At 37.5% G+C, this 66,664-nt stretch overlaps 1 protein-coding gene, 2 long non-coding RNA genes and 1 pseudogene across 3 annotated transcripts in view; 1 reads left to right on the top strand and 3 right to left on the bottom strand.

The window, feature by feature from the left end:
* Positions 1-12,938: 12,938 nt before the first annotated feature.
* Positions 12,939-14,679, bottom strand: LOC148737681 (uncharacterized). The gene is made up of 3 exons (XM_088749330.1): positions 14,350-14,679; positions 13,356-13,458; positions 12,939-12,958 (listed from the first exon to the last, which is right to left on the bottom strand). Exons 1-3 carry the CDS (start codon positions 14,677-14,679, stop codon positions 12,939-12,941), a joined length of 453 nt encoding a protein of 150 aa, XP_088605456.1.
* Positions 14,680-18,825: 4,146 nt separating this feature from the next.
* LOC148737680 (uncharacterized) lies at positions 18,826-19,877 on the bottom strand (annotated as a pseudogene).
* Positions 19,878-35,663: 15,786 nt separating this feature from the next.
* On the top strand, positions 35,664-41,162 carry LOC148737679 (uncharacterized). The gene is made up of 3 exons (XR_015996585.1): positions 35,664-35,732; positions 37,746-37,817; positions 41,124-41,162. It is a non-coding gene; the product is annotated as an uncharacterized LOC148737679 (long non-coding RNA).
* Positions 41,163-66,293: 25,131 nt separating this feature from the next.
* The window catches only part of LOC148737678 (uncharacterized), a 1,401-nt gene continuing 1,030 nt past the window's right edge, over positions 66,294-66,664 (bottom strand). The window contains exon 2 of the long non-coding RNA XR_015997253.1: positions 66,294-66,664. This exon is cut by the window's right edge and continues 659 nt beyond it. This is a non-coding gene — a long non-coding RNA (uncharacterized LOC148737678).

The raw sequence follows: 66,664 nt of genomic DNA, 5'->3' as shown, positions 1-66,664 counted from the left end.
CTGGAATTGAATCTCGATTCCCGGGTTGATACACACACGTGCGATAGACCATGAAACCAAGGATCTTTCTCTCTTTCTTTCTTATCCTATTCTTTGGAACGTTCTTATATCAAAGCAGAGAACTGGAATCTATACTTGAAGAAAGTACCAGAGTATTGTGCGAACATATATAGTGTAATACACCGCGGTTAAATTGAAAACCGTTTACTCACGTCGTTTACACACTGTCTTACTCTTAACCAATAAAGAACGACTGCAATAAATTAAATACATGCTACATGTATACATGCAAATCCGTGGGTACCGAGTGTATTACATCCCTTGCATTCGTTTCCGCACGTGAATACTACTACACTACACATAGATTTAAAAATAGTCTCGACTTTGGAAAAGAACACGTGACAATTAAAGGAACCAAAAGAAAGGTAAAGTCTCGTTTTGAAACAGTATGTGACATAATCATAAACTAAGTTACTGCTTACTGTTGCCCGTGGGTCTTGATTACTTTATCGAGAATTACGGTCTAAACTTGTCTTTTATTCCAAAAAGGAATTTCATTACACGGGGTCCTATCCTGAATTAAACCTTTAACTATCATTTTCTATCTAAAAAGCACTAAGTAAACACGGAGGTGTCAATCTAACCAAACTATCAAGAGACCAAAACGAGATTAGTAAAGTACCCAGCTCATTCGGCTTAAATAAAAACCTCGAAAACCTCATAGAATTCTAAATTAAGGGATAAAAAATTGGCGTAAACGAAAAGTCAAAAGGAAAACAAGAAACCAAACTAACTCCGTAATACAATGTATATATGAAGTTCATATATATATATATTTTTTTGAACTGCGGTATTAAATACGTATGATGCACGATCCACGCAGTAGAGAGCGCTATTTATGCAATAGCGAAAATCAGACTTGATTTTCAACAACAACAACAACAACAATAACAGCAATCAAGAAACCTGGCAAACGTCCACGTCAGTTTTAATGTCAAGGTTAAAGTTCTTTAACGGAGGGGGACATAGGGGGTTCTGAATACCACAACACCGCAAACAAAATAGACTCTATTCTGTTTGCGGTATTCAGATCCCCCATTTGTTCGGAACAAACACCGCATCTCCGCAAGGGATGTTATCAACACGCCGACAGTGTGATATAGTCACAGGTTTTACCTGATCCGGTTTCAATCATCTTTACCACGCGCTGGTCTGTGGCTGGCCCATAATGCGTGTTGTAGTGGTCCAGAGGTCAAGTAAGATATTAACGAACACAACCTGGGGTTAATCAGTCAACGTTTATTAAAGATTAGCTAGTTTTGCCCGACAATAAACTACAGGTTAAAAAATCTAAAGAAGTTATTCTCCAACACTGGAACTTGCAACACTGGAAATGTTCTATTTTACCGAACACCGTCAATTTAAAATTACAAACATTGTACATCGTAAGCTTTGAGATCAGTGCAAAACCGCAGTGTGAGTTGCTCTTCACCGCAATACAGCATTAAAAAAGGGTCAACACCGCAACACCGCAAACCCCAATGTCTCGGCCTTCTTAAAGTGATTGTTTTATTTGTACAATCACACGCACCGTGCATAAATACGGAAATTGAGATTTGAGATTTAAATGTCTACACCTGCCATGATCCAGCTCAAGAAAAGGATTGCGTGGAGCGGTCCTACAAAGTTCATGAATTTTTTTTACAATGAAGACCATTGAGAGTGCAAAAAAGGCGAAGAACAAAGAAAACATTAAACGACTCTCATGGGGTTTATTGCGTTACAAACAACCTCGTTCCCAGGGCCTTTTCCCTTTGTTGGGGGTGGGGCGGGAAAAGGTCCTGGAATCGGCCGGTCAGATCAACATTTTGATTGGTTGATTGATTTAAATAATTTATGTAACGAGGTTCCGTTACAGACACTGTTTGATTTCTTTTCCGGCTCTCGAAGTAAACAACTCATTGCTTATTCTTATTATGTCGAACATTTTTTGCAACCTACCAAATCCGTTATTGACCAAATCTGTTCGGTCAAGATGGCTGGATATTGGCCTTATTCTTTTTTTCGCGTTTTTATGGATTTCAATTTTGTCTCGGTCCACAAAAACGCAAAAAATCAAAAAGGACGAGCAAAATATCCAGCCATCTTGAACGAACAGACTTGGTCAATAATACATATGTATTCCAATGGTGAGGCAAGCATTTTTAAATTTGTTATCACAATGAGGAGCTACAGTTTTTAAAAACTGATTTGAAACCTTAAACACCGAAAACCCCAACGACAGATCATAGCGAGATCGTTAACTGCGTTATCATGGGAGGTGTAAATAAGAATAACTTCTCAGCATGGCGCGACATTGCAAATACATCATGGGTCACGGGGATAAGTTTTCTCAGTTTATAATCTCTTGGTGCGGTGTGCTAAGGGAGTAATCGTCATTTCTGAAGATTTACGCCTTAGTAAGGTTCGAAAGATGATATTTAGAAAAATATTCAAATTATCCAAAATACTACAAACGTAGCAGAATAGAGCAAGGAAATTATCGTAGATGTAGAGACTTGAGATTGGCTGTAATAAACTAATTACAATTTTCAACGCTCTCGCAAAAAAAAAGGAAAAAAAAAGAACCTTCTTTCGTATTTCCAAAAGAAAAATCAAAAGGTTAGAGTCCTTATTTCGTGCTTTGCAACTCAATTATGCGAATCAATATGGTTCTGGTGCTGACAATGAAAAAAAAGTTATCCCGTTAACAGTAAATTGGTCAAAATATCAACCGCGCGTTAGCCGTAAAAGTCATCACCCCATATAGCCACTCTTAAAAATGGACCTTTGCATTGAGGGCTAAGTGAATATCGCCCGGATCCAAAAACTCAATTATGCGCAATTCAGTTTGAAAAGCCAATGATGTTTCGATTAATTTTAAAGTAGGAAAGATTCACGCGCAAAGCTTTAACGAAATCGAGTTTTGGACTCGAAGTGATCCGGTCCACTTCTTCTAAGTGGGTGGATTATGCATCTTTATAAAGCCGCATCTACACTTAAAACTAGGAAATTCTAAAAACATGCAATAGCTCAGAAAAATTCGTTCGCTACATACATTATCATAGAAAACATGTGGAAAACATTTGTAAATTAGTTGCAAAAATTGCGAAAAAATCATCTTTCCTTACATTTCATAATGGCAAAGAAAAAGCCTCGTTTCCTCAGAGTTAGGCTTTTAATTTTGCATAACTCAACAGCACCTTATTACGAAAAATTGATACGCTATTTCAAATGCTCCTTGACAAGATGACTGTGTTCTCAGTTCATTTCTTTATGGTAAAGGAAATGCCGCCAAGGAAAGCACAAATGCCCTGTGGATTCTCAAAAATAGGATTGGCCTATGGCTAATATATGTTACATGGATGGATGTCTGATAGATTGGCTACGCGTGATCAACGAAATTTAATTATAATAATGCAGTGGACACGCTTTCGTATTAACGATTACAGTATTTCCGGGTGCAAATTTTGAAAATTATTCCAAATTTTTTTTCTTCTTTTTTTTTAAACACCAATATCTTAATCTTAAGCACGAAAGCTCATGAATAAAATAAATACCAGAATATGAAACATTTGTGCATTTTTTGGTTTTTCAGAATTTATCATCCTTGTACACATAAGTTATTGTGATGTTTTCCATGCCTTTTAATTTTAAGTTTTAATTATTTTGCGTGGGACGGTGGGAATATTCAACGTATTTCAAAACTGTTCAATATTGAACCAGAAATATTTTGTTTAAGATCTAGGTGTAAATTTAAAGAAAATTGTTTAAAACCAACAGCAGAGCCAGCCTTATCTAAAACATTCAAGCTTTCTACTTATTCCGATTTAGACAAATCTGTGTGCAAATAATCCTACTTATCCACCCTTAAGAGTGGACATTATTAATCATAAAATATGCAAAGTTTGTCTAATACAGCTTGAATGCAAGACTACTATGTCAGGTTTCTTTTGATTTTTAAAAGCTTCAGCTGATTCCTTAGCAGAGATGCAGATTTCATTCCCTGTCTCTGTCTTGCGAAATAAGCCTGATCGTATCATGTGAATCTGTGCATGCACAACAAAATACGTTTTATGTAATCTTCAACAAAACTATTTTCATAATATGACTATTCCAATATTTCCCGCTCCAAACCATTGCTGTTAATTTACTCATCCTTATCCCCTACTCAGTGTTGCTTGGATTATTATGAGGACTACAATACATGACAGTGTGTAATATTAAGCCTTATGTATTACAACAATGGGTAATAGGAAGAGGGTGAAAAAGCATTTGTAAGAATCAAGTTGTTTTCAGAGCCAAAAAATTTCAAATTTGTCTCAATTAAAATTGTCCCAGATTATAGCTTGTTATCCTCTCTTGTTATCCTGCCTTGAGGTATCAGATCAATGACAACATTGATTTGATAACGAAGTGTATATTTTAGTATCAGTACATCAGGAATAGATTCAAGCACATTTACTCTGATTGAACTTTGTTGTCAAATACTATGTAATTGACACTACAATTACTAAATTTTGACAGGTACCTGAGCAACAACCAGTTGAGGAAATTACCATCAGGCATTTTCAGTAACAATACCCAGCTGGGATGGCTGTAAGTTTGGAGTCTTTCTTAATATTGGTGTAAGAGGAACAAGTGAAATCCCACCCTCAAAACAGACATTTAAATGCGTGGGTTATATTATATTGCATGTTTCATGCATATCATTGGTCATGTCCCAATAAAGCCGCACTAAAACACAGACTAAGGAATTTCCTCCAAAACATGCATTGTATTCGTTCGCAGAAATGGATTATCGAAGAAGAATTTGTAAGGGAATTCGTTGAGGGATCATTCTAGGGTCAAATTTACCGTTAGACCCTTCCCCTCTTCTTTAAATATTGTCGCTATCAAGTCAAGAATATTCTATGTAGTTCAGTGTTCAAGGCTGTGTTTCATTCTTCTTGTGTTTATTCTTCTTTGCACGAAGAATGAATGAAAAAACAAAAAGAAAAAACAGCTTAGTGACACCTATAGTGAAAACCCAGTTTAAATGAAATTGTTTGGGGCTGCGTCGGTGGGAGTAACGAAGGGCTAACGCTCTAAACGTCAACTTTTGTAATCGTTACGGTGGCCAATTTACCACTTCAACTTTTTTGATATATCCAGTTGAAATGAGCCAGTCATTTAAACTTACAGTGCAATAGGTGTAAAGGACTAATTGAAAATGTGTCATTTCCCTTAATTTCTCTCCAAGCGTCTAGGAAACATTATCACGGTATACGCGAAATTTACAAATTTTGTTAATCTGAAAAAAAATGTTCAAGACTTTGCAACGTTCCACGAACCACGTTTCTTCAGCTCAATGAAGTAACAAAATACCAGTGGTGAACACCTCAGCTCTTTTCTCTGCACATTATCACAAACTACTGGACGGTGTTAGATACCTCACGAACCCCCACGGATTCTTTAAGGCCTTTATAGAGACACCCGGTTTCTTATAACCGTACTTGAATTTGACTGTTTACTGTTGTTTATATTTCTGTTAAACTGGATTAAGGGATGCGCTAGAATTAGGGTGCAATTGGGGTCTGTTGTGTTGTTTCCACTTCGTCCTTTTTCCAACTCTTTTAATTGAAAATTGTTTTTAAATCTGATAGAAATATTTCGTGGATGAGAAAAGTGTAAAACTTTGAACAGGAAGAAGCTCTTTTTTTTTTTTTTTTTTAAGAAATTTCAGGTTATAACTTCGGATATAAATACAAAGAAAGTAATAAAATAGCATCATTCAAAACAAACTTTTACATGGTGAGCGACTTTGGCCGAATTTTTTCGCAGATCAAATTAAACTTAATTACTTCAAAGCGGCCATCCCTAAATATCGCCTGGAGGTGTGCAATATAAAAAAGTCGAAAATCCCCAAGCTTTGCCAGAATATAGGTCTCGATGAACTATTTTTAGACAAAATGCTTTAAGTTCCATAACATTTTTATTTTACGCGAACGGCGGGAAAATCGGTTTGGTGGCTTTCATATCAGAGTTCACTAGTATAGGTCCAGACAACCCACAATTTGAACGTCGGTTGAGAATAAACAAACCGGTAAATGTGACCAACGATTTTCTCAATGGAAAGAACACGTATTTACGAACAGTCTGAAGTATTATCTGTCCAATTGTCGCGAACTAAGTTTTTGGACAATTTTTGTTATTTTCACTATTCCACTCATATAGGCGGACAAAGGAATGGGAAAAATTGAGGGGGTAAAATCGCATCTTGTGACATGGCCTGGGGTTAAACCAAGTTAGTCCAGCAAAGAACAAGGCTTCTTATTCACAAAGATGCAATAAAATATTTGGGCTACTCAAGACTACGAAATTTTAGGACCACAAACAAAAGTAACACAGAAAAGGTATCAGGCCGTTGTGGGGCGAAAAATCGTTTTAACACTGGATAGAAAGCTAATTTAGTTCAACTTTCGTTGTTTCTATTGCTCAGGTTACCTGATATTTAAAATGTTAGCTGTTATTTCCCAAACAAAACAAGCCAAATGCAAAATCGTCCTGTACGATACGGATACAATTTGAAAATGGTAACCAACCATCAAATCAATATGTTTGCCATATTTACACTTTAATTTGAGTATTGTTAATGAATTTGTACATACCATGCATTAGCGCCAAACATAGATTGCGCATTCCCTTCAAGAAATGCTGTCGTGAACTGCCCTCTGCTTCTCTCAGATTACACGACAAGCGGACCCCTATGTCCTGGGCCACAATTGCAAAGCAAATGTCAATTACCACAATCACTGGCACTCTTTCCTTATAATTCTGGCTCACTTTTACCAAATGTTAATTTCTCACCCGCGTTTTTTATAGTCATTTTTTATGGCCATCTTTTTATCCTCTCTTTTTTTTTTTTGTTCAAACTGATGGGTTCAGAGAGGGATTCAGTCTTTCCCGACAGTTATTTTTCTTTTGGAGAATTCTAAGACATCCTCTGGTTTGACAAAAAGCAGTCTCCTCTTCAAGACAGAAGATATCGTTTAAGAAGAGGAGTTGCATCCATTGCCAACAAACACGCCGATCTTTATTTCTTTTTGAGTTGAAGGATGGGTGAGTACTTTTCAGAACCACCGCAAAGTGTTCCGGCGTATACAGTACGGCAAGTGCATATTTACAGAGGAAAGGCCCTCGCTTCTCGACAAGGCAAAGATGCCTTCGAAAAATATCAGGAAGGATCTAGTGCACAGCCCTATATTGCCACTTCTGCGATTGCAGAGTAAAGAATTCAGGCGTTACCGCAGAGCTGGGCATTGCGATCTTCGAGAAAGGATTCCTATGTTAGTGCTAACCAGAAGGCTCTCCTAGAAGACAAATTTAAAATAGGAGAACACACTGGAATCATAGCAGACCCGACAGAGGTGTTTCAGGATATGGGGCATGAAAATCATGAAAATGGAGCCGCAGATCAGTCATTGTAGATGAATTCCTAGCACCCAAGCAAATGATGGTCAGTTGCCTAGGGTTTTCCTCCCGCAACTCTGATACGCGCTGGCGCAGAAATCGTCAGCAGGCAGTTGGCACGAAAAGTAAAGTCCTCTTCAAAAGTGGCGGCAAATAATGACAGCGCGAACACGTCAAACAAACTATGTTTAAGGCATTTCGGCATGGAGGATGCAGAGAGAGGACACCGGTTTTGAAATACCAAGATGAAGTATTCTCCGGGTTAACAATGCGTAAGGAGGGTTCGTTTTGCAGAAAATAAACCTAACTACGGGATGAGAGACCAAGAATGGTGAGAAAATCGCGCTCAGTTTCCAAAAGCTCCACACAGCAGAGAAAATGTGGTCTCCGGCGAGATTTAAAGGAGAGAAATTTCTCAAGAAGCGGCACTTCGAGAAAATTCCTGAGGATGGTCGCGTGCTTCAAAGTCACGGCGGCAAGTCAATTATTGTTCTCACGGAAACTACGCCGCTTCAAATTATTTATTCAGTAAAACATCAAAGGGTAACAACCTCATTTTACGTGCTGCTCTATGATCGAGGAGGATTTGGAAAAGACTCAAATTTACAAAAGCCATTGAATTTGAATACGATCTAGCTTGACAATTAATTAGGTAACAGCAAGACTTGCTAATGTTTGGCAAGACCTTGTCACGAAACTTTAATATAGCAGAGGAATGACAACCCTGAATGTAACCTGAAACAGAGTTCTGAAGGAAACATGTTTATTAATACAAGCATATATTTTAAAATTTAATCTTTATATCATGTAGAAAGAAATACACTGGAGTAAATAAATAGAAGTATGGTTTTACCTAAACATAAGAGCTATAAGCTTGTTAATTATTTGACTAACAATGATGTCTGATTCATCTCTGCAATTATTCTATCAGTAGAGTGAGTTACTCCTTTTAAATACAAAATTCATTTATCTATGTATACTTCATCCTGCTCTTAAAACTATCAAGCTGCAACCTTGTGTACCTTTTATTTAAGACAAATCCATTAGTAAAACAAATGCATTGTGTCAACATAACAAGCAAACTGCTGAGTCATTAGTTATTAACCCTTTGACCCCTAACAGTGACCAGCATCTAATTTCTTCTTACAATATTAACCCCAAATTAAACATAAAGTCACAATAATGAAGCAAATAACTACTAACTAAAGAAGCTCTTGATTGTTAAACAAATTCTCCTTGTCAGCACCTTGGAAAATGTAGAGAACAGTATGGAGAATATTCATACTGTTGTTAGCATGTGAAGGGTTTAGTGGTTAAACCTTTATGTACAAAATTCCATAAATACATTAGAGCAGAAACCTTGCCCCTAAAATGGCAGTCAGTTAAAAAAAAATGGGTTTATAAAGTTTTCTATGTAATATATCAGTGCATACCAAGTGATATCAGTGACAACATTACTTTTGCATTCCGACAGGTTTAACCTGTCTAGGAAACATAGCTAATTTCAACAATTTTGCACCAATTTTAAAACGTACATACCATGTACATACCATGCATTAGCGTCAGACATAGATTGCGCATTCGGTTCACGAAATGCTGTCGTGAACTGCCTTCTGCTTCTCTCGGATTACACGACATGCAGACCCCCATGTCCTGGGCAATAATTGCAAAGCACACGTCAGTACCACAAACACTGGCATTCTTTCCTGATAATTCTTGCTCACTTTTACCTAATGTTAATTTCTCACGCGCGCTATTTATAGTCATTTTTTTGGGCCATCTTTTTTTTTTGTTCAAACTGATGGGTTCAGAGAGGGATTCAGTCTTTCCCGACAGTTACTTTTCTTTTGGAGAATTCTAAGACATCCTTTTGTTTGACAAAAAGCAGTCTCCTCTTCAAGAAAAGACAGAAGACATGGTTTAAGAAGAGAAGTTGCATCCATTGCCAACAAACACGCCGATCTTTATTTCCTTTTGAGTTGAAGGATGCGTGAGTACTTTTCAGCACCACTGCAAAGTGTTGCGGCGTATACAGTACGGCAAGTGCATATTTACAGAGGAAAGGCACTCGCTTCTCGACAAGGCAAAGATGCCTTTGAAAAATATCAGGAAGGATCTAGTGCACAGCCCTATATTGCCACTTCTGCGATTGCAGAGTAAAGAATTCAGGCGTTACCGCCGAGCTGGGCATTGCGATCTTCGAGAAAGGCTTCCCATTTTAGTGCTAAGCAGAAAGCCTTCCTAGAAGACAAATTTAAAAAGGACACACTGGAATCATAGCAGATCCGGCAGAGGTGGCTCAGGATATGGGGCATGGAAATCATGAATATTGAGCCGCAGATCAGTCATTGTAGATGAATTCCTAGCACCCAAGCAAATGATGGTCAGTTGCCTACGGTTTCCTCCCGCAACTCTGATGCGCGCTGGCGCAGAAATCGTCAGCGGCAGTTGGCACGAAAAGTAAAGGCCTCTTCAAAAGTGGCGGCAAAGAATGACAGCGCGAACACATCAAACAAACTATGTTAAAGGCATTTCGGCATGGAGGATGAAACAGAAAGAGGAGACCGGTTTTGGAATACCAAGATGAAGTATTCTGCGGAGAAACAATGCGTAAGGAGGGTTCGTTTTGTAAAAAATAACCCTAACTACGGGATGAGAGACCAAGAATGGTGAGAAAATCACGCTCAGTTTCCAAAGGCTCGACACTGCAGAGAAAATTTGGTCTCCGGCGAGATTTAAGGGAGAGAATTTTCTCAAGAAGCGGTACTTGGAGAAAATTCCTAAGGATGGTCGCGTGCTTCAAAGTTACACCGGCGGGTCCAACCTCGTTTCCAGGGTCTCTCATCTTCCCGCCCCCTGTAGCGAGCGAGGAGAAACCCAGATTTTTTGGAGATTTCAAATTAGCGGTTTGAGGGAGGGGCAGATAAGTGGGATTTTCTCTCCACTTAGTCCACTTGCGAGCGTAGCTTATTGGCAATAAAAACGAACAACATTTATGGCCGGCCGTTGAGACAAGAAAAACTTTTTCCACATTTATTATGTAGGCCTTGAAAAGACGCTTGAAAAATTTTATTTCTTTCAAAACGGTGATCAGTGAAAGTCAGAGTTTTATCGAAACGGTAAAGCGATGTACAGAAATATCACAATCTGTCTCACGCACCCTGGCTATGATGCAAGGGAATCTGACAGAAGCCGTCGCGGTCTAAATTTCGTAAAAGCACAAACACAGATGCAGTCTTTGGCTGGAAAAGAGGTAAACAACTGTATCTTCGATAGTGTTTTGCCAAATTTGTTTTTTGTTACGTCTCGACGGTCCCAGATTCTTCTTTGCCGCTTCTGAGTTGCGAGTATTTTTAGAAAGGTGACAAATTTCTTTCAGAATGAGCTACCATCGATTGACTCAGCCGCTGTCAGATATGTTTGCGAAGATGTTGTCGATGACCAGGAAAATTGGTACAGATTTATTTTTTGTGCTCGTCTAACCGATCTCTCTTTTTCTAGTACCTATTTCCTTCAGAAGAGGAAAAATATGCGCAGGCGATTGCACGTAACTGTTCGGTTTCCTTTGTTTACATAATTTGACGTGCCAGTGTTTAATTAAGGGCCTGATTACATGAGCCGAGGTGGCCCGGTTAGCCGGGTTGATTTTTTTTTGTTTTCACGCTTTGGCGAACACCAAAACAAAACAAATCAGCCCGGCTAACAGGGCCAGCCCGGATCATGTAATCAGGCCCTTAGTCACAAAAAAATCTACGGCTGCCGGTGCTCGTTCTTATTTGATCTTTAATAAAGGTATTCAAAGGCGAAACAACATAAAAAACTGGACGAAATGACAAGGAAGGTACAGGTCGTTGACTGTTTAACTTCTCGAAGAGTGAAGAACTAAGAAGATGAAAAATCAAAGATTTACCGTATCCCGTCGGTAAATCGGCCACAACATCTCTGCATGAATACATCGCTTCTAAACACAGGACTTGTTTGGGTCTCAAATTAAGGTTACAATACCAACTCCGACATATAGCGACTTGAAGGCTGCTATAAAACGTGGCGACCTGAACAACGATAGCGTCGATTTGAAGACGACAAAGGATATGAGGCAAAAATCGAGCAAACAAACGGCTCGTCCCTAAGGAATTTTTTTGCTCTCTAAACACGTGACCAGCCTAAACCAGGGTCTCTCCTCGCTCGCTCCAGGGGGCGGGAAGATAAGAGACCCTGGGTGCGGCGAGTCAATTATTGTTGTCACGCAAACTACGCCGCTTCAAATTATTTATTTAGTAAAACATCACAGGGTAACAATCTCATTTTACGTGCTGCGCTATGATCGAGAAGGATTTGGAAAAGACTCAAATTTACAAAAGCTATTGAATTTGAATACGATCTAGCTTGACAATTAATTACGAAACTTTCATATAGCAAAAGAATGACAACCCTGAATGTAATCTGAAACAAAGTTCTGAAGGAAATATGTTTATTGATACAAGAATATATTTTAAATTTTAATCTTTATATCTTGTAGAAAGAAATACACTGGAGTAAATAAATAGAAGTATGGTTTTACCTAAACATAACAGCTAAAAGCTTGTTAATTATTTGACTAACAATGATGTCTGATTCATCTATGCAATTATTCTATCAGTATAGAGAATTACTCATTTTAAATACAAATTTCATTTATCTATGTATACCTCATCCTGCTCTTAAAACTATCAAGCTGCAACCTTTTGTAACTTTTAGTTATTTCAAGAAATGGTGTTAGAATCTGGAATACCTTGACTTGTGAAGTGCGCCAGCTATCAAAATACAACTTTAAGAGTAAAACTCATTTCCTCCTCTAGAGACTCGAAAAAATATGACGATTATATTGACTTGTCTACTTTAATAGCACAACTATCAGACCCCACAGCTTGTTCTGTTTTCTTGCCGTATCTTAAATGTATATATGTAGTTGTAATTTGTCTAGAATTTTGAATCTCTTGCTTTGTAAATCTTTTTATTTTATATTTTATAATATACGTATTTAACACTGCCCCCCTCGACTAGCCTTTGCTACCTACAGGCAGTGCATATTTTTTGTAATATTGTAAGATATCATTAATATATATCATTAAACTATCAGACTAAACTATCAATAGAAGACAAATCCATTACTAAAAGAAAAGCATTGTGACAACATAAGCAAAATGCTGAGTCATTAGTTATTAACCCTTTGACCCCTAACAGTGACCAGCATCTAATTTCTTCTTACAATATTAACCCCAAATTAAACAAAGTCACAAGAATGAAGCAAATAATTACTAACTAAAGAAGCTCTTGATTGTTAAACAAATTCTCCTTGTCAGCACCTTGGAAAATGTATTGAGAACAGTATGGAGAATATTCATACTGTTGTTAGCATGTCGAGGGTTTAGTGGTCAAACCTTTATGTACACAATTCCAGAAATACATTAGAGCAGAAACCCTGCCTCTAAAATGGAAGTCAATTAAAAAAAAAATTGGTTTATAAAGTTTTGTATGTAATATATCAGTGCATACCAAGTGATATCAGTGACAACATTACTTTTGCATTCCGACAGGTTTAACCTGTCTAGCAAACATAGCTAATTTAAACAATTTTGCACCAATTTTAAAATATTTTTCTTAGTAAGTTGGCATATTACTCACATTACTGGTACACAGAATTTGTTGAGAGCCTAGTTATCATTCTCATAGGAAGTGTGCCTTATTGTGCACCAACTTGACCAAGAAAAATACACTTCACATCAAATATTTTGGGAAAGTTAAACTGTAGCTTAAAAATTAATTCAAGAACCATTCCCAAGCCAATCAACCTTCAAGGTGCTTACCTAGAATTTCCTTATTACCTGCAGTGCTTAATCCTCTATTATGTAAAGCTTCGTTTAAACCAGGTACTGTCATCCAAGTTGGATTGATAGCTACACTTCTTACCTCAGTGGCATTGCAGAACTTTAGATGAGACCACAGTGATAAGTTATCAGCAAAAGTGAGTATTGCACTGTTTACAGACAATGGGTTTTAGTGCACACATGACTGATTCTGTTGCGCCTCTGCTGCTTGCACAAATCACCAGGTCAATACTAGAAAAAACAAACTTGACAAAAGAGCAAATCATTTTCTTTATTTCCACCACAATTTCAAACATTTGGTTGGTAACAGGGTGGTGGAGAACATCATTGGTAGTGTGAGGTATAAGAAGAGGGCATTGGTTGATGTTCTGGGAGGTAAAATGAGCGAACATAATTACTTCGCATTACTTGCCACCATTTACCAGTGGTGGTGCTTACATTTGACTGGTTATATATTCCCTTAGCTCCGGTTGGAGCATAGGCCATTAACCACTTCCGTCCTCCATCGGGTTCTGTCCTGGGCAAATCTTCCTAAAGTGGCCCAAGTGTGGCCCCAGTTTCTCATTTGGGACTCTACACCTCTTCTCCAGGAGTTCCTGGGACGACCCCTCTTTCTCTTGCCCTGAGGGTTCCAACGTAGTGCCTGCCGGGTGATGTTGTTAGCCGGTTTCCTTAGGATGTGACCTATCCATCTCCACTTTCTCTTTGAGATCTGAGTTATGATTGGTTCCTCGCCTGCTAATTCCCACAGCATCTCGTTCGTTACCCTGTCAGTCCAACTGATTTTTAAAATTCGCCTAAGGCACTTATTGACGAAGGTCTGCAATTTCTGGGACGTTTGGTTAGTTGTTCTCCACGTTTCAGAGCCATAGAGGAGGACTGCTTTGACATTGGTGTTAAAAATTCTAAATTTGGTTCTCCGTGAGATGACATGGGAGGACCACACTTTCCTCAGCATATTGAAAGCTACTCTGGCTTTGTTTATCCTGACCTTGATATCTTCATCGGAACCTCCGTCAATGCTGACTACACTGCCTAGGTAGACAAAAGATGTTACTTCCTCCAAGATGGTATCCCTCACTTTAACTGGTCTGTTGTTGGTGCAGTTGACCTTCATAACCTTGGTCTTACTCACATTCGGATGCAGGCCTAACTTGATGGAATTAGCTGTTAGCCGTGCTGTTTTGTCCTGCATTTGTTGGTTGTTACTTGACACCAGGGCGATATCATCAGCAAACTCTAGATCTTCAAGTTGCTCCAATAAGTTCCACTGGATCCCATTTCGCTGTTCTCTAGTTGTTTCCTTCATGATCCAGTCCATAGCAAGTAGAAACAAAAACTGACTGATTAGTTAAGGTCAAATCTTCCCTCACTTCAGAATGTTTGGCCTCTTTAGCCTGCAAAGAGACAATGCCAAAACCCACCCTATACCTTGTAAACAACAAATTTGCATGATAGGGAATGGTATATCCAACTGTCCATGTTGTGACATTAACACAACAAATGTACCAAACTTGCGGTGTACACTCTTGACTCACGTACTCGAAAATTGTCCTTAACAAATCCTGTTTTATTCTCCTCCTAGTTTTCACAATGTCTCTCTTAATTTCTGCTCTCACACACAAAAACTAATTTATCATCTCCCACGCGTCTCCTGTTACAACCTCGTGATCTAGCCTACACGTGCTTATGCAACTTTCGCATTGCATCACCTCTGAAAGCATCTCCTGTGTGTTTATGCAACTTCCGTTCAACTGGATGAAAAAAGTAAAGACACCAAGTTAAAATACATACTACACATTTCTTCCATTTCTGCAAGCTGGGCAGAATTGGTCTCTATTCTATTAAAAAGTTTCCCTGCATTCTTCAGATACTCACCTATGATAATGGTAATATCAAGCCAATGCAATGGCTTGATTGCCAATAAGCCTAACTGGTAACTTGTTACACCTGTTCTAGCTTCATCACTAAAATGTTTTGTGTTTTACAGCCAAGATTTATATTTTTAAGTGGCACGGACTGTTTCAGTACATCTTCTGAATATTGATAATCATTAATGGCTCTCTCAGAAATACCCTGAAGAAATTAGCCCCTTATAGACCACTTTCATGAATGGCTGCCAGATGAATATTCTTTGTTTAAATTTAAATTAGCCTTTCTGGCCTCGTTCTCCAGTACAAAATTCAAAAGAATACATTATCTCAAGCGAGGCCAGAGAGGATAATTTAAATTTAAAGAAAAGAATATTAATCCAGCAGTCATTTATGAAAGTGGTCAAGGGTTTCATAGCTTGCATTGGCAGCCAAAAAATCCCATGCCCCATCCAATAGTGTACCTATCGTAGACGAGTTGTTTCGTGGAGCAGTCAGTCGAAAAGCCTGATTTTTCTTTTTCCTGCCATGGAAGTGAAAGGTCATAGCCACTCAGTATAAAGAAAATAGGTTGGGAAGCTTTATCCAATGTGAAATAAATGACTGAAAAAAGCTCTTTAGCATAGAAAAGCACACAGAGAAAATCACGTGCGACGTCGTAAAGATTATAGACTTACTGGAGGTCTCTAAAGAAGTGTGGGCTCTGAAAAGGCCCTTTTTACCAGGCTAGAAACGTGGAACTTGGGGACCAAGTTAATGCAGTGCGGGAAAAGATGCCCAATTGCATCATAAAAGATGTGAGGTCAAGGTTTCCTAACCCTCCAGGCATTCCTTACACGGGGCATAAAAGGGAATAAGGAAATTCTCATACAGATGCCCATGTCAAGGAGAGCAATAAAATATTATAAATAACAATTGAATAAGTTCATGAAACATGTACAGTCAAAAGAAAATTAAGAGGTGGAAACCTCAATAAAACTGCATGGAAATTCCCTTGAGTAATACCTAATACTCATGAAAGCTTCACTACTTAGTACCAGCAGTTGCTGTAATTATTCTTTCCTGGTTACCTCACATCTTTTACAAGACATTTGGGCGCCCATTTAAAGTTATCACACGAAGTCAGAATCACTAGTAAGCAGAGTGGACATCAGTTATTTAAATTAAAAAAGGTAGATCAGATGGTTTCCCTGAATTTGAATGTTCTTGCAGTAAGCACCCTGATCTCTGCCGGAAGATTCGGATGCCTGGCATGTTGTTACATCTGCAGAGACAATACTTCTGTATTCAAATTTTCATTCTGCAAGAGAAATAAGTCAATAAGAAAGAGTAAGCATAGCATTCAAAGGGTGCCAAAGCAATTGTGCAGAATTAACAACAGCATAACTCTTTTAACCAATCAAGAATGGCTAGTTCCATGTGCATGTTGAAGGTGTCATCCCCATAATGGATCCGCTTAGAAGCATAAAACTAATGAGAATCACTGAATGGAGAGATTCAATCCAGTATGTTTCCCTACACTGCAGAAGGTAACAGATTTTGAGTGGCTTTTTCTGTAACTGGAACATGAATTTTTTGCAACTCTTTCAAGGCCTTTACTGCAACATCGCTAATTTGGAAAAGGCAAACTTTTTCAGGCAAAGAAACGAAAACATACAATAGCAGGTGCTAATTAATTACCCGCATGTAATCATATGCATGTCTATATATTGAGGTGCCTCTAATTGCTCTCCTATATGCAGCTACAGCTTCAGGTCTAGTTAAAACCTTTTGCTCATTAGGTCGCCATTCTGCTTGCACTGTGACTCTGCATGGCAATTGACATGATTTTCCTGAGTCATAAATAAAGAGACTTATAGAAAAACAAATTAATAGATCAGTATTAATAATACTAAGTAGAATGCTTCTGGTTTTCCATTTTTACAGAAAATTGTGTAGTCTTTGAGTCTATGAATTATGCTATGTCTTGTCGGAATTACATAACACAATGTGTTCATAACAACAAAAATTAATTATCATAATCTTGGTTTCGTGAAATCGTTCTTTTGAAGGAGTAACCTGAGAAAAACTCTTTGTACCTTATGACTACTACACATTCTCTCAATAAACAGTCATTCAAATTACCTGTTAATGGTCAGCAACAATCAGCAGATTAGCATGAAATTCTTGCTCACCGAGTGGAATATTCTTTGCGCAGAAGTACACATCAGAAATAAATAAACAAAGCAAAAAAAGAATTACTTTAGTCACACTATAAAGGAATTTTCTGTCCTCCATACTCATATTACATCAATGGTAGGATATTATTGAGGACGCAAATGTACTGTACCTTGGGTCTCGGTTAGAAAAGTCAGCAGCTTTTTCGTCATAGGGACTTCACGGCTCACTGCTGAAGTTTCACTATCCCTACTCCAGTTTACGACTCCTAAAACTTTTTTGGTTCTAAACAGAATCAGTAAAAATAAAAATATTTTTACGAATAGCATTGAGTGTATCAAGGTTTAACATATCATACAAAGAGTTGAAAAGCATCTTACGAGAAAGAAAGAGCTGACACCGTCATGTGTGCTACTGATCTACTCTAATCATGCCTTGCATCTGTAATAACACACTACAGGAAGAAATGGTAGATATCAAAACATAACATTGAACACATTTCTGTACTCACAAATCTCTCAGGTTTTACAATTTGATATCAGATATTGTATGCTTAGATGTGCTAGTCAGCAGAACTTTGCAGAAGTCTACTAGATCCCATGCATCAAAGTGACTGCTTGTAGAGATCCTGGCTTGCAACAAGGAACAATTGAACAAAACTCAAGCATGCACCTCCCCTACTCTAAGACTGGTGTATAAGTATGTGGCCAAAGACAAAATAAAATTGAAATCAACTTGTACCTCTCCATTTACAACATAACCAGGGGTCGTATATGAGAGCGATCCTTCGCAGTAAAGCACTATTTGAGCAATAGTGAAAATCAGACCTGAAAAAAATTTCAGGCCTGTACGGGACTCGAACCACTGACCTCTGCGATACTAGTGCAGCGCTCTACCAATTGAGCTAACAAGCCAACTGGGAGCAGGCCATCAAATTAATTCGATATAAACCCGTAGATGATAAATCAAACAACAACAAACATATGAAACATATGTGTGAACTGCGGTTATGAGACGTATATGAGAACGATCCTTCGCAGTAAAGCACTCTTTGAGCAATAGTGAAAATCAGACCTGAAAAAAATTTTTTGGGCCTGTACGGGACTCGAACCACTGACCTACTAAAAAAAAAAAAAAAAAAAAAAAAAAAAAAAAAATTTTTTTCAGGTCTGATTTTCACTATTGCTCAAATAGTGCTTTACTGCGAAGGATCGTTCTCATATACGTCTCATAACCGCAGTTCACACATATGTTTCATATGTTTGTTGTTGTATAACCAGGGGTGTTTTGTCACTTCTTCCTGGGCAGCAGACATGGACTCTTTGGAAACCCTATTCACAATGTTTGCATAACAATGCTTTTTCAAGACTGTTGAAGTAATTTAAAAAAGAGGTATCTTAGAGTTCAGGTAAGAGAGAAACCAAATAAAAAAACTGCTCAGTCCATTTGAGGTATTTTTGTGGAGAGATCATCATTTAACTTCCTGTAAACTGTTATTGACTGCCATTTGCTTGCAAGAAGAAATACAAGATAGGAGGATTAGAGAAAGTGCCTTGCCAATCTATGAAAAACAGAGGCAGATAAGAGACCAGTTACAACAAAACTGAAGAATACAGAGAGAGCGAATTTCAGAAAATTTCCAGCAGAAAACGAAAAGGTACTTACCTCAAATTTACATAGTACTTTGGAGGAGATCCTCCCATGATAGAGGAGGAGAGCCACTTGAATGAATCTCCACATACACATGAGACTGTTACGGACACAACGTGGCTTTGTCGATTGAAGATTAGTAAATCGCAATCAATGAGTCTTCCATAGTAACAGCATGCTGTGGAGAGAGTGTTCCAAAAAAAAAAAAAAAAAAAAATACAGAGTTCGCAGAGCTTCCTCGCTGAAGAGATACACAACGTATATGGGGTCGTTCTCTGCTGAAGGCGCGGTGATCTGCATTCGTTGTGGTGTATGTTCTGCATGTGGAGGGGAAACTGGAGAAACAGCATCAGAGGAAGGCAAAGAAATACCCAAAGATGGAGTGGAAGACGCTAAAGGAAAAGAAAACCGTGTGGTAGATGGTGTAGAAACAAGAGAGGGGTCCGGACTAGCTGTGCTTCCAGTTGATGATAAGCTCAGTTGGCTCGATGTCAGTCCTTTCCTCTCCATTTTCCCCTCAAAGGCTAACAGAAGAGCCTCCATCAGATCCACATTCTGTGTACTTGAGGTTGTTTTTGTTAGATTTAGCGCACCTTTTGCCATTTTGACGCGTTCCTTGATGCCAAGAAGTCTGCTCTCTTGAGGAAGCTCTCTGTTGAAAGAGAACTGAAGACCTCGATCTGTTGGACGCTTTTTCTTGCACATAGATGGGTCATTTCCGTCAGCCATAACGCAGAAAATTCACAATAAATATCCTTCGAGCAGCGACAGCTAAGAATGTTGCCGAACAACCACTAGAGTTGTGAAATTCTGGCTGCTAATCGCACTTACTTAGAGCCATTGTCAGCGATAATATTGCGCATGCAGTATTTATGACGCCGCTAGTGTCAGTGGGAATAATCTGAAGGCTCAGCCAGCCGATGTGTGTAAGGGCCTTGCGGATGTAAGCCGAAGTTACACGGCGCGAGTTTTGAAAAGACAACTTTACGACTGCATAGTCGACCGTAGATCGCACTTCGAACGGCCGAACGATGTGTTGGTGCCAAATGTAATCAAAATAAGCTAAATTATGGGAATGAGAGTCAACAAGATTCACTATCTTCTAATTTTTGACCAAAAAAAAAAATACTTTTAATGTGTCTTCCATGCACACCATTTCACTTATGGTCAGACCGTTGGTCGCAATATTGGATGATTCTTTCATTTCAGCTGAGATCAAGGAGTGAAATGGCACAGAATCCTTCACCTGGACCTGGCCGTCCAAGAAAGTATAATTGTAGGGTTGATCATTGTCCAGTAGCCATTTCACCAGAGGGACTTGACAATAAATCCACTAAGGCTTCTTTGGGCAGAAAAAAATTGTAAGCTATGTTATGAGTTTGACAAGAAGCAAATGAAAACCCCCTGGCAGTGTGCAGTTTGTAATATTCCCCTCTGCCTTCAACTTGATCGTAATTGTTTTCAGAGGTGGCACACTGCTGAATGTGATCATTTAAGAGATTGATATATTTGAGAGCCTAAGTTTTAACATGTAATTGGGTTTTTTGTTAATTAAACTGCACTTAATTCAGACAATTATCTTTTGTTGTCATTGCCTTTGGGTGTTGTGTGACACTCTATCCAGCTTGCTCATCACAAATTTTATCTTCTTTTGGTGCAACTGAACCTTAGTAAGGTGTATATTGGTAGGGGAAAATACCCTAGCATATTTTACAGAGTTTTCAACTCATTATATTGCCAATGAGGCATTTGAAAGTTGCATATGTTACATAAGTTGTAAAATGAGCATGGAAAGCGTGACAAATTGGATGTCACCTGTCAATCAAATAGAATACTGTTGAAATCTGTGAGATGTTTTAACTTAATTGCAAGACCCTAAACTTACATTCTTGAGTCTAAAATCCCCTTCAGCCACTAAACTCTCGACCACAGGAGAGAAATATTCTCAAATTTTACTTGGTTGAGCATGGCTTTAACTGTATATATGACGCGAGAACTCTGCAGGGGGCCGCCCGTCAATCAAAAAAATTTCTTAGTTGGAAAGAAAATTTTATCTTCTTAAAAACCATATAAAGTTTTGTATACTTCCTCCATTGTTTGTTTCCTGGAAATGGGTTATTTGCTAGTCACCCCAAAAAGCTCAATTAAAAACAAGTTATAATAGGGTTAGGGGGTAATTTATTTCCGCATACGTTTTAAGGCACCAACTTTTTGTGAGAAGTGTTTCTTTATATGGCAAATGTGCTTCGACCATGACAAACGTAAAGTGAAAACCGAACTTTCGGACTTCAAGCAGGGCGTAGCGACGATTTGACGATTCGATGGCCCGGTAAATATTATGTTCGAGTAACAATGTGTTCAAAAAGTATTGTTTAATAGAAGATTTCGCGTCAAATCGAAGTTTTTTCAGAATTTTCAACATAACGCTGCGCAAATTCTGGCCTTCAAGGCAAGTAAACAACTATCTAAGCATGATGAATTTTACCGCGTGGGCTTTGTACACGTAAGAAATTCGTACGTTTTTCACTTCTAACAGCAAATCAAAAACTGTTTTGAATAAGTCTGTAGTCCCGAAATATTTCTTGGTCATTTTAGTCTTACTTCCTATTGACAGTTTCTATCTAACTTGAGATCTCTTCACTCACGGACAAATTGCATTTTGAAATATGATGATCCACGGGAGGTATAAATAAGAATAACTTCCCAGCATGGCGCGACATTTCAAATACATCATGGGTCACGGGGATAAGTTTTCTCAGTTTATAATCTCTTGGTACGGTGTGCTCAGGGAGTAATCATCATTTCTGAAGATTTACGCCTTAGTAAGGGTCGAGAGATGATATTTGGGAAAATATTCAAATTGTCGAAAATACTATAAACATAGCAGAATAGAGCAAGGAAATCTTCCAAGATGTAGAGACTTGAGATTGGTTGTAATAGACTCATCACAATTTTCAAAGCTCGCGGAAAAAAGGAAGAAAAATAATTAAACATACCGTATTTCCAAAAGAAAGATCGAAGGCTTAAGAGTCCTTATTTCGTGCTTTGCAACTCAATTATGCGAATCAGTGGGTTCCACTGCCGACAATGAAAATAATATGTATCCGTTAACCGTAAATTGGCCAAAATATCATCATAGAAATCATGTGAAAGACATTTGTAAATTAATTGCCAAAATTGCCAAAAACTTATCTCTCCTTACATTTCATAATGACGAAGAAAAAGCCTCCTTTCCACAGGGTTAGGCTTTTAATTTCGCATTACTGCGCAGGACCCTGTTACGAAAAATTGATACGCTATTTCAAATGCTCCTTGGACAAAATGACTGTGTCCTGATCTCATTTCTTAATGGTAAAAGAAATGCCACCAAAGAAAGCACAAACGCCCTGTGGATTTTTAAAAAATAGAATTGGCCAATGGCTAATACATGTTGCATGGATGGATAACTAATATATCGGCTCCGCGCGATCAAACGAAATGTAATAATGCAGTGGACACGTTTGGCTCAAAGTATGAATGTCTTGCAGTATCAGTAGCTTTCCTTCTTACCCAAAACATTTCTCACCACTCGAAGATATTGATGATAACGATAATGCATTTATATCAGCAACGCAGCTGAACGCTCGTTATACAAACTAACTGCCATCATTTGTTGACAGGTACTTGCACAACAACCAGTTGGAGGACTTACCAAAAGAGATATTCATGAACAATACCAACCTAAGATCTCTGTAAGTCAAAAGGGAAGACTATTCCTCCTAATTTGAACCCTGCAGGCAATGTAAAAGGACAATGCACAGGGAAAACGAAAGTGTTGAAGAGATAGTTGTAACAGTTACTACACTGAAATTATCAGACATATTCACCAAAGTTAAAAAAAAATGTACTATTGCTTAAAATAAAATACCGATAGATAAGGCCACACTTTGCAGTCGTCAATCAGACAATCGTTATGATATCTGTATATATCAACCCAGTCCACAGGTTCTTAGCCTTGTTACCATGTACTGTAAGTACCATGTAGTACCATGCAGTCATAAAATACATTCTGCTGCATAAAATTGCCTTATGGGTAAAACCTTAGTACTCCGGACACCCCTCTAAACCGGACAGTTCCTCCGGTCCCAAGGGCGTCCGGTTTTGAGGAGTTCCACTGTAATTGCTCATTATTAGAATGTGTCAGAAATTTTCGTCAGGAAATATAAGAAAATACACTTGCATAAATGTGCCCTCCGAAATTGAAAATAAATCATGGGTCGCGGGGATAAGTTTCCTCATTTTATGATCTCTTGGTGTGGTGTGCCAGGGGAGTAATCATCATTTGTGAAGATTTAGGCCTTAGTAAGGTTCGAGAGATGATATTTAGGAAAATATTCAAATTATTGAAAATACTATAACGTGGCAGAATAGAGCAAGGAAATCATCGAAGATGTAGAGACTTGAGATCGGCTGTAATAAACTCATTACAATTTTCAACGCTCACGCAAAAAGAAAGGAAAAAGAAAAGAACCTTCTTCCGTATTTCCAAAAGAAAATTCGAAAGGTTAGAGTCCTTATTTCGTGTTTTGCAACTCAATTATGCAAATTAATATGATGCTGGTGCTAAAAATGAAAAAAAAAATTATCCCGTTAACCATGAATTAGTCAAAATATCAACCGTTAGCCGTAAAAGCCATCACCCCATATAGCCACTCTTAAAAATGGACCTTCGCGTTAGGGGTTAAGTGAATATCGCCCAGATCGAAAAATTCAATTATGCACAATTCTTGAAAAGCCAATGAGGTTTCGATTAACTTTAGAGTAGGAAAGATTCATGCGCAAAGTTTTAACGAAATCGATTTTTGGACTCGAAATGACCCGGACCACTTCTTCTAACTGGGTGAATTGTACATCTTTATAAAGCCGCACCTACACTTAAAACTAGGAAATTCTAAAAAACATGCAATAGCTGAGAAAAATTCGTTCGCTACATACGTCATCATAGAGTACAGATGAAAGACATTTGTAAATTAATTGCAAAAATTGCGAAAATATGATCTTTCCTTACATTTCATAATGGCAAAGAAAAAGCCTCCTTTCCACAGGGTTAAGCTTTTTATTTTGCATGACTGCACAGCGCCTTATTACGAAAAATTGATACGCTATTTCAAAGGCTGCTTAACAAAAAGAAAGCGAAAAAGGAAAGCTTCTGAATTACACTTTTTTCTGACTCTTCAGTTACAGTGTAACCAGGACTTGGTTACCTTGTTTCCTTTTGTTACAGATTATTTTGAAGTTTTCTTAGCTTTTTACGTCTAAGTTTTAATTTGACGTGGGACGGTGGGAACATTCAACGTATTCGAAAGGTGTTCAATATTGAACCAGAAATATTTTGTTAAGATTTAGATGAAAACTTAAAAAAAATTGTTTAAAACCAATAGCGGAAAGAATAGGATAGAATAGAATATGGTAGCAGCCTTATCTAAAACATTCAAGCTCATTTCTTGCGAAACTACTTTTAAATACCTAGGCGTGGTGTTCGACAATTTTATGACTTAGAAGGCTCACGCAGACTATATGTGTAAAAAGGTGGCGTCAAGAGTTAGTATTCTGGGCCGCATTAGAAGTTTCGTCACAAAAGAGGCAGCAATACTTGTTCATAATACCTTAATTCTTCCCTTATTTGATTACTGTGACATTGCCTGGAGTAACCTTTTACAACAAGATATAGATCGACTACAGCGCTTACAAAATAGATCTGCACGGATTATTACACGTTGCTCTCGGTCATCTGAAGCAATAGATCAGCTGCAATGGCCGACTCTTTCCAGTAGACGCTATTACCACAAGGCTAAACTCGTTTTCCACTGTCTCCACTCATTAGTTCCTAGTTACTTTTCATCATATTTTACCAGATTTTCGAATATTCACAATTATTCCACGAGGCAAAGTCTGAGGCTATCCCTACCAAAAGTAAAACAGAATTTTGGGAGAAGGACCTTTCTTTCTACTGGCGCAGAAATTTTTAATAAACTTCCTTTAAACATTGTGAAGAGTGAAAACATTCAAACGTTCTGTCGCCGAGCAAAACATTTCCTTTTACCGTAATTTTTGATAAATTTGATATTTTATTTACTTGTTATGTTTTAATTGTGTTTTAGCTTTGTAGTTTTAGGCTGTTAATGTAGTTGTAAAATCTTAGTCATTATATATACATATATATCTATTCTAGAAATTTGATGTAAATTATTTTCAATACAGGGCCCCTATGGATACCAGCCTTAGAGCTGAATGGGCTACCCTGTGTAAATAAAGTTTGCTTTACTTTACTTTACTTCAAACTTTCAGCTTATTCAGATTTCGACAAATCCGTGTGCGAATAATCCTACTTATCCACCCTTAAAAATGAACATCACTAATCATAAAATATGCAAAGTTTGTCCAATAGAGCTTGAATGCAAGACTACTATGTCAGGTTTCTTTTGATTTTTAAAAGCTCCCGCTGATTCCTCAACAGAGATACACATTTTATTCCGGCCTTCCTGTCTTGGGAAATAAGCCTGATCGTATCATATGAATCTGTGCGTGCACAATAAAACAGCTTTTATGTAATCTTTAACAAAATATTTTCAATATACTTTTTATATGACTAATCCAATATTTCCCACTCAAAACCATTGCTGTTAATTTACTCACCCCTTATCCCCTACGCGAGATTTAAGAATTTTGTTGATCTGAAAAAAGTGCTGAAGATTTTGGAGGAGGTACAAATCCCGTGTACTAGTCCTTCCTAAATCCAGACTCCATATTCTAGTGTCTCTAAAGCACGTTTCTTTATCTCAATTAAGTAACAAAATACCATTGGTAAACACCTCAGCTCTTTTCTCTGCACATTATCACAAAATACAGGAAGGTGTTAGATAACTCACGAACCCCCTACTCTCTAAGGCCTTTATAGAGGACATCCGGTTCCTTATAACCGTACTTGAATTTTATCATTTACTACTGTTTATATTTCTGTTAAACTGGATTAAGGGATGCGCTAGAATTAGGGTGCAATAGAGGTCTGGTGTGTTGTTTCCATTTCGTCCTTTTTCTAAGTCTTTTCGTTGAAAATTGTTTTTAAAATCTAATAGAAATATTTTGTGGATGAGAAAAGTGCACAATATTGAACAGGAAGAAACTCATTTTTTCAAATAATTGAGGTGATAACTTCGGATATAAATACAAAGAAAGTAATAAAATAGCATCATTCTAAACAAACTTTTACATGATGAGCGACTTTGGCCGAATTTTTTCTTAGATCAAATGAAACTTAATTACTTAAGAGCGGCTCACCCGAAATAGCGCCTGGAGGTGTGCAATATGATAAAATTGAAAATACCCTAGCTTTGGCAGAATATACGTCTGGATGAATTATATCTAGACAAAATACTTTAAGTTCCATTGCATTTTGATTTTACCCCAACGGCGGTAAAATCGATTTGGTGGCTCTCATGTCAGCTTCACTAGGTCTAGATAAACAATATTTGAACTTCGCTTGAGAATAAACCGAACCATAAATGTGACCAACGATTTTCTCAATGGAGAGAACGCGTATTTAGGAACACTCTGAAGCGTTATTTGTCCAAATCCGTCGTGAACTAAGTTTTTGGGCAATTTTTGTTTTTTTTTTTCATTATTTCACTCATTTAGGTGGACAAAGAAATGGCAAGACATCCTTTTCTTTGAAAAAAAAGCAGTCTCCTCTTCAAGAAAAGACAGAAGACATCGTTTAAGAAGAGAAGTTGCATCCATTGCCAACAAACACGCCGATATTTTTTTTCTTTTTAAGTTGAAGGATTGTGAGTACTTTTCAGCACCACTGCAAAGTGTTGCGGCGTATACAGTACGGCAAGTGCATATTTACAGAGGGAAGGCACACGCTTCTCGACAAGGCAAAGATGCTTTTGAAAAACATCAGGAAGGATCTAGTGCACAGAACTATATTGCCAATTCTGAGATTGCAGAGTAAAGAATTCAGGAGTTACCGCAGAGCTGGGCATTGTGATCTTCGAGAAAGGCTTTCCATTTTAGTGCTAAGCAGAAGGCCTTCCTAGAAGACAAATTTAAAATAGGAGAACACACTGGAATCATAGCAGATCCTGCAGAGGTGGCTCAGGATATGGGGCATGGAAATCATGAATATTGAGCCGCAGATCAGTCATTGTAGATGAATTCCTAGCACCCAAGCAAATGATGGTCAGTTGCCTAGGGTTCTCCTCCCGCAACTCTGATGCGCGCTGGCGGAGAAATCGTCAGCGGCAGTTGGCACGAAAAGTAAAGGCCTATTCAAAAGTGACGGCAAATAATGACAGCGCGATCACATCAAACAAACTATGTTTGTAGGCATTTAGGCATGGAGGATGAGACAGAGAGAGGAGACCGGTTTTGGAATACCAAGATGAAGTTTTTATACGGAGAAACAATGCATAAGGAGGGTTCCTTTGGCAGAAAATAAATGCAACTATGGGATGAGAGACCAAGAATGGTGAGAAAATCACGCTCAGTTTCCAAAGGCTCGACACAGCAGAGAAATTTAGTCTCCGGCGAGATTTAAGGGAGAGAAGTTTCTCAAGAAACGGTACTTGGAGAAAATTCCTGAGGATGGTCGCGTGCTTCAAAGTTACAGCGGCGAGTCAAATATCGTTGTCACGCAAACTACGCAACTTCAAATTACTTATTCAGTAAAACATTAAAGGGTAACAGCCTCATTTTACGTGCTGCGCTATGATCGAGAAGAATTTGGTAAAGACTCAAATTTACAAAAGCCATTGAATTTGAATACGATCTAGCTTAACAATTAATTAGGTAACAGCAAGACTTGCAAATGTTTGGTAAGACCTTCTCACGAAACTTTCATATAGCAAAAGAATGACAACCCTGAATGTAATTTGAAACAAAGTTCTGAAGGAAATATGTTTATTAATACAAGCAAATATTTTAAAATTTAATCTTTGTATCTTGTAGAAAGAAATACACTGGAGTAAATAAATAGAAGTATGGTTTTACCTAAACCTACCAGCTAAAAGCTTGTTTATTATTTGACTAACAATGATGTCTGATTCGTCTATGCAATTATCCTATCAGTATAGAGAATTACTCCTTTTAAATACAAATCTCATTTATCTGTGTAATGTCAAGCCTTCTTTTAAAAAAAAAATGGTAATAGGAGGAGGGTGAAGAAAACATTTGTAAAGAATCAAGTTGTTCTATTGTATTGTAATCTTTATTTAGACACGATCAATTCATCAGCCTATAAAAATACATATCACATTCGCTAAGATATTTAAAATTAAAACTACATACTATAACACTAAAGCTGTTTTCCGTGAATGCCGTGCGTTAGACTTAAAAAATGTCATTGATCTTACGTTTAAATAACCCCAGAGACTCTGTGTTCCTTATATCGCGTGGTAAACTGTTCCATAATGTGGCGCCATTGTAGCTAAAGCTTTTCTGTAATAATTAGTGCGCGGTAGTGGAACATTAAGCTTATTTTCAGAGTCCCTGAGGTCATAAGCAGAGTCACGCCACGTAAACTTTGAATATAGATACCTTGGAGCTAGCCCGTGCAGACATCTAAACATCATGGTGGCTTTATGGATTTCCTGCTGGCGTGCAAGATTTTTCCACCCTAAAAACTCGAGTAGCTCAGTTGCATCAGCATCATAGTTAGAGAATGTCAACACACGGGCTGCTCTATTCTGCAATTTCTGCAGTTTGTCTCGTAGCGTTTTCCCACAGCTACCCCAAACAATGTCACAGTAATCAAAGTGAGGTTTTACTAAAGCTTGGTAGATGAGATGTAAGGTTGATGCTGGGATCAGGTGCCTAATTCGCTTTAGGGCCCCGATACCAGAGGCGATCTTTTTCGTTAGTTTTTCGATGTGACTATGCCAATCGAGTTTATCGTCTATTATTACACCAAGCGATTTTGTAGCTGAAACCTGGCTCACTTGAGTATTGTTCATTCTAATTGTTGGTGAAGCTGTGAGAGTATTCAGTCTCTGCCTCGACCCTATTAGCATGAATTCGGTTTTAGTCATGTTCAACGTGAGTTTGTTCGCTTGTAGCCAGTTGAAGACGTTTTCTAGGTCTTCATTTAGACAAAACTGAACGTTCTCAAGATTGCTTCCCGCATATGTGAGGTGCGTGTCATCGGCATACATTCTCGGTTTACAATTTGATATGCAATTTGGAAGATCGTTGATATATAATAAGAACAATAATGGACCGAGAATGGTCCCTTGAGGGACGCCGCAAGTCAACGAGTAGCTACTGGATAGCGACCCGTTGACAGAGCATTTTTGTGTTCGGTTTTCCAAATATGACTGAAACCATCTGAAAGATTTTTCATGTATACCATAATAGTTTAGTTTCGATAGAAGGATCTGATGATCAACAGTGTCAAAAGCTTTTTTCAAATCTAGAAAAATGACTCCATTGATTTTCTCGTTATCAATACTATATGCCCAAGAATCTGTCGCTTCCAACAAAGCTGTTACAGTTGAATGATTAGCACGAAACCCTGATTGGTTTTGACATAAAATATCGTGCTCTTCCAAATAGGCATATAACTGTTCATAAACTATCCTTTCACACACCTTCGCCATTATTGGAATCACCGATATTGGGCGGTAATTGTTAGCATCACCGCGGTCACCTTGTTTATAAAGAGGGGTAATCCTTGCATATTTCCAGACGTCTGGGAACGTCCCTTGGCTAATAGATTGATTGAAAATATCACATATCGGCACACAAATGAGATCAGCACATTCCCTGATAAGCCTAGCAGATATTTTGTCAAGGCCTGTTGCCTTTGACTTGTCTAGTTTATTTAAAAGTGAAAATACTTTAGTTGGATTGGTGGGTTGGTGCTTAAACCGTTTATCTGTTGCGGTAAGATATCTTTGATAGCTACCACTATCACAATTTATCTCACTGGCAAGTTTTGGACCAATATTAGCAAAGTGGTTATTGAATTCGTTTGATAGCTCCAACGGATTAGTTATCGTTAATCCGTTCACTTTTAGTGACGCCACTGGCGTTTTCCCAGATTTTCGAGAAGTTAGCTCGTTTATAGTCTGCCAGGTCTTTCGGGAGTCGCTGGTTTGCTTATTAAAACTATTTTGGTAATAAGCTTGCTTAGCTGAGCGTATTTGCTTATTGACTATATTTCTTTGTTTCTTAAATAATGCCCAATCGTTAGGATCATTTGTCTTGCCAGCTTTGATTTTTAATATGTCTCTATTATGCATAAGGTCTTTCAATTCAGAGGTAATCCACGGAGAGCTCCGTGAACGAACGCGCATCGTTTTCAGTGGGGCATGTTTGTCAGCGATAGCCAGAAATGTACATTTCCATTGCTGCCACATCACGTTTGGGTTGGAAGACTCGTATACATTATCCCAACATTGAGATAGAATATCATAACGAAACTTTTGGCGATCGAAATTTCGGAAATTTCTGTATGTAATAGAATTATGTCCGTTAGACATCCCATTCAGGGAAAGTTTTCTATATACATACACCATGCTATGATCACTTATTCCGATATGACAAACTCCCGAACATGCAATCTTATCCGAGCAGTTGGTATAAATTAAATCATTTAGAGTTGATGAGGTGGGTGTTATCCTCGTCGGTTCAGAGATAAGCTGCTCGAGTCCGTAGACATCAGCAATACTCCTTAATTTGGATGTGTTATTGTCATATCGAGTCGTGATCATGTCACAGTTCATGTCTCCCAGTACAAAAAATTCTACATTTTCACTATCCAATCTCCCAATTAGGGATTCAAAAGTTGAAAAAATGCCAATAGGAGAGTCAGGTGGTCTGTACCAAGTAACAATCACAAAAGATTTTGAATTTGGCTTATGGATTTCCAAGCAAAGATTTTCTAGTGTATCCATGTGTAGGTCATTTCGTACTGTAAAGTCGATTGAAGTTTTTACATAGAAGCATACCCCTCCGCCGCATTTTTTTAGTCTATCGCGGCGAACTATTTCGTATCCCGGAATATGAACTTCTTGATCTCGAATACTCTCGTTCAGTTTCGTTTCATTTATGGAAACAATATCGATATCATTATTTGCTAATATGATTCTTAATTCGTCTATATGAGTAATTAATTGATTAATATTTAGTGATGCCATTCTAAAACCGCGCAAAGGAGGTAATATTAAGACAGATTTTTTGGCCTTTTGGTTGTTTAATTGATCCCGCACGGCATTGACGGACAGCACATTATCTCATTCTAGGTGCGATTTAAAATTATTATAAAACTGCTCATTACCTTTAAAATTTAAGTGCAGTCCACCTTTGTTGAGTCCACTATGAGAGTTCTCAGAGCTAAAGAGATCGAATTTGTCTCAATTTATATATATTGACACAGATCATAGCTTGCTATCCTCTCTGGTGCCTTGAGATGTCAGACTAAAATGGAGATATCAGGTCAATGACAACATTGGTTTGATGAAGTGTATGTTTTAGGCCCTGGTATCATGCAGTACACGAGGAATAGATTCGACCACATTTTCTCTCTGAAATTTGTTGTCAAATACTATGTAATTGACACTACATTTACTAAATTTTGACAGGTCCGTGAGCAACAACCATTTGAAGAAATTACCATCAGGCATTTTCAGTCACAATACCCAGCTGAGTAGGCTGTAAGTTTGGAGTCTCTCTTAATATTGGTGTAAGAAGAACAATTCAAATCCCACCTTCAAAACAGAGATTTGAATGCGTGTGTTATATTGCATATTTGATGTATATCAGTGGTCATGTCCCGAGTAAAGCCGTACTAAACATAGACTAAGAAATTTGTTTCTAAAACAGGCATTGTATTCGTTCGCAAAAATAGATTATCGAAGAAAAATTTGTAAGGGAGTTTGTTGAGGGATCATTCTAGGGTCAAGTTTACCGTTAGACCTTTTCCCTCTTCCTTAAGAAGTCTCGTTGTCAAGTCAAGAATGTTCTATGTAGTTCAGTGTTCAAGGCTGTGTTTCAGTCTTCTTCTGTTTATCCATCTTTGCACGAACAAATGAAAAAGCACAAACAAAACAAAAAGACAAACAAAAAAAACAAAAAAAAAAAGAAAAAGCAGCTTATATAGTGACACCTATAGTGACAACCCAGCTTAAATGAGCCAGTCATTTCAGTTACAGTGCAATAACTGTAAACGATGATGTCATTTCCCTTTATTTCTTTCCAAGCGTCTATGAAACATTATCATGGTATACGCGAAATTTACAAATTATTTGGATGTGAAAAAAATGTTCAAGACTTAGGAGCTAGGGGTACGAATCCCGTGTACTAGTCCTTCCTAAATCCAGACCCCCCATTCCAGTGTCTCCGAACCATGTTTCTTTAGCTCAATGAAGTAACAAAATACCAGTGGTGAACGATTCAGCTCTCTTCTCTGCACATTATCACAAAATACAGGAAGGTGTTAGATAACTCACGACCCCCACCGATTCTTTAAGGCCTTTGCAGAGACTCCCGGTTCCTTATAACCGTACTTCAATTTGACTATTTACTGTTGTTTATATTTCTGTTAAACTGGATTAAGGGATGTGCTAGAATTAGGGTGCAATGGGGGTCTGGTGTGTTGTTTCTATTTTGTCCTTTTTTCAAGTCTTTTAGATGAAAATTGTTTTTAAAATCTGATAGAAATATTTTTTGGATGAGAAAAGTGTACAACATTGATCAGGAAGAAGCTCCTTTTTTCAGAAATTCGAAGTGATAACTTCGGATATAAATATAAAGAAAGTAATAAAATAATGTCATTCTAAACAAACTTTTACATGGTGAGCGACTTTGGCCGAGTTTTTTTGTAGATCAAATTAAACTTAATTACTTAAGAGCGGCCCTCCCTAAATAGCGCCTGGAGGTGTGCAATATGAAAAAATTGAAAATCCCCTAGCCGTCTGGATGAATTATATTTAGACAAAATACTTTAAGTTCCATTGCATTTTGATTTTGTGCGAACGGCGGTAAAATCGATTTGGTGGCTCTCATGTCAGCTTCACTAGGTCTAGATAACCAATAATTTGAACCTCATTTTACGTGCTGCGTTATGATCGAGAAGGATTTGGAAAAGACTAAAATTTACAAAAGCTATTGAATTTGAATACGATCTAGCCTCACAATTAATTAGGTAACAGCAAGACTTGCTAATGTTTAGTAAGGCCTTAATGTCACGAAACTTTCATATAGCAAAAGAATGACATCCCTGAATGTAATATGAAGCAAAGTTCTGAAGGAAATATGTTTATTAATACAGGCATATATTTTAAAATTTAATCTTTATATCTTGTAGAAAGAAATACACTGAAGTAAATAAATAAAAGTATGGTTTTACCTTAACATAACAGCTAAAAGCTTCTTAACTATTTGACTAACAATGAGGTCTGATTCACCTATGCAATTATCCTATCAGTATAGAGAATTACTCCTTTTAAATACAAATTTTATTTATCTTTGTATACTTCATCCTGCTCTTAAAACTATCAAGCTGCAACTTTTTGTACCTTTTATGTAAGACAAATCCATTACTAAAACAAATGCATTGTGTCAACATAACAAGCAAAATGCTGAGTCATTAGTTATTAACCCTTTGACCCCTAACAGTGACCAGCATCTAAATTCTTCTTACAATATTAACCCCAAATTAAACATAAAGTCACGAGAATGAAGGAAATAATTACTAACTAAAGAGGCTCTTGATTGTTAAACAAATTCTCCTTGTCAGCTCCTTGGAAAATGTATTGAGAACAGTATGGAGAATATTCATACTGTTGTTAGCATGTAAAGGGTTTAGTGGTCAAACCTTTATGTACACAATTCCATAAATACATTAGAGCAGAAACCCTGCCTCTAAAATGGGGGTCAGTTAAAAAAAAAAAATGAGTTTATAAAGTTTTCTATGTAATATATCAGTGCATACCAAGTGATATCAGTGACAACTTTCAGTACTTTTGCATTCCGACAGGTTTAACCTGTCTAGCAAACATAGCTAATTTAAACAATTTTGCACCAATTTTAAAATGTTTTTCTTCTCGCAATATGTTTTGGCGCTGTGAATTTGGCTTGCTTTCGATAGGCGCGGACTTTAATTTAACGGATAAACTTAAAGCACGTCTGCACTACTTGCCACCATTATTATTATTATTATTATTATTATTATTATTAATATTGTTATTATTATTATTGTTATTATCATCATTATTTCTTAGCTCGCTAGCTACTCTAAGTCTATGAATATATGTATTGGGGTTTCTTCTATACAAGCGCAACATGGGACGATGTTTTTGTGCACTCTATCTTGTTGACAGTAACCCTAAATCAGCATTCCGGCGAGGATATCTACCTGATTCTCAGAATTAGTTCGTCTTGACCATTTTACTTTAATTTTGAAGACAAGCAAAGGCTGCGAAAATTTTAAAAGTTAGAGGGCATAAAGTTTCTTTAATTTATTACCGCTGAGGTATACCCCATTACGACTTTTTCCTTCCCGCGTGGGTTTTTACGCCAGTGGACCGATCGATAGAAAGTGCGGTCTTTTGCTTTAATATTGAACTCGCTTGGACCATTCAGAAGTACAACGTTTAATTCATGGAGAACTTTCAGAAGCAAAGAAACGGATATTTACTAAGGCAGTCGACGCAGAAATTCGAAACAACTTAGTGTTCTTTTCAACCTTTGCAAAAAGAGCAACCAGTAGGCAAAAACAAGATTAACAATCGAATATCATTGATGCAAAGGACCGGTTTACAAAACATGTTTTAACTTGCTAGTGGTAGGAAAATTTCGGCCAGACGACCTTTCTAATCCCGACCAATCATAGCGAAAAAAGTCCCCACGAAGGACATGAACTATTACACTAGCTAGATGAGCTCACGATTCTCGTTAATTTTAATCTTGACATGTGTCAAAGTTGGATTGATTCCTTCGCAACTTATTGTAATACCCTAATTTCCTTACATGATTGGCATGAGGGACAGTATTCTAATTCGTGCAAGCATACCCCAGTTCTCTGATCTAGTTGGTACTTGATTCATACTCTAATACGACAATCTGACTGGTTTGTGATACACCAAAAATGCGGCAATCTGATTGGCACGTGATATATACTCCTATGAGACAATCTGATTGGTTTGTGATACACCAGAAGTGCGGCAATCTGATTGGTATGAGTGGCATACCATCCTTAACGCTGACATAGAGTTGTTATTTTTTTGATAACTCAAAAATCATAAAAGTCAAAATTTTCACCGATTTAGTGAAATCGTGAATTACCTTCCTATGTAATACTTTTACCAAAGAGTTTTATCATGGCTACTTGTTTGGAGAGTCCTTCATATTAATCAATAACCTTTCCTTCAAAGCTAATAGAGCAATGTTATTTGTCTCAGATGAGATAGGAAATCATAGTTAACTGATATTTGGTAACGTTAAGGCCCATCGTTACCATTTATTTTGAAGTGAAAATTAAATCAGCAACTTTTTTAGCCCTCTCCACTCGGTGAGGGTCATGTACAGTTCTCAGCATCATTTAACAATGTAAATCTAACTACCTGATGGAATTATTTCTTGTTGATAGGGACTTGTCCTATAATCAGTTCACCTTACCCCTGTTAGTTTTGAAAAGGATTGCATGGCTCAAAGAACTGTAAGTACCAACCAAGGTAAATCTTTATTTATTGCTGTTACATCCAGGTGAGTAATGGGAGGGACTGAGGTGGTTTCGGGCAGAATTCCACTACTTGAAATGAAAAATATAAAGTCGGGGGAGAAAAAAATTCAACGCACGGCGAGTGATAAAACACCGCCGGTCTAACTCTACATCCCCGCCCCAAAGCCCCCAGTCCCTTTTCACAAACCCTATCTCCCCACCAAACGAAGACGAGAAAGTCTGCACCATAAACGTTTGCAGTACGAGCTCTATGCAACAGTTTAGAGCCTGGTTGTTCTGGATTGTTGAATCCCAACGGTTAAATTTCCCTGAAAACAATCCACATTTTGTCAAGAAAGTTGGCACTTATTTCAGGTTTCATCAAGGCGAGAGAAACCGATAAAAATGTATCGTATTTCTCGTTTGGTGTGAAAAAAGTACGTCAAAAAGGTGATTTTGACCGAGCTTTGTAGTTTCTAGAGCTATGTCTTATTGAACGTAGACCTGCCAGAGGCGATCACTGATTGTAACCGTACACTGGATATGATTATCACAAGAAATGATAACCACACCGTCTGTTCGGTATATGTCGACCGCGATATAGGGATCTCAGGCAATATATGAAAAAGAGCGCACAGCAGGTTATGGCGATTTATGGCGAAACATCACTTGAAGTCGATAAAGAACTTGTTGGAAACACTTACACTGCTACGCAGAGCTTCGACGGCTTTCTTGATTTTATTGAAAATATTTAGACTGGAACGAGACCCAAATAATTTCTTTTTAAGGTAAATGGAACCTCAAATAGACGACCTTATATAATTCATAGGTTACTTTAATACATGATAACAGTCCGATTCGATTCAGTCTAGTGAATTCCTTTCCCCTCTTGATCCCCATCTCAGAAATAATTTAGCTCGGGTGCCGTACGAATGCAGCCTGACAGTGACATTCATTGAAATCTTAGACCGGCCCTCCAAGATCAGAGTTTATCATTTAATTACATTTTTGCGAGTGTTTCTCGCACTTTCAGCGGTGGTCCTTTATCCAGCAACAGATTCGTTGGGAAGCGTTTTGAAGTTATAAAATAGAGAATCCAAACCGCCGGTAACTCCTTTGTCCTTTCTAATACAATGACGCGTGGTTTCTAAACTGTGGCTGATTGACATCTGTCCTTACCGAAATACTAGTTGGAGCCTTTTGGTTTCTCAAATCAGCAATCCTACAAAAACAATATTGCAATTCTCTTGGAATTTGTCCGTCATGACTGTTTCGGTTTTGGAGACTAGCAAATAGCTGAGTAAGTTTAAAAAAGTTAGATAGCATGACGTTTCTTTTGAAATCCCAGAGACACGTGCCACTTTATTCGCTGAGGAGATGATATACACCCTGTCTGAGCGATTCTCTCATATGCTAGGCAGAGAACATTCCATTTTTAAGGAGTGAAAAGACGGTCACTCAATGAAATATGTATGTGTTTGGGTGAAAATTGTAATACTGAGAATGATTTTAAAGTTAGTATATTTAGAAACATTTGGAGACTGGCCTCGCAGTCCGTAGATCCAAAGAGTCTTCGAGATCCAGAACCGATGAGCAGTAAAAATAGTGAGATCTGAAAGACCTTAATTGAAGCTATTTGACGGTCACTGATAGGCACGGATGAATTATATCAGCATAAGTTTGTGTATAATGCTGTTGCCAGAAGATCGAGTATGATTCCAGCATAATTACTTATGCGTAAATGCGTCAAACTGCGTTGCAAAAATCTTGAATTATCTGTAAATGTAATAATCCTATCAGGGAATTATATCTTGAAAAGTTGCATGGCTTCTGTTAAACCAAATCAACTAGTTCTGTTTAACGTACTTCCTCGAATTAACGCCTGGGCGCTTCTTTAAAATCGCGGTCAATAAAAATGCAAAAACAGAATTCGGCCAATATCCAGCCCTCTTGACCTCACGCTTGGTTAATAACGCATATATCTTAAACTTAGTTATTTCCATTCCTTAGGTACTTTAATGGAAATAAAATCAAGGAGCTACCACCTGGAGTCTTCAATAACAACTCCGAGTTGACTCACCTGTAAGTAATACATTCATAAGTTAATGTTTGATGGATTGTTCAGAATATGACCTCAAAATCTCTTCATTAACAGTGCAATCTCATTAACATTGATGTTAAGCTCCTTTTTTGGTTTCTTGCATCAGAAAGAGTTTGTAAAGCTACAGTTTTTGTTAAAAGCTGGGTCTTAAAGTAATTAAGTTCAAGGGTCTCCGATAGCCTTAATACCTTATTATAGGAAATTAACAATGCATGTAATTAACGCGAACTTCAAAAATTCGCGTTAATTTTATGTATCTTAAATTACCTCATTGTTAATTAAAATGACGTTAATTAAAAGCATCGTTATTTAAAGACACCTTTATTATAAGCAAAGCCACAATTCCTCTACGTCACCGTCAGAGTCGGTTGACGCATCATCCTTTACTATTAAGTTCAAAATGTCCTTAGGTTCATCAGTGTAGCGATCGTCTTCTCTGAGGGGATAACTCACTTCTTCAACTTTCTTGCGCAAAATGTCTATCGCATTTTTGTCATCTCATTTCATTTCTTATGTTTTTTTTACCGGAAATAGAGAGCAAATTTTGTTGCTGGCCGTTGTTGTTTTCTAACGAAATGAGTGCGAAAAATATTAAATTCACGTCTTAATTATGCAACACACCGCACGGAAATTCGCGTTAATTAAATGTATGTAAACATAACTTTTGGAAAATTCGCGTTAATTTTATGACGCGTAAATTTTCTTCGCGTTATTAACATGCTTCGTTATATTCCTATAATAAGGTATGCGATTAAAAGAGAGTGGCATGACTGTTAGAGCGTGTGAGTTAAACAGAGGCAAGTGTCTTTTCTCATCAGTTTCTGGATACTTAAATAAGATTTCTAACCATGATAGGTGACGAATTCCGCTCTTTGAGGACATCTATTTCGTTTTTATAAGGGAACACATCTTAATGACCATTGACAACGAATTATTCTAGAAAAGAAAAGAAAAAAATCATTTCAAAACCCCAATGAACGTTTACGCACAACATCAAAAAAACTGCGTAATGATTTATTCATTCGATTTTTCGAGCTGTAAGAGTTTTGCGTGAAAAACATCCATTGCGTGCTCCACGACACAAAATTTTGAGGGACTAATACTGATACCATCACAGGCTTAAAACATCTGAATTGACTCAAATCATTTACCAAAAATGCGATTCCAAATTTTGATTCAAATACCTTTCTCATTATCAGCAGTACCACACCTTTCAAAAAAGTTGTTGAAGGGACGCTATTTACTTTTATTAATCTAATTTATTCAACCCATGTCATCACCTGATCAAAAGTTATAATATCACTACGATACCTTTAAAAAACTGTTCTGAAAGCCAAATTTACCTTAATCTTCAAATCACGGCTTTGTATTTACCACAAATACGATTTCAATCGTAACTAACTTATCTCATTTAGTTTCAAAACAAATCATAGGAACACCTTCCATGTGGTTTTTCCCTCGACGCGAGCAATCATGATAAAAATAATTGAATGATGTGGACTCTTTGCATACAATGAATGCATATGCTGAACTGAAAAAAGTTGGCTATTTGAAAAATTGATCAAAGTAATGTTTCTCCAAACTCCAGTTCCATGCAGCCTCAGCTGCATTAAGGGACTTCATAAAAATTTTGAAATGATGTTACTTCAGTGCTCTCTTCTCAGTCCCGTAACAGGCTAGGGGGTAACTGTAGTTACTGGTTTCTCTCTTTTCCCGTGCGAAAATAGATCAATCTCTGTCCCCTCGTCCTAGTTCCTATTTACTCTTTTAGAACGCTCACTAGCACGTTATATTATTGATATCTGTGGCTCGGAGACTGAGAACGATACGGCAATAATTTATGACTCGAACCATTAAAGCTAATACAAATCAAGCCTTAGATATAACTGGTTACAACATCACGTGTCCAATCGCCTTACTTCATCATCAGCAAGACTGGCTAGACTTTTCACAAAAAATGGATTGAACACAAAGGACCTGCAAGAATCAAAACATTTATGCTGATATGAATAGTCACAAATATTAGTAATCATTGTGCACTTACAGATTAGGTCTCTGTTAAATTTTATCACAAGATGACTTTGAGTGGTTTAAAAACTTTAGTCAAATCTTAAATTCTTGGCACTCTCTCAACTTTACTATTTAAGCAGAGATCTCCACAACAATAATCAGGCTCGATAGGCTGGGGAACTTATCATTCTCGAGGGAAGGAAATAAAAACTTTGGATCCACCGAATTAAAATGCACGCAGTTAAAAGACCACATATCAACATGTGTTTCGTGGTAAGAGATGATTCGCTGCGCTTTTCAATGGCGAAATGTACTACTTATGTATGTTTTGCGTAGTTGGGCTTCTCGTTTTAGTGGTAAAGACTACTTGCAGTTAGTTGGCATTTTCTCAATGTCAAATACTCTAGAATAAGTGTACCAGACCAAAATGTATCAGGGGTGCAGATGTTTTGCAAGGTTCAAGGAATGCTCAGTCAGACATCTTTAGCACCAAAGAAAAGATAGCCATTCAAGGTGGAAAAACAAATATAACAAAAGAGAAACAAAATCAAAAACAAAACAAAACAAAACGCAAAAAAACAAAACGAAACAACAAAAAAAACAAAACAAAATGTTGAATGCGCACCTAAGTTATTATTCTTGCTATTGGGATTTGGGTTCCAATCAGTACCTCAGCCTACTGTAGCTATTTAACGACGTATGTTATCCCCTAAAATATTTCGCTAAAATTTCCATACGCACTCAGAACGTTAAGACAAAATTCCTAATGACTGATTTGCGAAACTATTCAGCCTGAGTAGTCTGTAAGTTATTAACTTTACATTAACTATTTCAGAACTATACCGAAACACATGTCCTTTCGCGAGTAATGTATCCCACAAATTTGTAATACTTGGTCTATGAAAATACAGGATCAAATTTTCAGCATCTTTATTGGCTGACAAAGCGTCAGTTGATCATTAATCCCAAACAGCCTCTACTCTTTGATTCGCTCCCAACGTGCCACATGATGAAGAACTGGAAATATATTTGGGATTATTTTCTATTTTGAAAAAATTTTTATAAGAAACACTTTGAATGTGTTAAAAATGTTAGGAGTTTACTAATTTGCTACATTTTTGTTCATTAAGTGAATTCGTAACACTCCTCTAATGCTACTTTGACCTATACCCAATTTATCTAAACCAATTTTTAGAAACAATGGTGAAAAGGACTCAATTACGACTAACTCCTGGAATCGAGGACAGATCTTAAATTAGGCTATCTCCATTTCTTAGGTCCTTGAATGATAACCAAATTAAGGAGCTACCACCTGGACTCTTCAATTACAACTCCAAGCTGTACCACCTGTAAGTAACACATTCATAAGTTAATATTTAATGGATGGTCCGTGCTCCAGCTCCATGCAGCTCTAGCCGCATTAAGGGACTTCATAAAACGTTTTAAATGATGTTTAGATGTAGTACATTACTCAGTTCCGCGCCAGAAGATATCTGTTTCGCTAGTTCCTCGTTTCGCTCTTTTCTTTCACAGAAATAGACATATCTCTGCTCTCTCGCACCAGTGCCTTTTTACTCACCTAGGACAGAGGGTCTGAATGGGGGTACTTCAATAACACTAAACACTTATTTTTTCGGCTAAATAACATTAAACAGTCAATTTTTGGTAATTGTAACACTAACATTAGAAATTTCATTGTAACATTATTTTTTTTTCCCATATACAAACAAACCACGGCCTAAAATGGGAAATATCTATGTTTGGCCCATGTTTATCGTATCAAAGAGGTTTTTCGGCCAATTTCCAACATAAATGAGTGTTTAAACTTGACTAGTAATGAATGCAATGACAGACTATTTCTTTTACCGATAAGACTGGCTAAAGTACCCACAATACTGACATAATGGTCAACAAATATGACAGACATGTTACTCCATCCTGGCCAAAAGCATTTAATTATATTCCATACCTAAATAGTCCTGATTGTCATGATAGTCCCAGATGTTTCTAGAGATCAAGGCGGAAATGAGCGTGGATGGCGCGACCAATTGTGCTGAACGTTATGTCTGTAGCATTGTCCGCATCGCTCTTGGAGTCGGTGTCGAATTCATCCTCTTGCTCGGGGAGGTCTGTCACGTCACCAAATGCGATAACTCCGAGAATGCATTCGTCAACAAAGGTGATTCTCGGTACTTCGTCTATAGCTCGTGGAATATTTGTATCCTGGTCGACTCGTTCTTCATTGCCTGTCCCTGGAATATCTTGAGCATCCTCTTGAAATGTTACTCTTGTACACGATGGCGTACTGGAATATATAGCTGACAGCAGGGCTCCCGCTTTGTTCTTTGTTGTTTCGCTTCTTACCGCCATTTCCCTTTACATTCGTAAACGCTGATTCGTCCTAGTACTCCCCAGAATGTAGACAAGAGCATTTCAGCTTTGGCTCACTATTCGCGAGTGATTTTCTTAATTTTTATGCAGAATTTAAAAGACTAGATAAGATTTAAAAATTCTAAAAGAACTTTGAGATTTCCTTTCAAACACTAAACAGTATTTTTTTCAAGAACAGTAAAGGTTAAAAATATGGCTAATTTAACAGAGAGAGAAAGTAGAAACTAGAAAGTAGAAAGTCTTAAGCACTCTAAACAACAAACGTGTCTAGTTACAATGATAAGGTTGAGATCGGACGTCAGTATTATCAGGCGCCTTTGGCAGCCGCTTCAGTCCATGTAACGATCTCACCTTCCCTCCTATCCCACACAGGGGAGGACATCCACCACACAGTAATCTCGTGCGTGGGAAACAGTAAACACTAAAAAATATGGGCAAATAACACCAAACAATAAACCCCATTCAGGCCCTCAGGACACCCCATAGCCCATAAGTAATAGCAGCGTGGCACAGAAACCAATGAAAATACAAAAATGATTCCTGATTCGAACCATTAGAGCTAATACAAATCAAGCTCTATACATCACTTTTTCACAGCATCGCATCTTCAATCGTCTTACTTCATTATAAGCCAGACTGGTAAAACTTTCCACGAACGAACGACAGAACACAAGCAAGCTGCAAGAGTCAAAACAGTTATGCTGATGTGAATATTCACATCACTATTAATAATCATTATGCACTTATTGATTGGGTCTTTACTCCATGACTAAACTAGAGCACCTTTTAATTTCATTAAAAGCTGACTCTGATTTGTTTAAAATCCTAAGTCAGAAGTCTTAAGGGTCCTGAGTCAAAGCTTTGCCCACCACGTTCTTGCCTTTTTGCCATTTGCTAAGCTCGAACGCACATTTCTTCCAGCTAAAATTTACCTCGTTATCATTGGCGAACAAAACGAGGCTAGAGATGGTTTGAGAGTAAAGAAACCATAGCACCCTCTCAACTTTATTATTTAATCAGATATCTTTACATCAATAACCGGGCTTGATGGGTTAGGGGACGTCTCATTCTCAAGAGCAGGGAATAAAAAGTTTGGATCCACCAAAGTAAAATACATGCAGTTAAAAGGCTACCTATCGCTATGCATTTCGTGGTAAGAAATGACTAGATGTGCTTTTCAGTGGCGAAAGGTACGGCTTGATATTCAAAGTGGCCCTGACATGAAAATTCTCGTACATCATTTTTTTCATTTTTGTGTTTAGTTTGTCTCCTTCGCATACTCTGCTTAATCTCAGTCTAGACCGAGCACCAGAACTATATTTTTTCGGGCCGTTAAATTCGCGATTTTGCGTCCGCCATTATTTGACCATGTTCCGGAAGTTGATCGCAGGACTCAGAGGAGGTGACGTCAAAGGCTCAAGGCGAAAATCTCACATGCCAAAATGTCAAGCAAACACAACAGAGTGCTTTACTCTATTCTTACAAAAACTAAACAAAAATGACGAGGCGTCGATGCGTAATTCAAAGCTGAAGTAATCGTGCAGACCATGCTGCAGGTATTTCTCTGCACCGGAGCCTTGCAAATAGGTCAGAGCAGGAAAGGCGGATGCGATTTGCACGAACTCGACGAGTAAACTTTCATCCTGCAGGAATATTTGGGATCTGCTCCGAACACTTCTCGGAGGACTGTTTCGAGAGATCTGTGTAATTTGAAGGATCTAGGCGAAGAATTCTGTCGGGTTCAATGCCTACCGTTCAAAAAAGGGACAAGAAAAACCGTCCTCAGTGCGATCTCGACGAAAGGGAAGCTACAAACCTCCACGGGTTTTGTCACCTATATATGTGAGTTGATCATTATCCGCCGTTAACAACTCTCTGGATATCGCTGGAGAAATTATTTAAATTAGGCAATCAACCATCAAAATCGAGAACGATTCATCGTAAATTGTCAAAGTTAACGTCTTCTCCCCACCCCCTCCCCCCCCCCCTTACGTACAACACTTTTATACAATTTGTCACCCAAAGAAAACCTCGGTGAAATATTTCCATTTGCACTACAAAGACGATAGGATTCCACAGAACTTGGTTGTCTATGAAGACGCAAAGTAATAAAGTTTACCTAAATCAATTACGGGTCAAGCAATCATAAATCCTTAGGAAAAAATAAGGCGATGTCCACATATATCCGGAAAGGATACAGTATCCTTATCCGGAAATGATACTTTGGACATGAATACTGCTCTTAAAGGCACCAAGTTTAGTATCAATATCGATTTTTAACTTGTCAAAGATTCGATCTACAAGATCGGCCATAAGTTCTGAACCGTACTGATGAGCTTCTCCGCGGGATTATTCGAATGTGCTCACCTCCAGATGTATCGCCAGCAGCTCGGCTCATATTACAAGGGTAGAAATTATCGTAACCGTATGCTCTATCTTAAATCTGCAAACTTGGTGTGAACGCTCTTGCACATGAGCTCTATATCTACTTGGTCAAATTACAAATAATTGCTCATTATTAGAATGTGTAATAAATTCTCGTCAGGAAATAAAAGAAAATACACTTGCAAAAATGTGCCCTCCGACCAAAGGAAAATTTATATTCTATATACATGAAGGCCTGAAATAAAATTCACTGTAGTTTCAATACTCTCCGGATTGATATATCAGGGAAATATCGTACAAAAGTTAAAAGAAAAATCAGTTTTGCTGCAAATGTCTCTTTTCAAGCTAGAAATGAATCTCGATTCCTGGGTTAATACACGCATATGCCATAGACCATCAAACAAAGAATCTTTCTCTCTTTCTTTTTTATGCCATTCTTTGGAGCGTTCTTATATCAAAGCTGAGAACTGGAATCTATACTTGAAGAAATTACCAAACTATTGTGCGAACATAGTGTTGTACACCGCGGTTAAATTGAAAAGCGTTTACTCACGTCCGTTACACACTTACTCTTAACCAAAAAAAGAACTGCATATCCTAGAATAAATGAAATACATGCGATATATATGCATGAAAAGCCGTAGGTCCTGAGTGTATTACAAGTTGTTGCTTACTTTTGCTCGTGGATCGTGAGTACTTTATCGTGAATTGCGATCTAGACTTGTCTTTTATTCCAAAAAGGATCATGACTACACGGTGTCTTATCCTGGACTGAAACTCTAACTATAATTTTCTATCTAAAAAGCACTAACTAAACACGGAGACGTCAATCTAACCAAACTATCAAGAGACCAACAAGCGATTAGTAAAGTAACCAGATCATTCGGCTTAAACGAAAACCGCGAAAACTTCTTAAAGTTCTAAATTAGGGGATAACAAATTGGCGTAAACGAAATGTCAAAACAAAAATATATTATCAACACACCGACACTGTGATGTATCCACAGGTTCTACCTGGTCTGGTTTCAGTCATCGTTACCACGCGCTGGTCTTTGGCTGTCCCATAATGACATTTTTAAATTAATTGCAAAAATTACAAAAGTTGCGAAAAAGTTATCTCTCCTTAGATCTTGACATGTGTCAAAGTTGGATTGATTCCTTCGCAACTTATTGTAGTACCCTAATTTCCTTACATGATTGGCATGAGGGACAGTATTCTAATTCGTGCAAGCATACCCCAGCTCTCTGATCTAGTTGGTACTTGATTCATACTCTAATGCGACAATCTGACTGGTTTGTGATACACCAAAATGCGGCAATCTGATTGGCACGTGATATATACTTTTATGAGACAATCTGATTGGTTTGTGATACACCAGAAGTGCGGCAATCTAATTGGTATGACTGGCATACCATCCTTAACGCTGACATAGAGTTTTTTTTTTTTTGATAACTCAAAAATCATAAAAGTCAAAATTTTCACCGATTTAGTGAAATCGTGAATTACCTTTCTATGTAATACTTTTACCAAAGAGTTTTATCATGGCTACTTGTTTGGAGAGTCCTTCATATTAATCAAAAACCCTTCCTTCAAAGCTAATCGAGCAATGTTATTTGTCTCAGATGAGATAGGAAATCATAGTTAACTGATATTTGGTAACGTTAAGGCCCATCCTTACCATTTATTTTGAAGTGAAATTAAATCAGCAACTTTTTTAGCCCTCTCCACCCGGTGAGGGTCATGTAAAGTTCTCAGCATTATTTAACAATGTAAATCTAACTACCTGATGGAATTATTTCTTGTTGATAGGGACTTGTCCTATAATCAGTTCACCTTACCCCTGTTAGTTTTGAAAAGGATTGCATGGCTCAAAAAACTGTAAGTACCAACCAAGGTAAATCTTTATTTACTGCTGTTACATCCAGGTGAGTAATGGGAGGGACTGAGGGGGTTTCGGGCAGAATTCCACCACTTGAAAATGAAAAATATAAAGTCGGGGTAGAAAAAAAGTCAACGCACGGCGAGTGATAAAACACCGCCGGTCTAACTCTACATCCCCGCCCCAAAGCCCCCAGTCCCTTTTCACAAACCCTATCTCCCCACCAAACGAAGACGAGAAAGTCTGCACCATAAACGTTTGCAGTACGAACTCTATGCAACAGTTTAGAGCCTGGTTGTTCTGGATTGTTGAATCCCAATGGTTAAATTTCCCTGAAAACAATCCACTTTTTGTCAAGAAAGCTGGCACTTATTTCAGGTTTCATCAAGGCGAGAGAAACCGATAAAAATGTATCGTATTTCTCGTTTGGTGTGAAAAAAGTACATCAAAAAGGTGATTTTGACCGAGCTTTGTAGTTTCTAGAGCTATGTCTTATTGAACGTAGACCTGCCAGAGGCGATCACTGATTGTAACCGTACACTGGATATGATTATCACAAGAAATGATAACCACACCGTCTGTTTGGTATATGTCGACCGCGATATAGGGATCTCAGGCAATATATGAAAAAGAGCGCACAGCACGTTATGGCGATTTATGACGAAACATCACTTGAAGTCGATAAAGAACTTGTTGGAAACACTTACACTGCTACGCAGAGCTTCGACGGCTTTCTTGATTTTATTGAAAATATTTAGACTGGAACGAGACTCAAATAATTTCTTTTTAAGGTAAATGGAACCTCAAATAGACGACCTTATATAATTCATAGGTTACTTTAATACATGATAACAGTCCGATTCGATTCAGTCTAATGAATTCCTTTCCCCTCTTGATCCCCATCTCAGAAATAGTTTGGCTCGGGTGCCGTACGAATGTAGCCTGACAGTGACATTCATTGAAATCTTAGACCGGCCCTCCAAGATCAGAGTTTATCATTTAATTACATTTTTGCGAGTGTTTCTCGCACTTTCAGCGGTGGTCCTTTATCCAGCAACAGATTCGTTGGGAAGCGTTTTGAAGTTATAAAATAGAGAATCCAAACCGCCGGTAACTCCATTGTCCTTTCTAATACAAAGACGCGTGGTTTTTAAACTGTGGCTGATTGACATTTGTTCTTACCGAAATACTAGTTGGAGCCTTTTGGTTTCTCAAATCAGCAATCCTACAAAAACAATATTGCAATTCTCTTGGAATTTGTCCGTCATGACTGTTTCGGTTTTGGAGACTAGCAAATAGCTGAGTAAGTTTAAAAAAGTTAGATAGCATGACGTTTCTTTTGAAATACCAGAGACACGTGCCACTTTATTCGCTGAGGAGATGATATACACCCTGTCTGAGCGATTCTCTCATATGCTAGGCAGAGAACATTCCATTTTAAGGAGTGAAAAGACGGTCACACAATGAAATATGTATGTGTTTGGGTGAAAATTGTAATACTGAGAATGATTTTAAAGTTAGTATATTTAGAAACATTTGGAGACTGGCCTCGCAGTCCGTAGATCCAAAGAGTCTTCGAGATCCAGAACCGATGAGCAGTAAAAATAGTGAGATCTGAAAGACCTTAAATGAAGCTATTTGACGGTCACTGATAGGCTCGGATGAATTATACCAGCATAAGTTTGTGTATAATGCTGTTGCCAGAAGATCGAGTATGACTCCAGCATAATTACTTATGCGTAAATCCGTCAAACTGCGTTGCAAAAATCTTGAATTATCTGTAAATGTAATAATCCTATCAGGGAATTATATCTTGAAAAGTTGCATGGCTTCTGTTAAACCAAATCAACTAGTTCTGTTTAACGTACTTCCTCGAATTAACGCCTGGGCACTTCTTTAAAATCTCGGTCAATAAAAATGCAAAAACAGAATTCGGCCAATATCCAGCCCTCTTGACCTCACGCTTGGTTAATAACGCATATATCTTAAACTTAGTTATTTCCATTCTTTAGGTACTTTAATGGAAATAAAATCAAGGAGCTACCACCTGGAGTCTTCAATAACAACTCCGAGTTGACTCACCTGTAAGTAATACATTCATAAGTTAATGTGTGATGGATTGTTTAGAATATGACCTCAAAATCTCTTCATTAACAGTGCAATCTCATTAACATTGATGTTAAGCTCCTTTTTTGGTTTCTTGCATCAGAAAGAGTTTGTAAAGCTACAGTTTTTGTTAAAAGCTGGGTCTTAAAGTACTTAAGTTCAAGGGTCTCCGATAGCCTTAATACCTTACTATAGGAAATTAACAATGCATGTAATTAACGCGAACTTCAAAAATTCGCCTTAATTTTATGTATCTTAAATTACCTCATTGTTAATTAAAATGACGTTAATTAAAAGCATCGTTATTTAAAGAAACCTTTATTATAAGCAAAGCCACAATTCCTCTACGTCACCGTCATAGTCGGTTGACGCATCATCCTTTAATATTAAGTTCGAAATGTCCCTAGATTCATCAGTGTAGCGATCGTCTTCTCTGAGGGGATAACTCACTTCTTCAACTTTCTTGCGCAAAATGTCTATCGCATTTTTGTCATCTCATTTCATTTCTTATGTTTTTTACCGGAAATAGAGAGCAAATTTTGATGCTGGCCGTTGTTGTTTTCTAACGAAATGAGTGCGAAAAATATTAAATTGACGTCTTAATTATGCAACATATCGCCCTGAAATTCGCGTTAATTAAATGTATGTAAACATAACCTTTGGAAAATTCGCGTTAATTTTATGACGCGTAAATTTTCTTCGCGTTATTAACATGCTTCGTTATATTCCTATAATAAGGTATGCGATTAAAAGAGAGTGGCATGACTGTTAGAGCGTGTGAGTTAAATAGAGGCAAGTGTCTTTTCTCCTCAGTTTCTGGATACTTAAATAAGATTTCTAACCATGATAGGTGACGAATTCCGCTCTTTGAGGACATCTATTTCGTTTTCATAAGGGAACACATCTTAATGACCATTGACAACGAATTATTCTAGAAAAGAAAAGAAAAATCATTTCAAAACCCCAATGAACGTTTACGCACAACATCAAAAAAACTGCGTAATGATTTATTCATTCGATTTTTCGAGCTGTAAGAGTTTTGCGTGAAAAAACATCCATTGCGTGCTCCAGGACACAAAATTTTGAGGGACTAATGCTGATACCATCACAGGCTTAAAACATCTGAATTGACTCAAATCATTTACCAAAAATGCGATTCCAAATTTTGATTCAAATACCTTTCTCATTATCAGCAGTACCACACCTTTCAAAAAAGTTGTTGAAAGGACATCTAATTTATTCAACCCATGTCATCACCTGATCAAAAGTTATAATATCACTACGATACCTCTAAAAAACTGTTCTGAGAGCCAAATTTACCTTAATCTTCAAATCACGGCTTTGTATTTACCAGAATTGCGATTTCAATCGTAACTAACTTATCTCATTTAGTTTCAAAACAAATCATAGGAATACTTTCCATGTGGTTTTTCCCTCGACGCGAGCAATCATGATAAAAATAATTGAATTATGTGGTCTTTTTGCTTACAATGAATGCATATGCTGAACTGAAAAAAGTTGGCTATTTGAAAAATTGATCTAAGTAATGTTTCTCCAAACTCCAGTTCCATGCAGCCTCAGCTGCATTAAGGGACTTCATAAAAATTTTGAAATGATGTTACTTCAGCGCTCTCTTCTCAGTCCCGTAACAGGCTAGGGGGTAACTGTAGTTACTGGTTTCTCTCTTTTCCCGTGCGAAAATAGATCAATCTCTGTCCCCTCGTCCTAGTTCCTATTTACTCTTTTAGAACGCTCACTAGCACGTTATATTATTGATATCTGTGGCTCGGAGACTGAGAACGATACGGCAATAATTTATGACTCGAACCATTAAAGCTAATACAAATCAAGCCTTAGATATAACTGGTTACAACATCACGTGTCCAATCGCCTTACTTCATCATCAGCAAGACTGGTTAGACTTTTCACAAAAAATGGATTGAACACAAAGGACCTGCAAGAATCAAAACATTTATGCTGATATGAATAGTCACATAAATATTAGTAATCATTGTGCACTTACAGATTAGGTCTCTGTTAAATTTTATCACAAGATGACTTTGAGTGGTTTAAAAACTTTAGTCAAATCTTAAATTCTTGGCACTCTCTCAACTTTACTATTTAAGCAGAGATCTCCACATTCGCGAGTGATTTTCTTAATTTTTATGCAGAATTTAAAAGACTAGATAAGATTTAAAAATTCTAAAAGAACTTTGAGATTTCCTTTCAAACACTAAACAGTATTTTTTTCAAGAACAGTAAAGGTTAAAATTATGGCTAATTTAACAGAGAGAGAAAGTAGGAACTAGAAAGTAGAAAGTCTTAAGCACTCTAAACAACAAACGTGTCTAGTTACAATGATAAGGTTGAGATCGGACGTCAGTATTATCAGGCGCCTTTGGCAGCCGCTTCAGTCCATGTGACGATCTCACCTTCCCTCCTATCCCACACAGGGGAGGACATCCACCACACAGTAATCTCGTGCGTGGGAAACAGTAAACACTAAAAAATATGGGCGAATAACACCAAACACTAAACCCCATTCAGGCCCTCAGGACACCCCATAACCCATAAGGAATAGCAGCGTGGCACAGAAACCAATGAAAATACAAAAATGATTCCTGATTCGAACCATTAGAGCTAATACAAATCAAGCTCTATACATCACTTTTTCACAGCATCGCATCTTCAATCGTCTTACTTCATTGTCAGCCAGAGTGGTAAAACTTTCCACGAACGAACGACAGAACACAAGCAAGCTGCAAGTGTCAAAACATTTGTGCTGATGTAAATATTCATCGAACTATCAATAATCATTATGCAGTCATTGATTGGGTCTTTACTCTATGACTAAACCAGAGCACCTTTTAATTTCATTAAAAGCTGACTCTGATTGGTTTAAAATCCTACGTCAAAAGTCCTAAGAGTCCTAACTGAGTGAAAGCTTTGCCCGTGACTTGCCTGCCTTTTCGCCATTAGCAAAGTTCGAACGCAAATTTATTCCAGCCAAAATTGACCTTGTTATTCATGGCGAACAAAACGAGGCTAGACATGGTTTGCGAGTAAAGAAACCATAACACCGTCTCAACTTTACTATTTAATCATATATCTTTCCGCCGATAACTGGGATTGATGGGTTAGGGGACTTATCATTCTCAAGAGCAGGGAATAAAAAGTTTGGATCCACCAAAGTAAAATGCCACCAGTTAAAAGGCCACCCATCGCTAAGCAATTCGTGGTAAGAAATGATTCGATGTGTTTTTTAGTGACGAAAAGTACTGCTTGATATTTAATTTAAATAGGGCCACCCATTGCAAAAAACGTAGCCATTGTTTCTCGATCAGAAGACCAAAGACCTAATAAAGAGGAAAAGCCGTATTTAATCACACAATTTGATGTAAAGTACAAAGATGCTACGTTTGCAATCGGCCTTACAAGTGTTTAAGACAAGCAAAAAAAATTAACTGTTAATAAAGCCTCTTAAATCAACTTAAAACTTATACCTTGACTGCCTCCGTAACTAAGGTATATATGAGGCATAAAACGTGTGAGCAATTACAATAACTATTAAGCCTGGTTGAAACTGAACTGAACAACTGAAAAACTAAATTAAGCGTCTTTAATTTAAAGTTTGACATGACAATCACTACGATAAGTGCGATGCAGAAACTTAAACAGAGTGCGCACGCAACATTAGACATGATGTTCAACTTAACAATGAAAATTAAAAATTGATTTGCAGAGAGGAAAATTCAACGATTATTTGGCGTAAAGTCCTGAAACTAAGATTATTAATTGCAAAGGGCTTTTCTTGATATTATTTGTCGCAAGGCGTGTTCTATTACAAATAGTAATTGCGGAAAGTAGGGCTATTAATTGTGACTGAATCATTAACAGTCGAGTTTGACGAGCTTTAGACTTAATAATCGTGAATTGTATGGTCAATAACTGCAGCTGACAGCAAATGTTTTTATTGATCGTACTCCTTTCGAAAGAAAGTTTAAGCAAAACTTTTTATGGACGGCCGCCATTACGTTAAAAAATTTAGAATTCATTATTTCTTCGCACATGGCTTTTTAGGTACGTCACATATTTGAAATCTTCTCGGGTTTAAGTTCTCAGTGAACTTCCTTTCTATTTAAAAACTATGTTTACCAAGGACGTTTTTCTTTTCTTTCGCTTTTCGAAGAGGTTGAGCACATGCTTTCGATATTGTGCGACACTTGACTAACGTTTCTTCTCTATGATAATGCAAGTCAATATGTTAAATTCGGATAGCGTTTAAACAGAATAAAGTTTGACCGAATACAATTGCAAACAAACAGCTAAATAGGTCAAATTACCACAAATGCTTCCCAATAACAGCCTTTTGCGAAGCTGAAACGTATGTTTGTGAGCAAGTGACAGATGAAACGGGCGGCGGTGATGGATGTATTAAAATTATTTCAGGCATGGATAATATGCATCGGACTCCTCTAGTCCGGCTTTAATCAATTGGAAATTTCCATACTCAGTCCTAAAAAGGAAGAATGTCTCACTGATTTCCCCCTTTTTTCTTTTTTTAACAAAGTAACGTCATTCCAAAAGAGATAAGTTTGCAGTGAAACAATGTTTTTTTGTTAGGATTGAGTTTAGCAATTTCCAATTAAGTAAAGCAGGGTTCTGTTTGGAATATCGTTCAGAAGTTTGGAAAACCTAAACTTGGTGGGGGGAAATATTAAGAACAAAATCTTGATCAGATGCACTGAATGTGATAACTAATTTGCTTCATTTTTGTCCATTAAGAGAATTCGCAACACTCTTCAAATGGTACTTTGACACATACCCAGTTTAAGTTATCTAACTTAATTTTTACAAAAAATGGTGAAAAGGACTAAATGGCATCGAGTAACTCTTGGAATCGAGGAGAGATCTGATAATAGGCTATCTCCATTTCTTAGGTCCTTGAATGATAACCAAATTAAGGAGCTACCATCTGGAGTCTTCAATTACAACTCCAAGTTGTATTACCTGTAAGTAACACATTCATAAGTTAATATTTCATGGATTGTGCGAGCTCCAGCTCTATGCAGCTCTAGCCGCATTAAGGGACTTCATATAACCTTTTAAATGATGTTTAGATGTAGTACAGTACTCAGTTCCGCACCAGGATATATCTGTTTCGCTGGTTGAATGCGTTTCGCTTTTTCCCTGTACAGAATTAGACATATCTCTGCCCTCTTGCACCTGTGCCTATTTACTCTCCTAGGACACCCCATAGCCCTTAAGTAATATCAACGTGGCACAGAAACCGATGACAATACAAAAATGATTCCTGATTCGAACCATTAGAGCCAATGAAAATCAAGCCCTATGCATAACCTGTTCACGATATCACATCTTCAATCGTCTTACTTCATTGACAGCCAGACTTTCCACAAACGAACGACAGAACACATGCAAGCTGCAAGAGTCAAAACAGTTATGCTGATGTGAATATTCACATAACTATTAATAATCATTATGCACTTATTGATTGGGTCTTTACTCCATGACTAAACTAGAGCACCTTTTAATTTCATTAAAAGCTGACTCTGATTGGTTTAAAATCCTAAGTCAGAAGTCTTAAGGGTCCTGAGTCAAAGCTTTGCCCACCACGTTCTTGCCTTTTCGCCATTTGCAAAGCTCGAACGCACATTTCTTCCAGCTAAAATTTACCTCGTTATCATTGGCGAACAAAACGAGGCTAGAGATGGTTTGAGAGTAAAGAAACCATAGCACCCTCTCAACTTTATTATTTAATCAGATATCTTTACATCAACAACCGGGCTTGATGGGTTAGGGGACGTCTCATTCTCAAAAGCAGGGAATAAAAAGTTTGGATCCACCAAAGTAAAATGCATGCAGTGAAAAGGCTACCTATCGCTATGCATTTCGTGGTAAGAAATGACTAGATGTGCTTTTCAGTGGCGAAAGGTACGGCTTGATATTTAAAGTGGCCCTGACATGAAAGTTTTCGTACATCATTTTTTTTATTTTTGTGTTTAGTTTGTCTCCTTCGCATACTCTGCTAAATTTCAGTCTAGACCGAGCACCAGAACTATCTTTTTTCGGGCCGTTAAATTCGCGATTTTGCGTCCGCCATTATTTGACCATGTTCCGGAAGTTCATCGCAGGACTCAGAGCAGGTGACGTCAAAGGCTCAAGGCGAAAATTTCACATGGCAAAATGTCAAGCAAACACAACAGAGTGCTTTACTCTATTCTTACAAAAACTAAACAAAAATGACGAGGCGTCGATGCGTAATTCAAAGCTGAAGTAATCGTGCAGACCATGCTGCAGGTATTTCTCTGCACCGGAGCCTTGCAAATAGGTCAGAGCAGGAAAGACGGATGCGATTTGCACGAACTCGCCGAGTAAACTTTCATCCTGCAGGAATATTTGGGATCTGCTCCGAACACTTCTCGGAGGACTGTTTCGAGAGATCTGTGTAATTTGAAGGATCTAGGCGAAGAATTCTGTCGGGTTCAATGCCTACCGTTCAAAAAAGGGACAAGAAAAACCGTCCTCAGTGCGATCTCGACGAAAGGGAAGCTACAAACCTCCACGGGTTTTGTCACCTATATATGTGAGTTGATCATTATCCGCCGTTAACAACTCTCTGGATATCGCTGAAGAAATTATTTAAATTAACCAATCAACCATCAAAATCGAGAACGATTCATCGTAAATTGTCAAAGTTAACGTCTTCTCCCCACCCCCCCCCCCCCCTTACGTACAACACTTTTATACAATTTGTCACCCAAAGAAAACCTCGGTGAAATATTTCCATTTGCACTACAAAGACGATAGGATTCCACAGAACTTGGTTGTCTATGAAGACGCAAAGTAATAAAGTTTACCTAAATCAATTACGGGTCAAGCAATCATAAATCCTTAGGAAAAAATAAAGCGATGTCCACATATATCCGGAAAGGATACAATATCCTTATCCGGAAATGATACTTTGGACATGAATACTGCTCTTAAAGGCACCAAGTTTAGTATCAATATCGATTTTTAACTTGTCAAAGATTCGATCTACAAGATCGGCCATAAGTTCTGAACCGTACTGATGAGCTTCTCCGCGGGATTATTCGAATGTGCTCACCTCCAGATGTATCGCCAGCAGCTCGGCTCATATTACAAGGGTAGAAATTATCGTAACCGTATGCTCTATCTTAAATCTGCAAACTTGGTGTGAACGCTCTTGCACATGAGCTCTATATCTACTTGGTCAAATTACAAATAATTGCTCATTATTAGAATGTGTAATAAATTCTCGTCAGGAAATAAAAGAAAATACACTTGCAAAAATGTGCCCTCCGACCAAAGGAAAATTTATATTCTATATACATGTAGGCCTGAAATAAAATTCACTGTAGTTTCAATACTCTCCGGATTGATATATCAGGGAAATATCATACAAAAGTTAAAAGAAAAATCAGTTTTGCTGCAAATGTCTCTTTTCAAGCTAGAATTGAATCTCGATTCCTGGGTTAATACACGCATATGCGATAGACCGTCAAACAAAGAATCTTTCTCTCTTTCTTTTTTATGCTATTCTTTGGAGCGTTCTTATATCAAAGCTGAGAACTGGAATCTATACTTGAAGAAATTACCAAAGTATTGTGCGAACATAGTGTTGTACACCGCGGTTAAATTGAAAAGCGTTTACTCGCGTCCGTTACACACTTACTCTTAACCGAAAAAAGAACTGCATATCCTAGAATAAATGAAATACATGCGATCTTTATGCATGCAAATCCGTAGGTCCTGAGTGTATTACAAGTTGTTGCTTACTTTTGCTCGCGGATCGTGATTACTTTATCGTGAATTGCGATCTAGACTTGTCTTTTATTCCAAAAAGGATCATGATTACACGGTGTCTTATCCTGGACTGAAACTCTAACTATAATTTTCTATCTAAAAAGCACTAACTAAACACGGAGACGTCAATCTAACCAAACTATCAAGAGACCAACAAGCGATTAGTAAAGTAACCAGATTATTGGGCTTAAATGAAAACCGCGAAAACTTCTTAAAGTTCTAAATTAGGGGATAACAAATTGGCGTAAACGAAATGTCAAAACAAAAATATATTATTAACACACCGACACTGTGATGTATCCACAGGTTCTACCTGATCTGGTTTCAGTCATCGTTACCACGCGCTGGTCTTTGGCTGGCCCATAATGACATTTTTAAATTAATTGCAAAAATTACAAAAGTTGCGAAAAAGTTATCTCTCCTTACATTTCATAATGGCCAAGAAAAAGCTTCCTTTCCACAAGGTTAGGCTTTTAATTTTGCCTTACTGCGCAGCACCTTTTTACGCAAAATTGATACGCTATTTCAAATGCTCCGTGACAAAATGACTGTGTCCTGACTTTATTTCTAAATGGTAAAAGAAATGCCACCAAAGAAAGCACCAACCCCTGTGGATTCTCAAAAATAGGATTGGCCAATGGCTAATACATGTTGCATGTATGGATGTCTGATATATTGGCTCTGCGCGATCAACGAAATGTATTAATGTAGTGGACACGTTTGGCTCACAATATGAATCTCTTGCAGTATCAGTAGCTTTGCTTCTTTCCCAAAACATTTCTCACCACTTGAAGGTGTTGATGATAACGATAATGCATTTATATCAGCAATGCAGCTGAACGCTCGTTACACAAACTAACTGCCATCATTTGCTGACAGGCTCTTGGAAAACAACCAGTTGGAGGACTTACCAAAAGAGATATTCATGAACAATACGAACCTACTGATCCTGTAAGTCAAAAGTGAAAACTATTCCTCCTAATGTTAATCCTGCAGGCAATGTAAAAGGACAATGCACAGGGAAAACGAAAGTGTTGAAGAGATAGTTGTAACAGTTACTACACTGAAATGATTAGACATATTCACCAAAGTCAAAAAAAAATTACTATTGTTTAAAATAGAATATCGATAGATAAGGCTACACTTTGTAGTCGTCAATCAGACAATCGTTATGATATAAGTATATCAAGCCAGTCCACAGGTTCTTAGCCTAGTTACCCTTCGAGTTTTAGGGTGGGAGGAAGGAGGCGGGATATGGAAAGTTGCGTAGCCACTGGAGGCTTGTTTCTTCCATCCTAGGGGGGATGAAACTCGTCCACTTCCGCTTGATTCTGCAGGCGTGTACTCCCTAGCGTCCTTTTCGCGGTAGAAAGCTTTACGGGTTACCAGGACAAGACATGAAATGAATGATAATCTTCTTCCTGCTGTGAATTTAAAGCATTTTGTAGGGAACATGGGCGGAACGTTGAAAGGAAAAGAGGCTGTAGTCCAATATCTCTACCAATAGAAAATAAATTACGCTAATCAATAACGCTTCAGATATATTGTGACGAAATATATACGTAAGAAGTACTTGAGTCTTTCAATTCTACAAGAAATAAGGTGACTATGGTAAAAAGAGAATCAATTTTAATTAAATAAACCTATCTGAGAGTCGCATGAGAAGAGTATAATTTTTAACATAAGAGATGTTTCGTATATATGCACGATCCTTCGCAGTAAAGCACTATTTGAGCAATAGTGAAAATCAGACCTGAAAAAAATTTCAGGCCTGTACGGGATTCGAACCACTGACCTCTGCGATACTAGTGCAGCGCTCTACCAATTGAGCTAACAAGCCAACTGGGAGCAGGCCATCAAATTAATTCGACATAAACCCGTAGAATGATAAATCAAACAACATATGTTTGTTGTTATAAGAGATGTTGTTTAAAAACATTTTCATTTCTCAACTTAAAGTCAGCCGAAGCACCTATAATCAGGGAAAATGGCACAGACAGTGTATATATCTAGTAGAATATCATCAAATGTTACAACTTTCATATTAGAGCCGTTAGATTACGAGGGATATTTTGTTTTGGTTACAATGCGAACAATTTTTGGAATAATATTTGCTTACTTGCTATAAAAAAATATTTAACGTGATGACAAAAAAATACAGCGTAAGAAGAATTTTTTTCTTACTCTTCAGTAACAGTGTAACAAGAACGTGGTTACCTTGTTTTCTTTTATTATAAGTTAGTTTGATTTTTTCCAAGTCTTTTACTTTTTAATTTTGCATGGGGCTGACAGATTTTTACACCAAAGTGACCACATTCACATCAAACCTTGCCAAGTGCGACTCATGCCCTATTTTTCAACACTGGAACTTGCAACACTGGAAATGTTCTATTTTACCGAACACCATCAATTTAAAATTACAAACATTGTACATCGTAAGCTTTCAGATCATTGCAAAACCGCAATGTGAGTTTTTCTTCACCGCAATACAGTATTAACAAGGGTGAAGACCGTAACACCGCAAATCCCGACGTCTCGGCCCTCTTAAAGTGATTGGCTAATTTGTACAATCACACGCACCATGCATGAATACGGAAATTGAAATTTGAAATTTAAAACCAAAGAGATTGTCTACACCTGCCATGATCGAGATCAAGAAAAGGATCGCGTGGAGCAGACCTACAAAGTTCATGAATTTTTTTTACAATGACCACCATTCAGGGTGCAAAAAAGGCGAAGAACAGAGAAAACATTTAACGACTCTCATGGGGTTTATTGCGTTACAGACACTCTTTGATTTCTTTTCCGGCTCTCGAAGTAAACAAATCATTGCTTAATCTTATTATGTCGAACATTTTTTGCAACCTAACAAATCCGTTATTGACCAAATCCGTTCGGTCAAGATGGCTGGATATTGGCCTTATTCTTTTTTTCGCGTTTCAATGGATTTCAATTTTGTCTCGGACCACAAAAACGCAAAAAATAAAAAACGACGAAGACAATATCCAGCCATCTTGAACGAACAGATTTGGTCAATAATGCATATGTATTCGAATGGTGGGGCAAGCGTTTTTAAATTTCTTATCACAATGAGCAGTTAAAGTTTTTAAAAACTAATTTGAAACCTTAAACACCGAAAACCCCAAGGACAGATTATAGCGAGATCATTAACTGCGTTATCATGGGAGGTATAAATAAGAATAACTTCCCAGCATGGCGAGACATTTCAAATACATCATGGGTCACCGTGATAAGTTTTCTCAGTTTATAATCTCTTGGTGCGGTGTGCTAAGGGAGTAATCATTATTTCTGAAGATTTACGCCTTAGTAAAGTTCGAGAGATGATATTTAGGAAAATATTCAAATTGTCGAAAATACTATAACGTAGCAGAATAGAGCAAGGAAATCATCGTAGATATAGAGACTTGAGATTGGCTGTAATAGACTCAGCACAGTTTTTAAAAGCTCGCGGAAAAAAGGAAGAAAAATAAACATTTCGTATTTCTAAAAGAAAGATCGAAGGCTTAGAGTCCCTATGTAGTGCTTTACAACTCAATTCTGCGAATCAGTTGGTTCCAGTGCCGACAATGAAAATAATACATGTTCGTTAACCGTAAATTGGCCAAAATATCATCATAGAAATCATGCGAAAGACATTTGTAAATTAATTGCCAAAATTGCGAAAAAATTATATCTACTTTCATTTCATAATGACAAAGAAAAAGCCTCTTAAAGCCTCTTAAAGCCTTTTGATTTTGTATTACTGCGCAGCACCTTTTTACGAAAAATTGATACACTGTTTCAAATGCTCCTCAACAAAATGAGTTCATTTCTTAATGGTAAAGGAAGAGCCAACAAAGAAAGCACGACCGCCAAAATAGGATTGGCCAATGGCTAATACATGTTACATGGATGGATGTCTGATACATCGGCTCCGCGCAATCGACGAAATGTAATAATGCAGTGGACACGTTTGGCTCAAAATATGACTCTCTTGCAGTATCAGTAGCTTTGCTTCTTACCCAAAACATTTCTCACCACTTGAAGGTATTGATGATAACGATAATGCATTTATATCAGCAATGCAGCTGAACGCTCGTTACACAAACTAACTGCCATCATTTGTTGACAGGCACTTGGACAACAACCAGTTGGAGGACTTACCAAAAGAGATATTCGTGAAGAATACCGACCTAACATCTCTGTAAGTCAAAAGTGAAGACTATTCCTCCTAATTTTAATCCTGCAGGCAATGTAAAAGGACAATGCATAGGGAAAACGAAAGTGTTGAAGAGATACTTGTAACAGTTACTACACTGAAATGATCAGACATATTCACCAAAGTTAAAAAAACAAAAAATGTACTATTGTTTAAAATAGAATATTGATAGATAAGGCTACACTTTGTACTCGTCAATCAGACAATCGTTATGATATATGCATATCAACCCAGTCCACATCCTATTCGCGGTAGAAAGCTTTACGGGTTAACAGGACAAGACATGAAATAAACGACAATCTTCTTTCTGCTGTGGATTCAAAGTATTTTGTAGGGGGCATAGGCAGAACTTTGAAAGGAAAAGAGGCTGTTGCCCAATATCTCTACCAATAAAAAGTAAATTAGTCTAATCTATAACGCTTCAGCTATATTGTGACGAAATATATACGTAAAAAGTACTTGAGTCTTTTAATTCTAAAAGAAATAAGGTGACTATGGTAAAAAGAGAATCAATTTAAATTGAATAAACCGATGTGAGACTCGCATGACAAGAATATAATAAGTAATATAAGAGATATTGTTTAAAAACATTTTCATTTCTCAACTTAAAATCAGCCGAAGCACATATAATCAGGAACAATGACACTTACAGTGTATATATCTAGTAGAATATCATCAAATGATACAACTTTCATATTAGAGCTGTTATACCGCGTGGGATATTTTGTTTTGGTTACAATGCGAACAATTTTTCGAATAATAGTTGCTTCCTTGCTAAAAAAAATATTTAAAGTGATTCCGAAAAAAAATACAGAGTAAGAAGATTAGTTGTTTTTGGTATCGGAGTTTTCATAGGTTCCGGAAAAAAGATCATCAATCATTTGAGCTCGAGAAACTCGTAAGGGGTGGAGGAGGGGTGTTTTGCGGTTCGCAGAGCAGAAAAAGGTGACTTGTTTTCAAAAAAGAATGCAATATAGTGGCCCCGATAATGCTTGGGCAAAAGAAGCGATAGTAGGCAAAAGGAAAGCTTCTGAATGACTTTTTTTTCTGACTCTTCAGTTACAGTTTAACAAGAACTTGGTTACCTTCAGTTCTTTCCTTTTATTATAAGTTATTTTGATGTTTTCCGAGCCTTTTACTTTTTTATTTTGCGTGGGGCGGTGGTAACATTCAACCTATTAAAAAGGTGTACAATATTGAACCAGAAATATTTTGTTAAGATTCAGGTGTAAATTTAAAGAAAATTGTTCAAAACCAATAGCGGAAAAAAAAATAGGATAGAACAGAATATGATAGCAGCCTTATTTAAAACATCCAAACTTTCTGGTTATTCTGATTTAGACGAATCCGTGTACGAATAATCCTTGTTATCCACGCTTTGGAGCGAACATCACTAATCATAAAATCTGCAAAGTTTGTCTACTACAGCTTGAATGCCGGACTGCTATGTCGGGTTTCTTTTGATTTAAAAGCTTTAGCTGATTCCTTAGCAGAGATACAAATTTTATTCCCTCCCTCTGTCTTGCTAAATAAGCCTGATCATATCATATGAATCTGTGCGTGCACAATAAAACAGGTTTTATGTAATCTTCAACAAACTATTTTCAGTATACGTTTTATATGACTATTCCAATATTTCCCTCTCCAAACCATTGCTGTTAATTTACTCACCCCTTATCCCCTACTCACTATTGCTTGGATGATTATGAGGACTACAATACATGACAGTGTGTAATGTCAAGCCTTGTGTAGTACAACAATGGGTAATCAATTTGCTTTCAGAGCTAAAAAATCAAATCTATCTCAATTCATATTGTCACAGATTATAGCCTCTTATCCTCTCCGGTACCTTGAGATGTCAGACTAAAATGTAGATATCAAATCAATGACAACATTGGTTTAATAAAGTGTATATTTTAGGCCCTCGTATCAGCACATGAGGAATATATTCAAGCATATTTATTTTCTGAACTTTGTTGTCAAATACTATGTAATTGACACTACATTTACTAAATTTTGGCTGGTGGCTGGACAACAAGCAGTTGAAGAAATTGCCATCAGGAACTTTCAGTAACTATACCCAGCTGGAATAGCTGTAAGTTCGGAGTCTTACTTAATATTGGTGTGAGAGGAACAAGTCAAATTTGACCTTCAAAACAGACATTTGGATGGGTTGTATTGTATATTTCATGCATATCATTGGTCGTGTCCCAATAAAGCCGCACTAAAACACAGACTAAGAAATTGTCTCTAAAACATGTATCGTATTCATTTGCAAAAATGGATTATCGAAGAAAATGTTTTAGGGAATTTGAGGGATCATTCTAGAGTCAAATTTACCGTTAGACCCTTCCCTCTTCCTTAAATAGTCTCGCTATCAAGTCAAGAATATTCTATGTAGTTCAGTGTTCAAGGGTGTGTTTCAGGCTTCTTCTATTTCTTCTCCTTTGCAGGAACGAACGAATAAAAAAAATTCCAAAAAAAAAAAAAAACAACAACAACAAAATAAGAGCTTAGTGACACCTATAACGGCAACCCAGTTTAAATGAGCCAGTCATTTAAGAGAAGCCGCCAGAATATTTCGAGAATCGAAAATCAGTGACGAAAAATTTCATTTTGTTTTATTTTACCAAAACATCCCTTTCTGTGATCTAGTTTCGAAAAAAATATTTTAAAGTTCTAGCGTTTTTTTTTTTTGGCTGAAATTTAAAATAGTTTGAAAATTCGCTAAAAAGCCGTTTTCGCCTTGCCTAACCGCGGGTCAAATCATCACGCAACTTTAGAAAGATGTTGGCAGCGCTAAACAAGTCAATTTCTCATCAATCTTTGCACAGTAATTATAATATCACTGCAAGATAAAAGGATATAAAAAGTTTCATGTAATTCTCTTTGGTATGGGTTTTATCGCCGTTTTTATATATAAAGGTGTATTCTGCACGTCTTTTTGGGAGACAAAATGAAGGCTAACTTTGACCGGTTTAATCGACACCTGGTACCTAAAAAATCTCGACTTTAAGACCATATCAGACGAGAGCTCATTTATCAAACTATACAGCTGGAAAGTTTGGCCGTTGGAAATTGAGTCTCGTCTAGGCAGTTAAATAAAACGTGATGCCACCCAAGCGCCATGTAAGCATGCAGAATTCGATATTCATTTTAAGCTAATTATGTTTTTCGAAAATACACCGAAAAAATTAAATGACCATTAAACGGCGTCAGCATGTTTATGTTTCCTCTGTGAAGCTGTGAATGTAAAGCGAAGTAGTTTTTAATCTTTTAATCTTTCTTAATCACGTTTTAAGTGCCAGCGTGTCTCTTCACGCATGTTAACAGGGCTGATGGGATTTACAAACTTCAGAACCTGTCGAAAACAATCACAGTGTTGGCTAAGACGCCGCTAAATTAATGATGTGTTGATTTGCTTCTTATCAAATCTACACAAAAATCTTCGTGTTAAAATGAAGAAAAAGAAAGCTATTGGATCATTCACAGCATTCATGGCAAAGACAACGTATGCAATTTATCAAGTTTTATATTGACCTCTCCGTGACCTAAGCCACGACGCTTAACATGTTCCGGTAAATAAAGAATCGCCTCAAATTCTTTTATTTCAGCCACTTTAAAAATCTTGGATGAAGGAACAATATAAAAATCCGTCGAGGAAACTATCTTAATATTTTTTAAAGAACTTTCCGAGAATTATTTGTGTGAAAATCTATCGTCGCGTAAATGGCCTCCTTGAATGGCAGGGATTCACCCATGAAATCCAATCGTGCAGTAAAGGAAGTCCTGAGGTTGTAGATATCATGCAGGATGTTCTGAAGACCCTAAAGCTGAACACGGGGAAGTAACGAAGGCATATTTCAGGCAAGACTACGCCGGTTCCTATCATTCATCATGTTCGATCCTAGCGTGTCCAGCCATTGCAGGATCTACTGGAGTCCAGGTTATAGGAATTGACTCTTCTGACCCGCAGGGAGATAAAGGTGCCGAAGACAGACTTGCGGCAAAATGTAAAGGCCACGTAAGGGTCTAAATAAATTCTTTTTTACGGAATCTTTTGATAACGACAACATCATTCTATTTTCAGAGTGTAGTTATCGCTGGATGGGGTCAACATTTTCCACAGGTGGTTTTAAATCGCTCAGCCAAAACCAGCCCACGCAGACGGAGTCGGAGACTACAGAGAAACCTGAAGTCTCTAAGACGCATTAGGGGATTGATGGTGATGAAACAGCAGCATTTGCCTGCCCTAAAGACGGGTGTGTGAGAGTTTTTCAAAGGTATTCTGCCTTAGAGAAACACCTGTTCTCAGAAAAACTCACAAAGTCTTTAGAGAAGAGATCTTTTCTACACCTGGCCAAGATCGCATAGAAATCTGCATTGGATAAAGGTGTGGGAACCATACCAACTCTGCAATCAGTTCCAGGAAGTGAACGTCGAACTGATTGCTGTAATAAGACTGGGATTTTAAGTTAACCAAGAAAGCCTACAGGCTTATTGAGAAGCAAAAGGCATATCTTGATACCAAGTTCAATATTGGCCAAACGTCAGGTAGAAAATTAGATGTGGAAGTAGATGCAAGAGAGATGAGACGTGCCCAAGGACCTGACGGTGCCTAGGGTCGGAAACAACTACCGGATGATTGCGATGTTCACGCCAGCGAGGAGGAAATCAGCCTCACGATGGCAAGGAATTTGGCCATAGAATCCATCTCTCTTCAGCACCCAATAGTGTTCGATCAGTTTGATATCTGTACCATAGTGAAGAACGACACGTTGAAGAAGCTAAAGTTTGGCATGCTGTAGAGTATTTGCCAGAACTTAGAGCTGAATGTTCATGAATCTGCCATTCGATGAAAAGCACCATACTGTAAGAAATGATTGACAGTTCATAGTCACGTGATTTGGAGCACATGCTCTCGCAAGCTAGCTAGGCTTTCTTTTTTACACCTTCTGTATGATTCTCGGTTAGTTATGTTGGAATGTGAATCGAACGATTAAACAATTTAAATTTTGTTGTGGACAAACTCGAAATATTTGATACATAACTTGCCTTGCTTGGTGAAGCTTTTTCCCCGTGCACATACCAGATTCGCCAGTAACCTATCTTAATCAGTTCTGATCGGTTATCTCCTTTGCTTGTTTTTAATACCTAGGGCTGTAATGGCTGAACAAATCGCCTAGTCGATAATATTTGATTTAAATAAGTAAATTTTAATAAGAAATTTTGGCATTTTAAGTGGCTTAGAAGTTTCCGTTTTGGTTATTTTAAGTTAATTAGGACAAGAGCCTCAGTAATTGAACAAAAAAAAAACACAAAATATAGGTACGAGATAAGATTTAAAAAGACATGCAGCCAATGGAGTAAATGGATAACTTAATATAACTCAAAAAAAAAGCGAGCAATGGACAAAAAGAACACAATCGTGCGATTTTAAAATTTCCCCCGTAACTGGGCACGTTCTAATGGTCCTTTTATTATTGGGGTGAGATTTAGTTCTCTGTAGACGCTGTTACGTGCACGAATGACTAATAGATGTCCGCTAACAAAGCATATTTGAAAATAGACTCCCGAGTACGATATAAGGCACGCAACAAAAATGTAACAACAAGGAGTTACCCATTTTAACTATTATTTAATTAGTTTTACACTGTTTAGTCTACTTAGGTCAGAGATTAAGTTAAGCAGTTCATAAAGCAGGCTTACTATCCTTTATGCCGTAGAGGTGTTCATCGTCTTGATCAACCTCCAACTCGAACTTCCGCCGACTGAAGACCACAGCGCTTGGCTTTCTTGATTCATGGCTCTCTTATCGTGTACACAAACTCTTCCGGAGGACCTCATAGTGAAATCTGTATTCTTTATCTTCTTCCCTTCTCGGCTATCGTCTTTTCATCTCTTTCTTCTCTCCGGGTATCGCAAGGTCAAAAGGTCATAGCCTTGTCACATCATAGCTTCCACAAGTTCAGTCAGCAAGCCACGAGGG

This window comes from Stylophora pistillata, chromosome 2 (assembly GCF_964205215.1).
Source record: "Stylophora pistillata chromosome 2, jaStyPist1.2, whole genome shotgun sequence".
Lineage (NCBI taxonomy): Eukaryota > Metazoa > Cnidaria > Anthozoa > Scleractinia > Pocilloporidae > Stylophora > Stylophora pistillata.
The sequence above is the reverse complement of the archived record's forward strand: the minus strand, read 5'-3'. Positions and strand labels throughout refer to the sequence as shown.

What these genes read in the sequence shown, in the direction of transcription:
- LOC148737681 (XM_088749330.1), bottom strand. Translation starts at nt 14,679, where the DNA reads ATGGACTGGATCATGAAGGAAACAACTAGAGAACAGCGAAATGGGATC. An exon ending in GTTCCGATGAAGATATCAAG is followed by an intron (nt 13,459 to 14,349) that starts GTCAGGATAAAC and finishes TCTCATCTAAAG; the next exon opens with TTCTGCAATGCCACTGAGGT. An exon ending in TAGAGGATTAAGCACTGCAG is followed by an intron (nt 12,959 to 13,355) that starts GTAATAAGGAAA and finishes CTTCCATTTTAG; the next exon opens with AGGCAGGGTTTCTGCTCTAA.